This window comes from Candoia aspera, chromosome 3, assembly GCF_035149785.1.
Source record: "Candoia aspera isolate rCanAsp1 chromosome 3, rCanAsp1.hap2, whole genome shotgun sequence".
NCBI lineage: Eukaryota > Metazoa > Chordata > Lepidosauria > Squamata > Boidae > Candoia > Candoia aspera.
Genome location: NC_086155.1, coordinates 110,025,822 through 110,097,910, shown reverse-complemented (window position 1 = coordinate 110,097,910; position 72,089 = coordinate 110,025,822). Strand labels below are relative to the sequence as shown.

Sequence of the window (72,089 nt, the reverse complement as noted above, 5' to 3'; positions counted from 1 at the left end):
TTCTCTTGACATTCTGTCAACAAAGATTAGTAAGAGTAGTAAGTTAAGTTAGTTATTAGAGTACATATTTATGCTAGGTCTCTATAGAGAGATATGCATACATATAGATATACAAAAAGTCTTGTAAATATACTTTGCCTTACAGTATATGTCTATAATAAACAGCATTATCTTTACTCAATAGCTCTGTGTTTGTCTGGCTTCTTTCCTACCATTCCCACCCTCTGACAATCTTGATCTGAGATAAATAGTTTGATATAATTGATTTTATTATGGTCACTGACCAGTACAAGATACAATTCTATAAAAATATGCACTTTAGCCATTAACCATAAAATATGAGCCATCTAAATTAAAATAATTTTAAATTTGAGTTTACAAGTTCCAATTAGGTGTTAAAATATATTTGGATCACAATGTAAGTGAGCTGCTTAATCAAGTTTAAAAACATTCTTATTAATTTGCATTATCATGACTAATATTCTATCAGGTATAAGTGTCTATAAAAATATATGTAAAATATTAAAAGGAGTGATAAAAAGAGTAAAATATCATATATAAAATGTGTTATATAGACCACAAAGTTATTACAAGGGATACATTACTACATTTTTCCAATCATAATCTGACATATCTTCATAGCAGCTGTGCAGAATTTGGCTACTTGCGCCGTGACAGTTGGATATTCATCTATAAGTAACATTTGCATACAATCTATATCTTTCCATCTAGGGCATTTACTAATCAAAGGTAATATTAGTTTACTCCTGAGCTCTTTATAAAAAGGACAATGGAGAAGCACATGGTCTGTAGTTTCTCTCTCTCCATTGTTACAAGGGCACTGCCTTGCAGCTATTGGGATTTTTTTGTATCTGCCTTCCAAGACTGCAGAAGGGAGTGCATGGCTTCGAGCTAGGGAGAAAGCTTTCCACTGGCTAGGAATTTCAAGTTGAGAAAGGTAGTTAGCAGTATTGACAATATATTTATTATGCTCTGAAGATAGGAAATGAGGGGCCTTCTGTAAGTCCATTTCTCTCTCTATATCCTTTATCCTTTGCTTCAGGGTCAATTTTGCCTGTTCGTAATCCATCCTAAGAATTGAATCTGTAGAAAATCCTAGCTTTGTGAGGCTAAATTCAATGTCCTTTAACCAAGAGGATTGGAAGTAATCTTGAAAAATGAGTGGTGCTAAACCTTGGAGATAATGCTTGAGTTTTAGCCAAAGGTTCAGGGAGGCTAGACGCACTCTTGCCTCGACTTTTATCGTGCTGACTTCCAATCGAAGTTGAGCGTTTGTCACACATTTGGGCATTTGGAGTACTGCTCTAATAAATTTGGACTTCACTCTTTCCAGAGGTGTAATGCTTGAAGTCGGAGCACCAATGCAGGACCCATAAAGGAGCTGGGCTAATGACCTCACCTGGAAGAGCTTAAGAGCTGCTGGAATATAGTGCCCGCCTTTGCTTCAGAAAAACTTTAGAATGGCATTGGCTGATTTTTGTCCAGAATCAGCTGCATACTCAAAGTGAGGTTTCCTAGATCCAGTGGCATGCACAACTACCTCTAGGTATTTGAAGCTTGTCACTTGCTCTATTCTGTGCCCATTTATATGCCAGGAGCGAAGTTTCGGCCTTTTAGTGAAGGTCATTATCTTTGTTTTCTGATAATTTATTTCTAACTGATCATTAATACAATATTGGGCCAAGGATGTCAAAGCTCTCTTGAGTCCTATAGGAGTCCTAGAGAGTATGACCGCATCGTCTGCATACAGCAGCAGGGCAATACTTCAGTCCCCTAATTTAGGAGGATGACAGTCTGGGTGACTTAGGCATCTTACCATATCATTAATGTAAAAGTTAAAAAGTAGGGGAGCCAAAATGCAACCCTGTTTCACTCCCTTTTGTACTTTAATTGGCTTGGACAGTGACCCAGATCTATTGCACCTGACCTTCAAGGCCGTAACTGAGTGTAGGGCACGTATTAGGTAGAGAAGCCTGCTATCTATTGAGGAGGCTTCCAATTTCTCCCACAGCTTAGGCCTAGATATAGAATCAAAAGCTGCCTTTAAGTCTATGTAAGCAGCATACAATGATGTTACCTTGTTGGAACAATATTTTTCAATCAAGTGTTGAAGAATCAGGCATTGTTCAATAGTTCCTCTGCCCTCTCTAAAGCCAGCCTGTTTGTCCGCTATAAGATTTCTCTGGTCCAGCCAGTCTGAGTTTTCCTTGCAAATGTCTAGCATATAGCTCACTAATTATATTCAGTAGACTAATAGGTCGATAATTGGCAGGATCATTTATCTTCCCTTTTTTAAAAATCGGGACTATAATAGCCAGGCCCCAATCCTCTGGGATTTTCCCCGAATTATCAATATAGGTAAAAAGTGATGCTAAAATTGGGGACCACCATTCAACATTATTCTTTAATACTTCCGCTGAAATAAAATCCATTCCCGGAGCCTTCCCTTTTCTAAGTTGTCCAATAAGAAATTTGATTTCAGCCACCGAGACTGGGGGCCACTCGATTAGACCTTCGTTCATTTGTGTCAACATCGCATTGTTAGGATCCTCATACATTTTCTGGAAATGGCATTCCCACACCTCTGGTGAAATGTGAGAATCTAGAATAGTAGATGATCTTGACAGTCTGATTGGATAATAGTTGCCAAAAAAGAGAGGTGTTCTTCAGTTTGGCAGCTTCAATAAGACGTTTCCACATGGTTTTCATATCCTGCTTCTTCTTATCAGCCACCAGTCTCTTATACTGTTTTTTGCTAGCAAGGAGGTGTTCAAGAGATTTTGTATTTGTGTTGTTACTAGACTCTGTCTCAGATTTATATAAGCAATAAGCTGCAGTGAAGGCTTTCTTAGCTTCAACACATTCTTTGCCAAACCATGTCTTAGAGAGAGTCACAACCCTTTTGCTGTCAGGGTTAGTAATGCGAGTCAATACCGGTTGTAATTTTTGTATTAATTTTTTATACAAAATCAATGGGTCTTGTGAGGTATTGGGAGACATAAACGATGATCGAATTGTTTGTAAATCATCCTCTGTCTTCCTCACCCTTTGATCAAGTTGTAAGGTCCATCTGGCACGACAACTTACTTGTCCTGCTGGTACAATGACAGGGGTAAAATATGTCTCCGGCCGCAGCTGACTAGTAGGTATCTTCAAATGTAGACATAAAGGAAGATGGTCATTTTCTAGACCTTAAAGGACTCCACTGAATGTAATGAATTAATAGAGACTAGCATATAATCAATAGTACTTTTCCTAGTTCCAGCCATAAATGTATATTCTCCTGGGTGATTACTTTTCATGGAGCCATTTAGTATGTATAGATTAAACTTGTTTGCAAACTTGGCCAGACAAATTCCAGCATAGTTAGATCTTTTATCTTTGAAGAGGCGTACAAGAGTGGCATCAGGTAAATTAGGAGCATGGGTTGGGTACTGCTGTAATTTGGAGAACAGTGTTTGGTCATCAGGACCTAGCCTGGCGTTAAAATCCCCCCGAGTAGTACCAAGGCACTAGGGTATTCCAAAAGGAGGTTATCCACGTACTGCTCTAGATCTGACCACATTGCCTCTATTTTGGTTCTTCTTTGTATTGGCGGGAAATACACATTAATAATTAAGAAGGAAATATTTCCCAGATCTAAGAGTATAGCCATAGTTATTTGATTAAGTGGCTGAATGGATTTATGGCCTACTCTTAGAGCGGTAGAAATAAGAATTCCCAGTCCACCTTTCATCCGCCCTGGCCCTCTGCCAGCGGTTGCCTCCAACTTGTATGAATAATAGCCATTGAATACAAGATCATCAGCTGTCCAAGTTTCCTGAAGCAAAAGGATATCCGTATCTAACAAATGATCTAAATGGTTAAGGCCTTTGTTACGATACCATCCGGCTATATTCCACGAAATAATTTTCAGGGGATTTATCTTACACTGGTCTGCGTACCGTCAGGCCATATGCGTTAATATCCTTGATCTAGACAAACCCTCTTTATGATCCAAATGGGTCCCATCCATATCCCCATCTTCTAAAGAGCCAAGGTCAGAAATTTCTAAGGGTTGCTCGTGAACCTGGGCCACTGTAATAATTTTTGCTTTAGTTGTTTCCACTTGCTTCTGTGTGATATTAATACTTGTAGTGAGAGCAAAAGGCTCCTCTATCTCAGATATTACATCTGGATTTTGTAGTTCATGGCTCTCATTGACAGCTTTCTGCCTACAGCTAGTTTGCTCTCTCTTTTCAGTACATTCATATTGTTGTCCCAAGTGAGGATTTTCTTCTTGCATTGTTTGAGGTGTTAAATTTAACAGAGGGTTTGCTTTGTGGCAAGTTGCCATTGAAGCTCCTTTTAAGTCATTTAATTTCTTAAGTGTATCAACTTGTCTATTATCTGGTGGAGCACTGGATAAGTTAATTAAGTTCCGTTCTAAAGGAACAGGAGGCAACTGAGTTGTTATCCGGTGGAGAGAATGTTTACTATTATTGTTCCTTGGCATAGTCTCCATTGATGAGGTGTCCTTGAATTTATCTGCAGGAATATTTCTACTATGAGTTAAATTTATAACACTCTCTTGATTATGCTGAATTATAAGGGGACTAACTTCCTCTGAATGAAGAACTTGAATTGGGAATATTGAGAAAGTATTCAAAAAAGGTTTCATTTTTAGAAGCATACTTGGTATCACAGAAAGACCAAAAGTCAAGAGAATCTGTCTAAAGCTGCCTCTGGCTGGTAGCCAGTCTATCTTTTGTAAATCCACAAATTGTTTCTCACATCATAGTAACTGACTTAATGATTGCAGTATAGCTCTTTTCGACTCCCATTTGCCTCCATTAATTCTATTAGTTTGTATTTGAAGGGCTATCTTATTGGGTTGTAAGTAACATTTACTTAATACAGGTTTTTTACCCTTTTCATCCATTTCTATACAGATGTTTGTCATTTTCTTATCTTCCCTTTTAGCTCCTAATATAGGGTTAATTTCAGAGGCTGAAACTTCCTTTCCTCCGCAGCCTGACTGAGAGGAGCAGTGCAGGTGTAAGCCCTTAGCTTTATCAGAGGCCTCAGTTTGATTTGCAAGACTCATGCCAAATTCAACCAGGGAGTCTCTTAAAGAGTCAACTTGAGTTTTGATCGTAGTCAGTAAATCAAAGATGGAGAGAACTATCTGTGCCGTCAATAGACTGTGTCTGGTTATAAATTCCAACGAGTTTTGGACTTCCAAGCTTTTATGATCAAGGAGTCCTTCCTTATTTAATTGTTCAGCAGCTGTGCAGACAGCAACAGCCTCTGGGGAAGAAGCATTTTCTATCGATGAAGAAAACTCCAACAATTGCTGACTCTCTATCTCAGCCTGTAAGTCCCACTCCAAAGAATCCTTTCTATTCAATAAGTAAGTTGGGGAATCATAGTTTACCAACAAGGTTCGCTTACTTGTAACAAATCTGTCCACCTTCTGTTGTTTCAGCTGTTTAGAAGAGGGTTGTATTGCCGAGGGAGTCCTTTGTCTCTTCCTCCTTTTCCCCATATCAAGAGATAAGTGGTGTAAGTCAAATATAAATAAGCAAGGGAGGCTCCGTAGTAGGATAAAAAACTATCTGAAGTTGAATGGTGAGTTTAAAATGTGATAAAATAGAAATAAAAGGAACTTGTTAGAGGATCTCATTACAAGACGTTGCAAGTGGGAGGCATTCAGCCAGGAGTCCTCATAGTTTGATATATTTACATCCACAAATGGTTTCCTTGGAATTCTCAGATATTAAAAAGAATCTGAACAAGGCCCAGTTTTTACAAATCTATTTAGAACTGGTAGAGCATATACATTAATATAGGGGATTTACTCCTTTTATTGTCTAACCTCATATGTGACCTAACTGTTGCATACTAGCAGTAAGTTTTGGCATAGAATGTACATAATTGTCAATGAAACATCAGCATACACTCCAGCTGTCACACTCAAAATACTTTGTTTAAGACAGACCAGTGCTGCCAATACCAAACTAAAAATAAGAGGAAATAAAGAATAACTTTGACTGGCTCCATAAAATATTTTGATGAGAAAATAAATCCATTTGTAATAACCCTGAGCACCACATATTAAGGTAAAACTGTAACTGTAACTCCAAGAATATTTTGGGTAACCTACAGTATATGCTGTACTGTACATGACAGGACTGTTTGCTACAACTCTCTAAGCGAGTGCAGAAATTACTTATCTGCCAGAGTGTCATGTTCTCATTCTAATGTCTGGTTAACATTGTAACGTTTCACATGTCATTCTCTGTTCCGTATCCCTTCACCCGGGGTTTTTCCATTCTGTTGCCCTCCCTTGTTTTGAGGGCTTGGAATGCATGTTTGGGTTTGCGCTCCTGTTCAAGGTTACTTTCCCAGGCGCGTCTAACGGCATTCAGCACCTGGGAGGGGGAGCGTCCTGACGGGTGACGGGGCGGGACCTGCCCACAAGCAAGGCTTTTAAGTTTGTATTTGGCGCGCTTTTGCTCATTCTCAGCTTTCTCTGTATTTGCATACTATTCCTTTAATAAATCAGTTATCTTTAAGCCCGAGCTTGTGAGACTGAGTATTTGGGTTTAGGCAATCGTTACATAAAGCTGAGAATCATTTTTTTTCATTTTCCGCTGGCCCCATCCAATCCTTGGATAAGAGGGAACGCTAGCGATGACAGAACCTCAACTTCGCGTAAGTGAGGGAGGCGAAGAAGAGCGGGAGGTGGCCAAAAGCCAGCCAGCGCTAACCTCGAGAGCGCAAAGAGCAGCACGTCGGGAGTTGCGAGATACCCAATTGGACGAGCTGCTGACATCCATACAGGAGAGTCTTAGGAGTGAACAGAGATCTGTTATGGAAAGAACCACGGGGAGGGGGTCTCCCCAATTGTCCTGGGAGCACGAAGTCCCCTTGTCACCGAAGGTGGTGATAACCAACCAACCCCCGGAGGAGCCGGTCACTCCGGCCCGTATGAGGGCATTGGAAGATAAAATGGATTTAATAGTGACGATCCTCAAGGATCTACCCAGAGAGGATCAGCCCAGAGAGGCAGAGCCCACCCCGGAGGATTGGGAGGAAGAGCCGTCACAGTACCCCAGGCACAGCACCCTGTCGACCCGGGGGAGAAGTAAGACTCGATCAGCCCATCAAAGGGGAGAGCGAGAGGCAAGACCTCCTAGGGATCGACCACCTGTGGGGGCTCGGCGTACGCTGTCATTCGCGGCACCGCCACAGCCAGCTGAGCCGGCAAGAACCTTCCCACCATTTGGAGTGAAGTTTGATGGGGATCCCGCAACGCTCTCCTTCTTTATTACGAATGCCAAGCATTATATAGAAGATTGGGGTCGGAACTTTCGGTCTGAACACGGCAAGGTCAATTTCATTGCCAACAAGCTGAGAGGAAGGGCAGCAGATTGGTATGTGCAACTATGCCAAGCTGAGGCAACTGAGTTAGAGGACTTTGATGAATTTTTGTGGGCACTCAAGGAGCATTTCGAAGACCCCCTAGCTCAAGAAACGGCCAAAAATGACCTGCGCAAACTCTACCAAGGGTCCCTCTCAGTTGCTAAATATGCGTTGGAGTTTAAAGCTTTAGCAGGAAAAGTGGAAGACTGGTCTGAGCCAACAATCATCGAATTGTTCAAGCAGGGGCTAGAACCCGAAATCCTTCGATGGGCGCTAGGCAGAGACGATCCCAAAACGCTATATGGGTGGATTCAGTTGGCGGGAAGCGCAGAAAATGCCCTACGAACCTACGCCCATACCAAAGAGCTTAGACAAACACGTCTTGCTAGAGGAGCGCGCACATCTGGACTTGCCAGCCGCCCCAAACCGAAAACCTGGGAAGAGGAGAGGGAGCAACGGTTCTCCAAGGGTCAGTGCCTCAGATGTGGGAAAGAAGGGCATCGAGCCACGTCGTGCCCGAGACGCCGTCCTGAGGAACGACAGACGAAACCCACGGTAAAGACGCCTGCTCCTGCTCCACCGCGAAAACTGAAGGCGGCCCTCGCAGAACTGGACCCCCCCGACCTACCCTTCGGAGAAGAGGAGGAAGAGTTGCAATTCCAGCAGCCGGCGGGAAAAGCCTACCACCTGCCCTGAAGGGCGCCCTAGGGCAGGTGGAAGAAACCGGGCGTAACCATGATTCGGTGAGTGGAAACTTCCCCACACTGACTGTTAAAGTTAAACTGAGCTCAAAAACCAAAACTGTGGAAGTGTGGGCCATGCTAGACTCGGGTTGCTCCCGTTCCCTAATGCACCCTGACGTGGTAGCAGCTCTCGAACTGCCCACGTTCCCTTTGGCAAGACCCATGATTTTCACCCAATTGGATGGAACTATGGCGGGAGGGAAAGCAGTCAATCTTTCCACGGGACTGGTTGCTTTGCAGATGGGCTCCCATCAAGAAAAGCTGCCATTTGTGGTAGCTCCAGTAGGGGGTCCTCTGGTAATCCTGGGAATGCCTTGGTTTGTGCAACAAAACCCTTTTATCAACTGGCTCCATAGAACTGTAACGTTTGCAGATGGATTTTACAAAGTACCCGAAAAGGACCTACTGGAGGACATGGAGGGTGGAGGGGTAGCGTATACTACTGTGCAAACGCTTCAACCTCTTGAAGGACTACCCAATCAGTATCAGGATTTTGCTGAAGTATTTGGGGAAAAAGAAGCGGATCGCTTGCCACCCCACCGAAAAACGGACTGTGCCATTGAGTTTTTACCAAATGTAAAATTGCCTCACCCGAAAATATATCCCATGTCTCCCAAAGAGCTTACCACGCTAAGGGAGTTCATTGACAAAAACCTGGCTAGGGGTTTCATTGAGCCGGCAAATTCCCCGGTAGGAGCTCCTGTCCTATTTCGGCCAAAAAAGGATGGGTCATTAAGACTTTGTACCGATTTCCGCGGGCTCAATGCGGTCTCAATATTAAATAAATATCCTTTGCCCCTGATCAAAGATATGTTATCACATCTGGCCAGAGGCAAAATCTTCTCAAAACTGGATTTGAGAGAAGCTTATTTTCGCATTCGCATAAGGAAAGGGGATGAGTGGAAAACAGCATTTAACTGTCCTCTTGGGGCTTTCCAATATAAAGTCTTACCTTTCGGTTTATCTGGGGCACCCGGGGTTTTTATGCAGTTAATCAATGAGGTCTTGCATGACCACCTATTTAAGGGGGTACTGGTATATTTGGATGATGTATTGATTTATACTGAAACCATGTCAGAACATATCCACTTGGTGCGTCAGGTATTGGCTAAATTGAAAAAAGCAGAGTTGTACGCAAAACTGTCAAAATGTGCGTTTCATCAGTCGCAAATTGATTACCTAGGTTACCGAATTTCAGCTCAGGGCATTGAAATGGACCCTGCAAAAGTAGAAGCTATTGTGGCATGGGAGCCTCCCCGTACCAGGAGACAATTACAAAGTTTCCTTGGATTCTCTAATTTCTATCGGGCATTCGCCCAAAACTTTGCAGAAATCGCCCTCCCCCTTACTGAACTGTTAAAAACCAAAGGACAGGGGGATACGCGACGTTCGAAGAACCCAGGCGCGCTCCTTAAATGGACTCCAGCCTGTCAGCAAGCGTTCGAAACGCTCAAACAACTTTTTATCACAGAACCAATTTTACAGCATCCAAACCCCTCTAAACCCTTCGTGGTACAAGTCGATGCTTCTGATTTTTCCATAGGCGCAATTTTGTTACAATCTGACCAATCTGGCGCTTTAAAACCCTGTGCCTACCTCTCTCGCAAATTCACTGAAACAGAGAGACGATGGCACGTTTGGGAAAAGGAGGCTTTTGCTGTAAAAACGGCTTTAGAAACGTGGCGACACCTATTGGAAGGTACTTCCAACCCTTTTGAGGTCTGGACTGACCATAAAAACCTGGAAGCTCTAAGCACCAGCCGAAAACTCAGTCCCAAACAGCTGCGCTGGGCTGAGTTCTTCAGCCGCTTTGACTTCACTCTTAAATTTATACCAGGCAAGAAAAACTTTTTGGCTGATGCACTCTCGCGCAGACCCCAAGATGCTGGCCCAGGGCCAACGGTCCAAGGCACCGTCTGGACCGACAAACAATTAAGTCTGGCAGCGGTGACTCGCAGCCAGACCCGAGCACAATCGACTCCGCCTCCAGCCGCTCAGCCTTCCAGCGGCCCGCCTCCCTTGTCAATTCCCTCCGATTTGCAACAACAGTTGCTCTCCCACCTTAAAACAGATACTTGGTTACAAGCCAACAGACACATGTTAACTTTCACCGATGATCTTGCCTGGCGCAACGATCGTCTCTATGTCCCCGACGCAATGCGAAAAACCATACTTCAGCGCTGCCACGATGACAAGCTAGCGGGGCATTTCGGCTACGTGAAAACTTTGCACCTCGTTCGCCGCCAATTTTGGTGGCCCACTTTACTCAAAGACTTAAAGGAATATGTCACTGCGTGCCCTGTATGTGCGGCGATAAAGCGCAAACCGGGCAAGCCCCAGGGTCTCCTTCAACCCGTGGCCACTCCGTCTGTCCCTTGGCAAGATATCTCCATGGATTTTATCGTTGATCTACCCCCTAGTCAACGAAAAACTGTCATTTGGGTCGTCAAAGACTTTTTCTCCAAACAAGCCCACTTTATCCCATGCGCTTCTATCCCCACCGCACAACAGCTGGCACGCCTCTTCCTCATCCACGTGTACCGCCTCCACGGTATCCCCGCCCGTTTAGTGAGTGACAGAGGCACACAATTTACGTCACAATTTTGGCGGGCATTTTTGAAACTTTTGGGTACGAAACAATCACTTTCTACTGCTTGGCATCCGGAAACGGACGGATCTACAGAGGCGGTTAATTCTACATTAGAACAATACCTCAGAGCTTTTGTCAACTACCAGCAAGACAACTGGGTCGATCTACTCCCATTTGCTGAGGTCGCTTACAACAATTCCATTCATCAAACCACTGGTCAAGTTCCCTTTAAAACAGTTTTTGGACGTCAATTTGTTCCTATTCCTGAACTTCCTCATCCTCAACCACTCCCAGCCACCCTCGCTGGCTGGGCAGACTCTCTCAAAGATTCATGGTCTAATATTCTACTCGCTCTCCACCATGCCCAAGCCACCTATAAACGCCATGCTGATGCAAAGCGTTCCCCAGAACCATCCTTTGCAGTCGGGGATAAAGTCTACTTATCAACTAAGTTTATCAAGTCCCCACAACCCTCTAAAAAACTTGGTCCTAAATTTGTCGGTCCTTTTCCAATTGTTGCTCAGCTCAACCCTGTTACGTTTAAACTTGATTTACCTCACAACCTTAAACGTTTACATCCTGTTTTCCATTGTAGCTTACTCAAACCCTGCCTGTCATCGGACCGTTGGCATCCGCAACCCACTCCTCCACCTCCCCTCATGATTGACAACCAGCAGCACTTCGAAGTGACATCTATTCTCGATTCCAGACGCCAGCGCTCTACTCTACAATACCTCGTCCGCTGGAAACATTTCCCTCATCCTGAATGGGTTGCTGCTCCAGACGTGCATTCTCCTCGTCTCGTAGCCCAATTTCACTCTGCCTATCCTGACAAACCGGCTCCCTGATTTCTTTTGGGGGGGCAATATGTCATGTTCTCATTCTAATGTCTGGTTAACATTGTAACGTTTCACATGTCATTCTCTGTTCCGTATCCCTTCACCCGGGGTTTTTCCATTCTGTTGCCCTCCCTTGTTTTGAGGGCTTGGAATGCATGTTTGGGTTTGCGCTCCTGTTCAAGGTTACTTTCCCAGGCGCGTCTAACGGCATTCAGCACCTGGGAGGGGGAGCGTCCTGACGGGTGACGGGGCGGGACCTGCCCACAAGCAAGGCTTTTAAGTTTGTATTTGGCGCGCTTTTGCTCATTCTCAGCTTTCTCTGTATTTGCATACTATTCCTTTAATAAATCAGTTATCTTTAAGCCCGAGCTTGTGAGACTGAGTATTTGGGTTTAGGCAATCGTTACACAGAGTGAGTTTTTCTTCTTACTTCTCCATTTTTTTCCTAGAATATTAACCATAATTTCCCCGAGGAAGAATTCCTGGGACTATGAAAGCTTCCGTGCTAATTTGTGAAGCTTTAGCTGTCTTAAAAATAAAAACGTACTTCTTATTGAAAACTTATACTAAAAAAGCAAACAGCTTTGTGAAAAACTCTTCATGTGGATTACAGGAAACATGTCTCATCTTTACATATTCAGCTTAAAGAGATATTTTAAATAATCACAGAACACCAGATGTGTTAGTTTATGCCTGAGGTTTAAAGATAATTTCAGTGTTTTTAGAAGCAAAAAAATGGGGCCATTGATTTTGGCCATCAAATCATACTCCCTGCAAGATTCCAGATTAAAGCATCCCTGACAGATGGTTGTGTAGTCTCTGCTTGAACACATCAAATGAAGGGAAGCACACCGCTTCTCTCAGTAATTGGTTCCACTGTTGAATGGCTCCTACTGTAAGTTTTCACTAACATTCGGTTAGACAGTCCTGAAATTTAAAATCATTATTTTATATCCTGCAGTCAGGAATGACAGAGAACAGGCCTTGACCTCCTCCTATGCAATGTCCTTTCAAGTGTCAGAAGAGTGCTATCATATCCCCATCAGTTTTAATCAAGGCCAACCCTCTCTTCCTAAAGTTTAGTTTCAAATTCTTTTATAAACTTCATTAGCCTTCTTTGAAAGTGTTACCCTTTCTCTGAATCCTTCTTAAAATGAGGGGCCCAGAACCGGACACAGTATTTGAGATGGGGCCTGGCCAAAGCAGAATAGAGTAGAATTACTTAATGTGATTCAAAATTATGTTTGAAAGGTTTTGTTTTTCTTTAATTGGGAGGGTCATTTTGTTTTCGAAGGGAATGTAATAATGAGATTTGAAATGCTTTATAGAAATAATGTTTACTATAATATGTAGTAAGAGATACTGATTTATGTATATCTTTGTTATAGAAAGTCAGAAGTCATTTTGTAGTAGTTTGTTTTGTCTTTTTTCACACCTTTTTAGTTCTGTTTCTTTTTCTTTGTAGGTTTCTTTGTTTCAATCTTTTTTATGTATATTTTGAAAATGCTTTAATAAAGTTTTCTAAAAATAAAACCGCACCTCTCTTTTTTAATAAGAATTTTACTAAACTTCAAGCAAATATAAAAACTATAGAAAAACAACCCCCCCAAAAAAAACCACTACAAAAAGGAAAAGAAACTAAAAAGGTGTAGAAACACAAGAGAAAACATTTTTTAAAAGTTACAGGAAGAGGTGACTTCCGACTTTTAACAGCCAGGATATACAACAATTTTCCATAATCTCTTACTCTATATTAAACCAAGATCACATAATTTCTATAAATCATTCCACTTTGGCACATTATAAAAATCATTAAGTATAGTTGCTCCTGCCCCTTATATTAAAAGAGAAAAGAATATACATATATAAACCTCCTAATCAATTTCCCCCCCAAAGATAACATTTATTTAGTTATTTCCTTCCTACCACTATTCTATACATTCCTGTCTACTATAATAAAGATCGAACTAAAAAGAACATATAAATTGTCTACCATTATACTTGATAATACAGCAATTTTAATAATCTTAATCATGACAAACCCAAAACCAGATATTTTTATTATACCCATTTCACTTATGGCTTGCAACTCAATCTCTCCCTTTAATTTCTTCAACTCAACTCTCCAATCTTCATCCAACATCTCAGCAGAAGTCGAAGAGACATTCCTGGCACTGTTAAATTCCTCAGTTTCATCCACAACATCCCCAGCCAGATGAGACATTTTAAAGCTCATATTTCCCACAAGGTCCTGAATGGCTCGCATAAAAACTTGGTAAGTATTGAAAAGAACTGGCTTAAGATCCCGATGGAAATCAGAGAAAGACTGTTTAAGGTCTTCCATGTCTCAAGCAGTAGATTATGGCGCCCTGTAGGAGCTTAACCAGTGAAAGTCAGAGATATGAAAGAATGTGTTTACACAAGTGAAAGTGATAAGCAGACATACCGCAGGGAAAGTAGAAGAAGAAAACAAAGTTCAAAACAGCCAATTCAATGTGTAGGAAAATGCTAGTTTCTTCAAATTTAGTACAAAAATAACAACAGGGAGACAATTATTTACTCTCAGTCCTCCTTAATATTTGGATGGAAAACAAGCCAAAACTTAAAATGAATTTTTAAAAATTAACCCAAAATAATAAACACCAAGAGAGCCCGCTTCTCCTTGCTGTAGAAAGCCTCTCTTAGGGTACATATACTTAAAAATATATAAATTGGGTGATTTAGAAATGGGGTGGCCGGTCTTAGTGTCCCTTTAAGGCTATAGCACGGCTTGGAATGGTGAGGTCCCAGCCTCCTGGTTAGCTCTTACCAGATGAGTGTGAACGCTGTTTGCGATCCTCTGGCTGCAAGCAGCTGTCTGAAGGACAGATGGGATAATTCTGAGTGTTTTTCTTTCCCAGAAGAACGCTCCTGGGCTTCAGGAAAAACCTGCCTGAGCCCGAAAAAACCTGCCACATTGTCAGTTCTGCCTGCTGAGCCTGCGAGCACAGCTGTTCAGTCTGCCATATCCCCATCGGAAGCAAAAAAATCACACCACTCTTGATGCAACCCCAGATTGCATTTGCATTCTTTGCAGCCACAATAGCTTTCTGGTTCCTATCAGTACTATTTCAAGATTTTTTTCACAAGTACTAGTCAGGTATCCTCTGTCCTATCCAATTCAATGTTGGTTTCCTTAGAGAAGAACTTTGAACATGTCTGTGCTGAATTTGTTACTGTCATGCCATTTCTCCAGCATATTGAGATCATTCTGAATTTTATTTCTGCTTTCTGGCTATCCTACCCAATGTTCCATCATATGCAAATTTGATAAGCATGCTTTCCGCCTTTGCATTCAAATCATTAATGAAAACATTGAAATGCAGAGGACCCAGAATGAATCCTTGTGGCATTTACTGCCCAGAGTCCCTCCTTGTGGGGGGTGATGGGCGGTGATAAAAATTTAATAGATAGATAGATAGACAAATAAATAAATAAATACCTTGACACCTCTCTCAGGTCTGATCGGCAACAACCAATGAACATTCTTTCAATTCAATTTTTGGGCCAGCTATACATGCATCCATTGTCATGCCATCCAGCCAACATTTAGCAAGCTTGCTAATCAGCATGTCAAGTGGTACTTCATCAAAATCTTTATTGAAGTCAAGTATACAGCATCCCTGCCAACTGACTACTGAAGTGCCTGATTTAAAAAATGAGATTAGTCTGGCAAAATTTGTTCTTGACAAATCTGTCCTGATTTCTGTTGATCACATAGCTTTCAAACTGACTGTTGTTGACAGACTGATCTCTCCTAGAATCTTCTCAAGTATTAATGTTAGACTGACTGGTCTGCAGTTTTCTGGATCTTTCTCTTTTCCTGAAAATAGGGATGTTTGCTCTTCTCTAGTCATTAGGCAGTTCAGTAACACAGTTGACCAAATTTGAGACCAAGGAAGGTGTGAAATACTTTATAACCTAGTGACTTTTTAGGAAGAGTGAATCCTTGTGAAGTATTTTGCTTGAAGAAATTGCTATAACCTGTAATGCTATGTTAAATTGTTAGGCCTCTGTTACGCTAAAATGTTTTGCCTCCCTTGATGTGGAGGTGTGAATAGATAAATTCTGGTGGGATTATAGGATTCTGAGAACCTGAACAAATGTAAACTGCACACACAAGATAAGGAAATTAACAACCAAGATTACTTGATGGTAGAGCAGTGGAATACAAATGACACACATATATTTAAACCTTTTGGAAGAGCTGAACTGTCTGATGTGGGTACCTAGCAAAAAAAGAGGATGCAGGCTGGATGGGAGGGACTGACAGGAAAACTAAGATCTAGGAGGCAAGGTGGGTTTCATGAAAAGTTCTCTGAAACTTCCAGAATCTAACAGAAGTGTATAAAAATTATAAACAATTCTGGAACATTGTAAAAAAATTCCAAGGAACCTCTGAAAAAAGTCCAAAACAAAGGGAGGAGAGAAAAAAGCATAATACGGGTTCAGCCAGACTATTAGCTAAATCCTTCACTACCCTAGGATTTTCAGTATCCTAGGATTTTATTTATTACTAGCCATTCAGTATCAATGTCACAACTTTTGTCTATGGCAGAAACTCAAAGATAGCAACACTGGTACCAAGTTTTAATCAACTTTAATTCAAGATTCTTTCTACCTGTTTCAGCAATGTTTACATAGGACTGCATTACCTGGATTTTTACACACATCTCTTCTCCAGATACTCCATATGAGAGTTTAGTGTATTTTCATGTTGAAATCTGTTGTAGCTAAAGTGAAACTGGGCACCAAAACCTACCATTTGAGAAGATAAAATAATTTCAAAAGACATGTATATTAGTCTCCTGCTCATTAACCATCTTGAGGTAATGTGTAGAATACTTAAAATATATTCTTCCTTTCAAAATGAGAGGATGCATAGTAAACCTAAAGGAGTAACAGTTGCACTCAGAAGATAGGAACAAATACCAACAATGGGGTGTGGCAGTTTCAAGCCATCCCAAAGTGTTCTTTCAAATGTGGTGAACTTTGCCAAATTCTGCACTTACTCTGGCTTTTTGTCTTTTCATTGGTGGGATGAAAAGCACTTGATCAAGTCCCTTTGCCGCTTTGTGAATCTTCTGTCTAGCTTCCTCTTGTTGCTGCTTCAGCTCTGCCTTCAGTCTTGCTTCTTTCTTTCTTAGATCACTGATCACATCTGTGGCAGTGATTCCTTCTGTAATGGCTTTGGTAGGTGCTGCTGTTCTGCTAGTACCCATTTTACTGTCCTTTAAACACCTTTTTCTAAAAACTAGTCTATATGGGCCATGCAATTTATTGATTTTACAGGTACTGTTATTACAGTTAAGGTCAGACAGTTTCAGCTCCACAATTTCTTGTACTTTTCTTACAGCTGTGCAGAAATCCTCCTCTCCTTGTTTTTCTTGCCTTGTTCTGACCTGCAAAAAGGAAATTATAATTAGGTTGGTAAATGTAGACTGTACAATTGCAAGTATGGCATGGACACCACCATGACCATCCCCCCATCCCTGCAAATTCTGATTAATGGATAAATGGTGCCACATTTCCTTTTCTGTTCTATGATTCTGTTTATACTCAGAATCATACTACTTGCTACCTGAAATTTTTAGATACGCACAATTTGGGGGGCTGTCCCATCTGGAGTTCAGGAACAATATATATATAATGTATAATATATTCCTATTATTATATTATAGCAAAGGTAACGTGTTTTCATTAGTGATATTGAAAGCATTTTAACCTTAAAATTGCCAGTTTGGATATTCTGGGTTTAAAGCGAAAAAAATAAATTAAAAAATGCACAGTTGAATGTTTTGAGGCCAGAATAAAATGCTTTTTTGTTCTGATTAGCTGGCAGCTTTAAGCCATATTCAAACATTATGTTGGGACTGCAATTGGATTCTTGTTCCTTTTTTCATTTTTTTTCTGGCTTAACCAGGTTAGTCATGTCTCTGCTGTTATTGGGTTAAATTGAATGGGGGATGTGTTAGTGCCTTGCAGAGAGGCCAACATGGTTAAGGGTGAAAAAAGCACACAGTTGAAACATTGCTGCTTTTCCTGGTTAGTTACTACTGTTTTAAAATTCATTGCTATGGGAAAGAGTTGATGCTAAGATACAGTATATGTTGTGGTGTTCTTTATTTTGGACGCAAAGGATGCAAAAAAACAGTGGAGGTATGTTTATGTGTACAATAGTATTTAACACACAAATGTTGCTATAGCTGTTGAGGTTGTGTAAATGAAAATGCAATGCTTATTTACTTGATTACTAAGATTTGGTCTCTGTGCATGCACTCTGAATCTCTCGTGTCCTGTTGAACTTCCAGAGTGCATTTTTAAACTTAAAGATTGAAAAGTTATTCACATTATTTATTAAAAATATTTCTATACCCCAAATCATACAACTCTGGGTGGTAGACAGAAGAATCCCAAAAAGCAGTCTCCCAAATGCAGTAATGCTTAAGGGAATCCTGGAAGAAGCAGACAATCTACACCCATTTTTCATAGCACTGAGATGGCTTTGGACACACTGGTGGATGACCTTTGGTTGGCTTAGGATGGGTGTAATGCATCCACCCTAGCCCTCTTTGACCTCTCAGCTGCCTTTGATCCCACTGACTCTGGTATCCTTCTGGACCAGCTTAGGAGGTTGGGAATGGGGCACTTTTTTGCAGTGGTTCTCTTCCTTTCACCATGGCAGATACCAGTTGATGTTTGTTGGGGGATCAGTTTAGCCCCAGTTGCAGGGTGCTTCAAGGCTCTACCCTGTCTCCACTCCTCTTTAACATCTACATGAAACCACTGGGAGAGGCCATCTGTCACCATAGAGTGCAGTATCATCAGTAGGATGATGATAGTTGTACATCTCTGCCCCTAGCCATCCTGGTGAAGCTGTCAAGGTTGTGGCCCAGTGCCTGGAGGTTGTGGATGCTTCAGTGGGCAAGAACAGGCTTTGGCTCAACCCTGCCAGAAGTGAGTGGCTTTGGATTTTCGGCTCCTTGGCTCGTGGACTTGGAGAATATCCATCCTCTAACCAGGGTAGCACTTCACAAGATGGAAAGATCTGAAGCAGGCCTTCCCAGATGATATGACAGGATGGACAGAATCCTTATAAACATGGTGGTCCCTAGGGTAATCTGGCACTATGCAATAGAGGGCTTTATAGGAGATAACCTGCACTTTGAATTGGGCCCTGAATCCTACAGTGCAGTTATTATGTATAACTATAGGTCATGTCACCCATTAAAATTTAAAATACAATTAAAACAGGAGACCTTAATTCAACTTTTTAAAAAAAATATTATTAAAACATTTTGGGGGAAAAATAGAATAAATAACTACAAAAAGAAGAGAAAAAAGATAAATAGTGGATAAAAGGATAAAATATCAGTAAATAAACATGGAGTTTACATTTCTCATAAAGTTTATAGTGTATTTCATTAATTGATTGATTGTATAGAATTGAGTACACTATGTCATTTAAAAAAACTAGAAATCTCTATAAAACTCTGAATAAGATGTTAATATCACTATCATTATTCCAAAGATCAATGCAAGTAATCATATAAGTTCAATTTTAATTTGAATTCAAATTTTAAAATTCAATTAAAATTCATTAAATTCAATTTTTCCCTTTATCTGTAGATTCTTGGAAAGTATGTTTTTTACTCAGTGCTGATGATATTCTTCTCTCAAAATCAGTCAAATCTTTGACCAGAAATTCTTATGCTTAGACCTTGTCTTATTTATGGAAATGCAGAGTAATCTAGCTTCTCTCTATGTGTGTGCATGATTGGCCTGGAACAGGACGCTATATTACTTAGCTGCTTCCTGACTACAGCATACTCACTCCAACACTTCAACTTTGATGCACTTAATTGTCAGCTCAATTTATGTTGACTGCAGTACCAGCCTCTGTTTCTCATCCAAAATAACACAATCTTTTCCTCTGTGAGATAACCTTTCAATTTATTTAGGAGCCAGTTTTTCTACCCTCCCTTTAAACTGTTCCACCTGCTTATTTTCAGTGACTATTTCTGAAAGCAGCTCCAACCTGAACTAAGATCTTCCAGTCACCCTTGCAGTAGAAAGTATGCTTTCTACTGCACTGCAATGGTTCACATTGACACAGTACTGAATTTCTTTTTCTCTTTAGAGCAAAAAGATTAGAGAATTACCTCTTTTCCTTTCAATGTTCCTTCTCCACTTTATCCTTTTTATTCTGCCATGTGTTATCCACCTCTCTGTAATTTCCTAGTGTCTTTGACAAAGAGCCACTGGTATGTATTTCAAATCTGTTTTCAGTGACTATTGGTTCCTCTTCAACAGCTAGCAGGTTGCTTTCACATTCTAGAGTGAACAGTCCATCTGCTCTACTTTCTTTTCAGCTTACCACTGTCTGATTTGATTCTCTCCAGATTACAAATTAACAGATATTTGCCAAAAGCTCAGTCTAACTATTCCACATACCACAGTCAAACTCTGAGAACACACTGGTAGTACCTATACTTAGATGTCTTTGGAAACAAGCCAGTTTTTAAATTTGTTTTTTCTTTCTCTCAGCATAATCGTTTATCTTCCAAGCTCCTCTCCAACTAACATGTTTGCCTGAAATATTTATAAAGTAACATCCGCCCTTGGTACAGAGCAATCATGGCTGGCATCTGCAACATGTCACCATCTGTCAATGTGGAATAGGAATTATTCTGCAGGGTAGAACCTCCTCCTGCCTGGCCACTGCATTCTATATGAACTTTATTTTCTGGGCCATTTTCAAAGATAGCCTCCTGCAGAGAAGCATTTCATCACCTGACAACAGAGGCATAAGTTGCTGTTGCCAATGCCTCATGATCCAGAAAAGACTGTAACTGCCACACGAGCCAAAGTTGGAAAAATGTCCTCTAGCCACAGCCTCTGCCTTCACTCCCCCACATTTCGAGGTCCCAGCAAAGGTCATGCACCATACAATGCAAAAGACGGGCCAAATACAACTGGGATGGGGAGCCTATAAAACAAATAGATTTTTTCTTGTATTTAGGGGTGGTTTTTACAGACACAGGGTCTTGGATCAATCACTTCAAACAAAGTTCCTCAAAGGCCGCAGCAAGTTCTAAAACTACTTAGTTACAACCACCTCAGTTCTCTGCTCTCCATCTTAAAGGTCCACAAGGCAAAAATTGTACCAGTATTAACATATGGTGCTGAACTGTGGGGCCTATCAAAGGCCTCCTTACTTGAGCAAAATCAAGCAAGCTTTTTAAGAACCATTCTGGGGACTGACAGGAATACACCTGCAGCAGCAGTACGAGCTGAAACAGGCACCTATTCCATTCATAGTCTAGCAGTAATCAAAGTCTTCAACTACTGCTGGTGTCCTGTTCAGACTGAGACGGCGAGGCAGAATTACAAAAGGAAGTTCTTTATTAACAACCAACTATTTTCAACAGAAAAGAGTCCTTATTAATAGGCAATATAATTCGATCAAGTCCACCCAGGCAGCGGAGGAACACAGGGCAGGGCTGCCAGGTCAAGAGTAGAAGGAGGTTGTGGCAACACAGCAAGACAGAGCTAACTCAGTGAAGCAGCAAGACCGGGTGTGGCTAGGGCGCATGGCAAGGTGGTAGCTTGAGGGTTGATTGCAGGACTCAGCACGGAGGCGAGGGTAGGCTTGGTGATGGAGGCTAGGCAAGACTCTGCTGGAGCAACAAGACCAGGCTTGGGTCTGGAGACAAGACTGAACTCGGCTGGATCAGCAAGACAAGGCTTGGAACTAGAGACAAGACTAGACATGGCTGGAACGGCAAGACGAGGCTTGGAACTGGAGGCAAGGCTGGACTTGGCTGGATCGGCAAGACGAGGCTTGGAACTGGAGGCAAGACTGGGCTTGGCTGGAACGACAGATGAGGCTTGGAACTGGATATAAGCCTGTACTCGGCTGGAACGGCAAGACAAGACTTGGAACTGGATGCAAGGCTGGACTCGGCTGGATCAGGGTGCAAAGGAGGTAGGTCCGTGTCGGTAGAGGGAGCTGGCACTGATTCCGTATCGGCTACAGGCAAGGCTCTGTTTCCTGGCAAGGATTCTCCTGTCAAAGCTGTTACGCAGTAGAATGGTTGTCTCCAGCAGTTTGCTCCTGGCGCTGGTGCCTTTTTATGCAATCCTTTTTGCGCTGTTTCTCCTCTGTAGCCAATCGGGCTGCCTTTTGCTTTGCACGCTTCTCCTCTCTCATGCACTAATTGGAGGATTCAAACCTCCCTCCGGATTCTGCCCAATCAACGTCTCTGAATTCTCCCGCTCTGCTGAGTCACTACTAGTTTCTATTTCCCCAGATCTTCCCTGATACGTTTTGTTTTCCCCCTCTGGCTCAAGATAAGTTTCATTTTCAGAGTCAAGGTCAGACTCAAACCTCACAGGTAGAGGATTTTCCCAGTGGAACCTGACAGACTAGCAAAAATGTGCCTTGAAGAACAGATGGGCACACTTCAACCCATCACATGGATCAATCAACTTCTCCAAACTATTGCACACCTCGGCTTTTCAACACAATATTTACTCTCAGCCAGACATCAGGCCAAGCCAATATTTAAACAAAGAGTTTTGGATGTTAACGCCCAAACAGACATTGAGTCACTTGCACACAATAGGTCAACAAAATGGATGGCCAAGAATAAACTGCCCTTTCAATTAGAAAAATATCTGACAATGGGTCTGACTCAATACCATAAGATAGCTTTTACTAGAGCAAGATTTGAGCAGCTAGATTCTATGGTCAAATACGGACGATTCCACCAAGTGCCTTACCTTGAGAGGATATGTGTTTGTGGAGCATTTATCTGTCTTATGTTACTATATTTTATTGTGGCTGATGCCCAGTTTTTTGATATGGTCAATTGACTAATCAATAAAGTTATATTACTACTATTACTACACACTATACCATGCTGTTTCCACAGATCAGGCCTGAACCTCTACTGAAGAGATCCTGATACTGCATTCCGTCTAGGATCCTCTGTAACTGGTTATTCATCGCTGTCTCACTAATCTTTCCCCGCAAAAGGAAGTTGTCCAATATGGCTAGATCAAGACGTAGCAGTGCTTTGTTCACACCTGGCTTTTATTATGCAGGAGGTATGAGTATCATAGCTGCACTGCAAGCTGACTTTTAATATTTTAAAAAACAGTAAAAAAAAGGCAAAGATTTTAATTTGACTGACTGGGCTGTTTCTTCTGCTTGTTCTTTCTAGGGAGGGATGTGTTGCACTTGATATTTGAGAGAAGAGATAAGTTCACTTCGTTCTATGTTAACATTTTTGCTAGGGCCTTGGGGCATTTATTTAATGTACTGAAAGAGACTCTCTGTTGAGAATGCAAGATGGTGGAACTTTTCTGAGAACAGAGTAATTTCTATCCAATGGGGGATTTACCTATTGACAATCTGCATGTTGGGTGTTCACCAGCAATCGTCACTCTACCAGCTCTGTAGTGCTGTGGTGAAACACAAGGGAGCAAGGGACTTGTTTGGAGTTGTCATTGCTAGAATACTCAAAATGTTTTAGTTCCAATGGAACATTTTCATGTGATTTGTGTTTTGTTATGCAGGAACACACCATACATAAATATAAATATAAATATAAATATATAATGAGAATGTTTTGAGTGGGGCTTTGTTCCAAGCTTGAAACAAAACACATTTTCTATTTTTGCATATCTTTATTTTTATACATGGTACTGATTTCTTTGCTAAAGCGTCTCAAAAATAAAACCTATTAAAATATGGACAGTTTTGTAAGTAAGCTCATTTTCAACACTCCATGTTGATTTATATTTTTAAAAAAATTGATATATATTTATACTTTTGATAACACTAGTAAATCACAACTTTAAATGTGTGCAAATGTATTCCTGCATTAGCAAAATTTTATGTGAACCATGGCTTAAACTCCCACCCAGAAGGAGGTTGAGAACAGATTAATGAAGAAAAGCATTAGATGACTAAAAAGAGGAAGTCTTAATTCCTACTGGATTTCTAATACGCCTTACCTTTACATAGCAAGCCAGTTTCATGGCGGTTCTATGCTCATGTATCTTCTGGCACAGAGTCAGTAGATCTTTCTTACATTTGTCAAGTTCTTCAATAATTCTGCTGACACTATGGCAACCCAGGTCAGTACCTGGCAAAAGACAGTCCTTGTAACATATATTCTGGTTCTGGGTATCTTCTGTTACCATATCTAAAACAGTCTCCTGCGAGGTAGGGAAATTCCAAAGCTTTATTATTTTTGCATAACCATAATTTATTAGAGGAACTCAGTGCCTCATTTATCCTACAAAATGTAAAATACACTTTGTCCTATCTGAAGATTATATCCAACCTATATATGTAAATTATATCCAGTTCTTGGGAGGAGCAGATTCAACTAGAAAATACTGGGAAAATGTGCATTACTAGCAAAAAGATGTCACCACCAATTAATACTACATTTAATATTATTAGACTACAGTATAATACATGGATGTGTACCACATCCAGAATCTGGGTTTCTCTCTGCAAAAAGTCTTTGTTGTAGTTTTATAGGATTTAAAGTTTTATCCATAAGGATAGAATTTATTGTAGTTCATAATTTCATTCTGTGATTTATGATTTGTTTAGAGCTTAACCATGATTTTCAGGCTTTTAAAACAATATAATATATTCAGTTATTTACAGTCAACTAATGATATACTGGAACATGTTAACCTCTATGACATTTGTAAGTCCCTTGGTTATTCTTTTGTATTTTATTCATTCCTTTTTTGTTCTTTTTTTTTTGCCTGCTTATATATTCTTTGAAAAGTCTATATCACACAATTGTGTATGTGTGTGGGTATACATGCAGACACACAAATGTATGTATCACACAGTTGATACTAATTAACAGCAATTAATCCAAACCTAAACTATCTAATATATGCTAATTATAATATGGGAAATACTTGACATACATCTCTGTCCCAGTGTCATAGGACTAGCTTACTCATTAGGCCAAATATTTGATTGATTTGACCATTTTCTACAAGACCCACCAACTGCAGCCAGGTAAAGAACAGGAAGCAGATCAGAACAAGGCAAACAAGAACCATCCCTTGGAGCATTTGCAAACACCTAGAAATCTGTTTTCAGTATTCCAGCTGGAGCTCCTAACGGTCCATCCATTCATACACAAATCGAATACTAATTACCCAGGAAATTTTCTTCACTTCAGCAACCAAATTTAAGACACACACACAAAAAAAGAATTTCTGACTGCTATTGTAAACCATTGGGAAATGGAAACTCTTGATGATCTAGCAATACATTCTGATCTATTTGCTGTTTACCTCTATATTACTCTGGGATAATAGATTTTAAAGAAACGTATTCTGCAGCTGAAAAAGTTCACATTAAGCAGAATCAAATATACTTCTTCCTGAATTATTTATTAGAGATAAAAATGGGAGAGTGCACATGGAAAAACCTAGAACTGAAATCTGAGTTGATTCCAAAACAGATTAAGATGACTTTGAACTGTAAGTATTTTGAAAACTACGTTGTGATTACCAGAAACAGCATGGATTTGTCAAGAGCAAATCTTACCACACCTCTTGTCCAAATTTACCCTTATTTAAAATTCCTCTGTGAAACAGATATTTTGCATCTCAGACTCTGCTATAGCTGGATTACCATTCCCCTGGCCATTATAATCTATGTTCTATGGAAACGATTCCTGAAGAGAAGGGTGTCCAATTATAATTTAAAAACACATGATTATATATTTATCATTGATTGTTGGTATCATGCATACAAGTTACCATGGTAGGATTTGTATTCTGAAAAATAGGATATAACGAACAGATAAAGTATACACTATAACAACTGAAGGAGTATTGAAAACTGTTGTACCATCCAAGCAAGCAGAACTTCATGGTTCTACCAGGATATGACTTAGGGTATAGCACACACCTAAATCAAAACTCAAAGGCACAGCTCAACTATACACTGTATAGATAGGAAATTGTCCATTGCTTTAACCTCAACAGGAGCTCTATTGCCTCTATTTGGTGTACCAAATACAGTTCTAAAACCCATAGTATATCACCCAGTTTTAATTAGGCACTTGACAAGCACCTAATTGATATCTATACTGATAATTTTGTCCAATTTTGTAAGGGGAATTTTTACAAATTATCCTTGGCTGAAAAGGGAAATTTAAAAAATTGTGTAACTTTTTGTAAACTGCATTATTGAGTCATACCATCCAATGCCAATAAAGGGGTTCCATAGGCTTCCACTTCAGAAATGCTTCTAGACGGGAGCAATCAGATTCTACAAAATGCAGCAACTGAAGAAATGAAGAACAAAGTCTAATGATTGCAATATAACAGAAAATACGACATCTGTAAACTAATAGGCATGTCTAGCGGGGCAAGCTTTAGAGATCCCTGTTAGATCAGCAGTACACCCACAACTGATCTGTAGACCGAGGTCTTCTGAGTGTACAATAGTAAGAGTATAGCCTAACCCCTGAGCAAGAATAGCCTGGGGTTAAATAGCCACAGAAGATTTGCAGGAGGCTTTTGTTCTTCTGAATTGCCCTGGCTGTGGCAAAATTAAAAAGGGAATCAGCTCCTCACCCTACCTCTGCTCTCCTACTATGTTGTGGGGTAAAATAGTCCAGGATTCAGAAAGAGATATGAGCCATACAGGCTTTTAAATGCAATGAGTGACTAGATACAAAGTGGTATCTAGGGATTGATTTTATTTAGTATGTACTCAAACCTCAGTCTTCTTTAAGCTAGCTTTTCCTTGCGGACTAAGCACCATCTTTTTTTAATGCCTAACACTCATCCGTGTGTCTTAATAAACTCTAAATCGTATTTTAAGCAGATATTTGTGGTGTCAATTTGTCTCTGTGGTGGTGGGGCTTGTAACATGGTAACACACCTCAGAATGTGTAGACCTCTCCAGATGCACTACTAGAGCCTTGCTTAAGATTGTGTTTCTCAATTAGCAGAAAGGCAAAAGCTGTTTTCTTTTAGAACTTTAGGAAAGGTCACAGACCCATCTTTTATAGAAAGAGAGATGAGGCTGGGAAACAGTTGCACATCTAAGGATAGGTAATGTATGTGGGAACCAGGGCCGCAACTAGGGTCTGTGTCACCCGGGGCAAACATGGATTCCGCGCCCATTTTGGCACCCCCCCAGCACTCATTTTGGTGCCCCCCCAGCGCAGCGCCTGGGGCACATGCCCTGGTTGCCCCCCGCCCCCCAGTTGCGGCCCTGGTGGGAACAAGGGTAGATCTGAACTAAGGACCTGTGATTCACAGCTATATGGGTAGTCCTTGCTCAATTACCCTAATTGGGACCAGAATTTTTGTTACTAAGCGATGTGGTCATTATTGGTGAAACATCATGTGACCGTACCACTTAGCAACAGCAGTTTCGGTAGTTCTGGTTGCGGTCATTAGGCCAGGACCTCATGCTTCTCCTGCCCTGCCCCGTTTGCCTCCACTTCAGCTATCCCCACCTGCCTATCTCCCCCTGTTTCTGCCCTTTTAGCCACTCTGAACTCCACCGCCCCTGTCACCCTCCCAGCTGACTTTTGCTGTCTTCTTCCTCCCGCTGCTTACTAGGAGCGCCCAGCCTGGCCTTTGTGAGGCAGCTGCCAGCAGGGCCAGGCCAGGCATGCCTCATCAGCAGTAGGAGGAAGAAGACAGCAAAGGTCAGCCAGGGGCAGCAGGGGTGGAATCCAGGGTGGCAGGGGTGGCAGACTGCAGGGTGGCCAAAAGGTTAAAGATGGGCGGGGGAGATGGGCGGGGGAGTCGAAGCGGAGGTGAACGCAGCAGGGCAGGAGAAGCGTGTGGTCCTGGCCTAATGACCACAACCGGGACTACCGAAACTGCCATCGTTAAACAGTGCAGTAAAGTGATGTTTCCGCTCCAGGACTACCTGTATTTTTATTCTAATGCTGATTTCTCTTTGGAGACTTCTGGTTTTGTTTTGTTTTCATCAGTTTACCCTTTTTAACCCTTTGCATCAACCTGACTTGATGTGTACTTGAGAGCTGCTTTTGTTTTAAGAGGCCTGCCCTCTGCTATAGAATTAAAAATCTTTTATGTAACACCAGAGCAAAGAAAGTGAACACTATCCGACAATGCCAGAAGATTACTGGTAGTTTTTCAAAGCTTTATTTTAGCAATGTAAGCATGTCACATTCATTCAATCATTCAAACCATACATCCCAAAAGACCCTTCTTGTCATTGGCTGAACAATGAGGAAGCCCTCAGGCCCTTCCCCTTGAGGGAGGGGAAGAGGTTCCACTTTGCAAACTAGTAAAAACCTCAAGATGCTCAGCTCAACCTGTTTATGTAGGCATCTCTTTAATAACAAGCACTACAAAAGACTAACCAAGATCCTTTGGAGCCATACTCTAAAGTTAGTCATTTCAGGTAGGATAAAGTTGAGGCTTGGAAATTCTGCAGAAAGCAAGTGTTCTCTGAATTACTAACATGCCATCATGCTATAGAATGAGGATTACCTGCTTGTATCTGTCTGGCTGTCTTCCAATATCAACTTCTATGACTGAGAAATGGCCAATGACAGGGTCAGTATGAGAACCTATTGTGTAGGAATGTACCTGGAAGAGAGACATGCAGTTAGAGACAAGGGTATAGGAATATACCTAAAAATACACATGTAAGTGTATGGTCCATAAAGACAACAATATGTTATGATTAATAGATACCTGGGACAAATAACTTTCTGGCAAGTTTGTCAATTTCTAAGCAAAAACTAAACATGAAAAAGGGTAATAAATAAAGCATGTTTTCAGCCTCACTTCTGGATAGAAAGAAAATATATGAATTCAGCTGATTAGAGTTTTAGAGTCAGAATATTTGTTTCTCTTTAGTGAAATGAGAATTTCTGAAGTTATTACCTAAATATTCGGTTTGTGTTATTTGATCACCTTGAAAAAAATAATAACTAAAAATAAAAATGAAGCTGCTTAACCTAGGAATGGTTCAGAACACAAAGAGGAACAATTTTATGTGACACAAAAAAACAACAACAAATAACTTGTATTACTTCTATTTTGCTGAGCATCTGCTCTCTTGAAGAATTGACATTAGCACAAGATGAAAGTAAAGAGCGCCCATCTAAACTGATACTACAGGTAGTCCTTGACTCACGATGGCAACTGGGCCAGAATTTCCATCGGTAAGTGATGTGGTTGTAAAGTGTGACTGCATCACTTAGCAATGGCAATCCCTGCAGTCCCAGTTGCCATTGTTAACTGAATCCCACGGTTGTTAGGCAAGGCAACCTCCTGCCAGTTTCCCACAACCAGGTCGGTGGGGAAGCTGGCAGGAAGTTGCAAGTCCAAGGCGGCTCGCAAGCAAGCCAGCAGGCAGGTAAGTGGTTGCTGCCAGGTGGGGGAGGGTGTGAGGGGGTGCAAGGGAGATGCAGTGAGGCTCAGGAGGGTGTGCGGGGGGATGTATGTAGCCAGCACAGCATGAGCACAGAGGGGCTGAGGGAGGACGCGCGGGGGAGGGGCGGGGAAACTTACCCCAGTGACTTGCAACCTTCCCTGCCGGCTTCCCCAATGATTTTCCGGGGAGGCCAACAGGGATAGTTGCAAATGGCAATCATGCGATTGCAGGGTGCTGCAACTGCTTGTAAGTGCAAGCTGGTTGCCAAGTGCCCAGATCGCAATCGTGGCCACGAGGGTGCTGGGATGGCCTGAACTCTGAGGACCTATCATAACCACCATTCATTCAGTGCCCTAACTTTGAACAGTCACTGAATGAATGGTCATAAGTCGAGAACTACCTGTAGTCAGTACTAGATGCAGACAACAAAAACGGGAGTGAAAAAATTAATTACAAATTACAAGGCAAAACAGTTTTACAACTGTAAAATTGTTAGTGGAATAATATATATAATAACCCAATAATTACAATATATAAGATTTGTCTGTACTGTTGCTGACACTGATAATAAAAAAGACAAGAGAAACAATGAAATTACTGAGCTAGAGATTGGGGGTGCAGAAATAACAACAGTGGCAAATGAAAAATGGGCAAGTCAAAGGTTACATGTAATTTTGCACCATACAGATATAAGACCATATACTATATATTTTCAGAGTCTCTTTAAAGCAGCTGCATCTTTACTTGGGCTTGCACAGTAGCTATTCAATCCCCCAAAAATATGCCTTTGAGTTAAAAAGCAACTGAGCCACTAAGAGCTGCCAACATCTGCTATAAAAAGCTTGTTCATATGGCCTTAACTCAAACATGTATCTTGCTGGGATCATGGTATTACTGTGTAAGCCTAGAAAAAGATGCTGTTTCTGAAAGGAAACACTGACAGGTGTGGTGTGTGTGACCATGCCCACTCTGAAGCACCTATTCAGCTTTGGATCTGAAGTACAGCACATCCCTAATATATGCCTATAAAAATATTTTAGATTAGCAACAACAATTATTACATTACCCCTCTCTGCCTGGTAGTATAAATTTGCAAGTGACTGAAAACAAAAAGGAATAGTGAAGCAGATTTTTGGGCACAGTGTTAGAAATATCATTTATCTCAAAACAATTCACAATCATAGAGGATTGCCAGTGCAAATATATAATTAAGGGGAATTTATAAACAATCATAATTCCACTAGTCACTGATTAAATTAGACCCAGAATGTTGCATTAGCCATTTCAGATACAAACCAAGTATGGTAGTTTCTAAAGAGAAATGAAGGCCTTGAACACATAGACATAGAGCTATAGTACATGAAATAAAACTAGTATATTTTAGTGGGCCAGCCAGATCACATGCTGCCTTGTAGATAAAATCTCAAAACAATGTTTTCTAATTCTGAGTAAAGTTTTCACGAAAAGGTCATCAGTGGGAAAAAGTTTACCATGCAAACCAAAAAGTGGTTTTGCAGGTTTTGTCCACATATCTTTGCTCAGAAGGTTTAACTGCTCACAAAGATAAAAATTTTCTGTCTCAGAAGGTGAGGTGATGCTAATAGGCCTTTTGCTCACCATTTTGCTCATGTATTTTTCATTGAAAATCGATTGCAAAACATTAATTTGGAGCTCTATCCTACACAAACACACACATAGAGGTAGTCCTTGCTTAATGACCACAACAGACCAGAATTTTGGTTGCTAAGCGAAGTGGTCATTAAGTGAATCCGACCCAATTTTACCTTTTTTGTGGCAGCTGTTAAGTGAACCATGTGGTCGTTAAGTGAATCACATGGTTCCCCATTGGTTTTGCTTGCCAGAAGCCAGCCGGGAAGGTAAAAAATGGTGATCACGTGACCACGGGATGCTGCAACAGCCACAAATGCCAAATGGTTGCCAAGTGCTCAAATCATGATCATGTGACTGCAGGGACACTGCAATGGTCTTAAGTGTGAGCACCGGCTGTAAGTAGTTTTTTCCAGCACCATTGTTAGTCTGAACCATCACTAAATGAATGGTCATTAAGTGAGGACTAGCTGTAATTCGTATTATGTTAAAAATATATAAATAAGCCTAAGAAATACTATGGCCTTTTGTAGCAGGACTCCAAATTTCAGTTGTGGCTTGGCTATAAACCAATTCCCAGTTCAGCTAAATTAAAAATTGCTAAACTATGAATTAAAATCTGGAACTATGGCATGTGCAGGAGGTAATGCTTAAGCTGGAGGCTCCTCAGGACTCATCATGCCAAACCATGGTTTACTGTTATATCAGAATAAGCTGAATATTAATCTACAGTGGCTTTAGGCTTATGAACTTTCAGTTCAGTTTTAGTACCTCATAAACATTAGAACTAAAAAATAAAAAAAACTATCTAAAAGAAAATATATCCATTCTTCTTGCTACAGATGTTGGCTGAAAAAATATTTAGGTAAGACACAATCTTAAAATCCGTTTTATTTTAAAATCTCTTTTGAAAATTATAGAATCAAAACCAGAGAAGGATAATGTCACAAAATATATACTATTGCAACTCAAGTCCTAATTACCTGATGCAGGAGCTTGCATTGCTCTTGTTGCTCAGCGTGGTAACTCCGCCACTGGAGTTTCAGGCGGCCATTCAACCATTGAAGGTATTGGACATCTGTTTGGTCTTTAATGGGAAGGTTTGAATCAAGGCTTTTCCCATCTTGCAGGCCTTTTAGAGGAGGATTACACTAAGAAGCAAGATAATAATAAAGTCCCTGAAAATGCTTTTTGCTCTGTACCAACCCAGTTTTTCATGGTCTCTAAGGCTTATTACATGAGCCTATAGAGTGTTTCTGGTGATGTTTAGTTTTTGCCATTGCCTAGAAATTTTAGCAGAATTTCTAAAGAGCTTTATTGACACAGAAATGTCTCATTACCCAAGAGACTGAGGAAATGTATACGTCCAGTAACAGTAATATATGTAGAGTTCTCTTTAGAAGACTGACATTCTTTCTTGACTGTATTATGTCTCTATGTTATAACTTGGAAGGAAATTCATAAACAGAAATGCAATCTTTTTTACTTGATTTCTGCTCTGTTATCAAATTCAAGCATCAATGTACAGATGTATGTTTTCATAAAAAGATTTCAAAGTTTCTCCAAAAAGTGTATGTTCAAGATGTCAAATAGAGCCAGTCTGGTCTAGTGGTTAAGGCTCCAGGCTAGAAACCAGGAGACTGAGAGTTCTAGTCCCACCTTAGGCTTGAAAGCCAGCTGGGTGACTGTGGGCCGGTCACTCTCTCTCAGCCCAACTCACCTCACAGGGTTGCTGTTCTGGGGAAAATAGGAGGAGGAAGGAGTATTAGGTATGTTCACTGCCTTGAATTATTTATAAAAATAATAAAGGCAGGATAGAAAATAAATAAATAAATAAATAGAATATCAAAATAAATGAAGCTTCCCAGAAGTGAAAACCAACTGACTTCAGACTGACTAAATCTCCTGAATTATTTTATGAAAGATACATACAAAAAAGAGTGATATAGGGGATGCCATTAGGAGCTGAAAAACTGAGATTCATTGTCTAAAACACCTGAAGAACACCAGGCTTAACTGCTCCTGATATAAAGTATCAAGTGTTCTAGTCTTTGAAAATGTGCCAATCTGATCACCATCTGCTACCCCCTTATCAACAATGCCTACCTTTTATTCTCTCCAAGCAATGGAATGTTGGAAAGAAATTAAGTAAAGTGGTTTGGGACTCAGCAGGATATCAGCAGGATTATCAGCAGGATAAAGCCTCTGAACACTGAACAGAACCAGATGTTGTATGGTGGGAGAAGCCAGCAAAAGAAAGATTGAATTTGAAAATGGATTGGATCCAGTTTGGGATTGCAGAAAAAAAAATCCCCGAATTCATCCCTGTGGAAGAGGCAGTTGGGCAGTGGGTCGAAATGTTGCTGATGCTCCAGTCTAAGGCCCCCACTTCTCCCTCCAAGCTTTATGTCTGGCAGTGTTAGGGTTGGCTTACATAGGCACTATGCAGACCAGATTTTGCTCTTAAACAGGTCAGTGAGAAATGCACGAATGTGAGAAAGTAAGTTTACTGTATACTTTTTGATTCAAAGAAAGTATATGTTAAAGTGGACAGTCTTGAATCATGGAATGTTTAGGGTGAATATGGAGTCCATAGTTGGTTGCTGAATACAGTAACAGCAGTGTATGATAGAACTAAAGCATACGTGAGAATAAACTGAATGGTTAGCAAATGTTTCAGCATTAGCAGGAGTAAGAGAAGGATGCAAGATGGCTCATTGGATGTTTAATATATGTGTGGCTAATGTATGTGTGTATGTATGTATATGTATGTATGTATGTGTATGTATGTGTGTGTGTGTGTGTATGTATGTATATATGGAATGCTCGTGGTGACGTTAGAGGTGTGGTGCTCGGGGATAGGAATGTACATATAGTAAATGCGTAAAAGGCTAGCATAGAAGTTAACAACTCATAAATAAGTCTGAGTTTATTTATTTATTTAAAATTTAAATAAATAAATAAATAAATATATTGGAGATATTTAAACAAGTAAAACTGAGGAAGCAGGTTCTGTTAGAATATGGCATCATCACACTTTTGAAGTATATAGAAGTAACAAACATTCATTTTTCTTTTGGGTTGAAAAGAGCTATCATCTTGGGTAAATGTCTGTTTCTAGATTCTCAACATTGGGAAAAAAATAATTCTCTTTACAATGCTTTTAATATAAAACCAACATGCAATGGAAGAAATACCTTTACAAAAACTTTCTGTTGTGAACTGCCACCTATTGGTGAATTATTAAGTAGCACACTTGCATGATTGGCTAATGGGACAAGATGTGAATTTCAAAAGGATGACATCATTTTGCAGACTCAACTAAGGTATATATTAGTCTTGTCAGAAATGATAAGTTTGCATGGATAAACCAGTACTAGTCTATAAGTAATGATCTGTAAGTGGTCACAAATCCTGGGTATCAAATCACAGTAGATACATTACTATACTATATCTCAACTCAGAAGTCCAGTTTTTGACCTCAGTCTGAGTAGTCCTATGCTACAAATGTGTCTGTTCTTGATCTCAGTCAACATTTTATGCATACTTTGTAGCTGTTAAATCCCAAGATGAAGCCTTGTTGCTTAGCCAGATCACAAAATGAAAAGCATGCAAAAGGACAAAAGAGGTATTTCTACTCAATTAATTATGCAGAAACAGATGAAAGAACAGTTATGTACTTGGTATCACCAGCTGAGATATAACATTTAAAGCTTCTTTTCAGGGGCAGGGGGCAGAGAGAAGAGAACAATGAGGGAAATTTTAAAATTTTATAGATAGAAAATCACTTCATTATTGTCTTAAATGTAGCATGCATAATTTTGTTAAAAATAAAAGTATGTTTGGCTATTGAAACCATAATTATATATTCATTGATTGGACTTATTTTAAGATTATCAGGAATATAATATCCATTCATTTTTCCTGTTTAGGGGAAGCAGGAAGGCAAAAAAGTAATGCTGAAAAGGATAGTTAATGTTGATTAACTATCAACTCTGCAATAAATCAGGCAAACTTCTGTAGGGATCCCAGGGAAACTCCTGTCTTAATGGTGATACAAGGATTCATTTTCGCAGCAATGTTTATACTGTGGACTTATATTCAGTTTGCAGTCAACTATTATTCCTACATGTATTCCCACAGGTACTGTTACCAAGTCATGTATCCCCCATTCTATATAGGGGATTTGTTTTTTGTTTCCTACATAAACATTATATTTGTCCCCACTAAATTTTATTTTGCTATTTTCAGCACATTTCTCTACTATATCTAGATTGGTTTGAATTTCATTTCTGTCTTGCAGAGTTAGCCACCCAACTTTGTAACTTCTGGAAATTCATAAAAATTCCCTTCAAAATCTTTAATAAATAAATCTGTGCAGAGAGCAAAAAACAGTATCTTGTGGCAATCCACTCAAAGCCTCCCTCCCATGTGATGAGGAACCACTGATTATCACTCTTTTGAGTACAATTTTTGAAACATGTCAAACATGTCCGCCTAAACGGATGGTATGACAATGAATTAAGTCAATACACAATGACAAAAATTGTCAACTAACATTAATCAGAATGTCATGGGATATTTTGTCAAATGATTTGCTGAAAGCAAGATATATAACAGTGCATTCCTACAAACTATTAAAATTTTACCACATTTCACCACAGTATAAGAAGTACTGAAAAATAACAACAAAAACATCCAAAATATATTCTCAAACTACTTGAAATATTCTACAGAGATTTATTTTTTTATTTTATTTTATTTATTTTCTATCCTGCCTTTATTATTTTTATAAATAACTCAAGGTGGTGAACATGCCTAATACTCCTTCCTCTCCTCTTTTCCCCACAACAACCCTGTGAGGTGAGTTGGGCTGAGAGAGAATGACTGGCCCAAGGTCACCTAGCCGGCTTTCATGCCTAAGGTGGTACTAGAACTCACAGTCTCCTGGTTTCTAGCCTGTTGCCTTAGAGAACCCCCCCCCCAAAAGGATGACTGCACTTCAGATGTCTTTCAGTAAGGAAGCTAAAATATTTCAAATTAGCTACCTTCTAATCTGCCTAGAACAATTTTTCTACTGAATGGCATGCATTCAGTTGTTTTCAGCCATCTGTCTCTTAAACAGTTTATTTGAAACATGCTGGGAACATATTTATCTGTTTGGAGTAAATTATAAAAACCTGCCTCTATTGTCACTCCCATCAAGCAACATCAACTGACCCATTCTCTATCTTGTTATTTGGATGCTGATGAAAATTATTCTTGAACTACTTGAGCTCACCATGCATACTGTTGCTTCATCCCAAAGTTTCAGTCTGCTTAGCATCAATAACTTTTCCATTAGAGCAGTTCTGCAAAGGAACCAGGAAAATGCCAATAGCAGTTCTCTGCTCCCTTCTGAACCATCAGCAGGAAGCTGATAAAATTTTAGTCTTCTATAGCCATAACTCAAGGCTGCATATTTGACAAATCTGACTTGGGTGCCTAAAGAGGAGATAAGGAAAATGTTATTTATTACAATCCAAAGAATCATAAATTAGAGAAAAAAGAGTGCCAAATGTTAAAGCAAGTAGAACCAAAGTCTGGGAGGCAAGGGGATCAAATCCATCAGTTCAGGAGTTAATTCATTCCATAGCAATGTAGGAGGACATGTTCATATTCCCCCTTTTGCTCTGACAGTAAAAATTATATACTAGTCTGTCAGTACCATCTCCACGCCCAAGACTAAACTAGTGCTCAGAATGAAAACAGTGATCTCCCATTATCCCTGAATTCACTGAATTATTAAATGAAGCCTTTGTAGAATTATAAAATTAGAAGGGACCATTGAATCCAATACTCTGCTCTGTGCAAAAATCAAAATTAATGTATTCACATGAGATAACTGTCCAACTCTATTCAAACATCTCCAGTAAATTGAAGTCCACCATCTTTCTGGATAATTGGTTCAATTGTCAAATTATTGTTACCTTTGATTCTTCTCTTAATATTCAGCTGGAACCTGACTTTCTATAACTTTAACTTATTATTGTATAGGAAATCCTTTCATGTACTTAAAGATTGCTATCATAAATTTTACAGTAATTATTATTTCTTGAGGGAAGGCTAGAGAGTATCACACATGTCTTCTGATTTGGACAGCATCATTCCTTGAATGAGGTAGTAGCATACAGCTAATTCATGCAGAGAGAGGCATATCGCACTACCAGCAGGGCTTTCTGCCCAAAGCTTTGCGCTTTTCTAGAACAAAGAAACAAAGAAATTATCTAGTTGAGTTTTTATCCTGTATTGGTTGCTAAAGCCAGTTGGGTGACCTTGGGGCAGTCACTCTCCCTCAACCCTAAGAAGGCAATGGCAAACTACTTCTGAAAATATTGCCAAAAATACTGCATGGACTTGTCCAGGCAGTCGCCAGAAGTCAAAACTTGACTTGAAAGCACCATAAGCAAGCAAACAAATGTATTTTTATTAATATGTCATGTAGATTTCATTATATAAAAACTACAGCAATATTGGAAATCAAAGTAGTGTACATTGGCTAATAAAGCTGAAAAACCAGTAATCTGCCATCTCACTTGGGACGGGGGGGGGGGGCAGTTAATCAATCCTGAGAGTGGTTAGTGCCCTAAAGAGGCCCCTGTGTATTTATGAATTTAAATTAAGAACTTTTAATATTGCCATCCTGGATTTTATATTCTATATTTTTATTTAAGAGGTACTGTTTTTATTGTATTTTAATCTCTATTTAGTTTTAGTTTTATTGTAAACTGCCCAGAGTCCCTCCCTCTTTTGAGGGAGATGGGCAGTGACAAAACTTGAAATATAAAATAAAATAAAATAAATTTAATATTCTGACAGTATGTATACTTAATAAAGTAATAAAACAATTATTAGATGCTTTGTGGGACTTTAGGAGGAAGCCACCTGGAACAATCCAATCAGGATTTCATGGTCTTAGTTGAAATCACTGAGTTCTCAACACATGTTTAGGGTAGGACATACCCTTGATATGATCTTACCTCTGTGTGTGAGAGAGGTAGTGTTACAGTTGTAATCAAAATTATGCAACCCCCACTGCAAATCAGGTTGATTGTCAAAATGTACAGACTTTCAGCTGTTTGCAATGAACAAATCAAACAAAAGCAATTGAAACAGCTCAACACAACGAATGTTTCAAGTGGTGTCCCCAAAGTCAACTGAAAATGTAACTTATAATGACTTCTCCAGTCTCAAAATTATTCAACCCCCTGAATAGGATCCGTCACAACAGCACACATACAGTATGCAAAACAGGTGTTGTTTCAAGCACACCTGATGCAACTAAGCAAGGGCTTCATTAGTTGCACCAGGTGTGCTTGAGCTGGAACACATGAAATACCTGAACTGGCTAGGGGTTTGTTGAGTGTCACATTTGACTGCATGTTAGAAATACAATATGGCTAAGTCAAAACAATGGTCCAAAAAGGTAAGAGAAGAGATTACCGCCCTTCACAAACAAGGAACAGGATACAAAAAGATAGCGAAGGCACTGAATGTTCCTAGAGACACCGCTGGAAGCATAGTTCGCAAGTTCAAAGTTAAAGGAACAGTGGTTACACTACCTGGATGGGGCAGAAAAATGAAGCTGTCAATGGCTGCAACCAGATTTCTGAGAAGGCAGGTTGAGAGAAACCCTCGAGTGACTGCAAAAGACCTGCAGCAAGACTTGGGGGCAACAGGCACTGAGGTTTCAGTGAGCACAGTAAGGCTCGTACTAAACACAGAAGTTTTCCATGCTAGAACTCCAAGACGTACACCACTACTGACCCAAAAGCACAAGAAAAGTCAGCTCCAATATGCTCAAAATCATATAAATAAGCCACAGAAGTTTTGGGATTCTGTTCTGCGGAGTAATGAAATGAAACTGGAACTTTTGGGCCCGATGGATCAGCGGTACGTCTGGAGGAAGAAGAATGAAGCATACTCTGAAAAGAACACTCTGCCTACAGTTAAGCATGGTGGTGGCTCGGTGATGCTCTGGGGCTGCTTTGCATCCTCTGGCACTGGAAACCTGCAGTGTGTGGATGGCAAGATGGATTCATTGAAGTACCAGGAAATCCTAGGAGGAAATATCATGCCATCTGTAAGGAAGCTGAAGCTTGGGCGTCATTGGACCTTCCAACAGGATAATGATCCCAAGCATACCTCAAATTCCACTAAGGCTTGGATGCAGAAGAAGTCCTGGAAGATTCTACAGTGGCCATCATAGTCACCTGACTTGAACCCCCTAGAAAATCTCTGGTGGGACTTGAAGAAGGTGGTTGCAGCATGCAAACCTAAGATATTATTGAACTGGAGGCCATTGCTCATGAGGAATGGGCTAAGATTCCTCAGGAACTCTGCCAGAAGCTGGTGTCTGGCTATGCATCTCATTTGCAGCAGATCATAACAGCAAAAGGGTGCTCTACTAAGTACTGAAGATGCTTGCCATGAAGGGGTTGAATAATTTTGAGACTGGAGAAGTCATTATAAGTTGCATTTTCAGTTGAATTTGGGGACACCACTTGAAGCATTCGTTGTGTTGAGCTATTTCAATTGCTTTTGTTTGTTTTGTTCAGTGCAAACAGCTGAAAGTCTGTACATTTTGACAATCAGCTGATTTGCAATGGGGGTTGAATAATTTCGATCACAACTGTATGGTGAAGCAGTTGAAATAATAATGGTCATGGTCAGACTATTTCTTGGTGAAGCATTTCTGAAAGCACCAGTGCTCCCCAGCAGTGAGTAAAGGAACTATTTCTGGCTGTTAGATTAATGATCCTCATCAAATAGTAAGGCAAAGGGGGGTATCAATATGGTTGCACCTGAGCGCCCGCTCCAATGCTGTGGAAGTTGAAGACCTATGATTTTCTGAAGCACGCTGGATAACAGATGAAGCACATGTAAGGCTTGCTAGGTGTAAGACTTACTATGAGGATGACTGAACACACGCTACTGTTTGGCAGTGAGAGCTGCAAACATTTACCTTCCTGAGCCTGCTGCATTATCAAATAGTCACTGAATTCGCATATGTATTGAAGCAAGTGGCAAGTGCTGCCCCTCCAAAATTCTGAGAGGCTCATCTGACACCACTGTGATTTCAATGCCAAGCAAAGATTTCAAAGGCTTCTTAATATCTGATTTTATACTTTTACTGTTTTTTGTTATTCATTCAAATTTGTTATAGCTGCCCAACTCTGTTATCATGTTTTATACTTAAGTTCCACCCTTCAAATTGAGGCTGTCAGTAAATTTTATAAATAAATAACATAGTTTTGCTATTTTCATTCTGCACCCCAAACTACACATGTTCTCACATTCATAGTAATTTGCTACCTGTGTCAGCAGACTCTATCTGTCCTCCACCATGGATCTGCTTCAGCAGACGGTATAGTAGCTTCCACAACGTTATACTCTGTAAAATAGACAACACTGAAAATGTTTTCTGTAGTTTATATGACTTTGCTTGAGTCCACCAACCTTCATCCCATCCTATAAACACTCTTGTCAAGTATACAAATTCTAGATGGTTTTCCTTTAAAAGAAATCCTTTTTAAACCAATAACAATAACAACAAAACATTTGTTGAACTTGGCACAATATGTCTAGACTCAGAAGCCAAGTAGGGTCAGTTCTGACTAGTACTTAAATGGGAGATCATCAGGGAATATAGAGCTGCAGGTTAGACTGGAAAGTTGAAAAAAAAACTCAGAAAAAGATAATGGCAAATCATTTCCAATTGATAGGTCAAGAAAACTACATGGCATATACATATATGTAATCACTAGAAGTTGAGCTTGACTTGAAGTTTGAAATAGAAATGACTATTTAGAGATTAAAGATGAAACAAAAGCATCTTCTGTTTATCTACCTACCGTATCTCTAATATTGCAAAGAAACTATGGGGAAAGAAGATAGAGATCAACTACAGTAGTCATAAAAATAGAGGACTAGTGGAACGAAATGCCCATCAATTAATGTGTGAAAGCGTGAAAGGTCCCCTGTGCAAGCACAAAGTCATGTCTGACCCTTTGGGGGGATGCCGCTTTTGCAACATTTTCTTGGCAGACTATAGTGGGGTAGTTTGCCATTGCCTTCCCCAGCAAGCTGGGTACTCATTTTACTGACCTCAGAAGGATGGAAGGCTGAGTCGACCTGAGCTGGCTACCTGAAAATCCAGCTTCCGCTGGGATCAAACTTGGGTCGTGGGGAGAGTTTCGGTTGCAATACTGCTGCCTGCCACTCTGCACCACATGAGGCTGCGCCCATCAGTTTATAGCAGCACCAAATCAATTAATAGCAGCACCAAATCTGTCACCAAAATTTTTGAGATGTAATGCTAAAGTTACATTTTGATTCCAGCAATCCTTTTTTCCATATTCAAATTGGTTTGAAGATTTTTAGTGAAATATCCAAAATATTTGGATCTACATCCATCATTTCCTAAAAACCCATTTACTTTGTTGTTAATCTTTCATATGGATTTCTTTCCTGAAACTTTTTATCCAGAGGTGTAGTTATTGTTGTTGTAAAAAACCTAAGAATCTAAGCAATATGATTGCATAAGCTTTTGTAGATCCTAGTCCAATTCTAAGGGTCACTGTCTACAAAAGATAAATAGTAAATTGTTTAATTTGTAAAATACCACCAGATACTGTTGTTTTTCTTAAGATATGGTATTTAACATTAAGGGTCCTTTTATGGCTGCCAGGATTGCTTGTCATTGAAACTGCAGATTATTTAATTGCAAAGAGAAAAATAAATAGAATAGGGGTATTTCAACTGCAGAACTATTCAAAGCAAGTAATTATGATTTTGAAGAATATTAACTGAATTAATTCAGAGAGATAATTTCCATGTTTCAATGTATCAACAAATGTACATCTGATATCTATATAATGGGGACCCACAGATTTTAGGATATGTCCACAAATGAATATGATTTTTAAACTTAATTAGCTCTTTATAGTGATGGAATTGTATTCTGCATTTTATCACGATTTTGCATTTGTTTTATCATTTTTCCTTGTTACTTGGCACTTTCTATTCACCTATTTGATAACGATGTTCCTTTCAAGAGTAACAGCAGCTGACAAAACAAATTAGCAGATTGGAGCCGCAGCACCTCATTTTAAAAACTCGAGCCTATCAATAAGCATGGTTACAATATTTCTGTCAAACACAGGAAAGCAGCTCTGTGCGGTCGGAGACTCAGATGAAGCAAGCGGGAGGGTTTCCTAGGACACATTCCTAGAAAAGCCATCTTCAGAGAAAAGCACCATCACCTCTGCCACTTTCGTCGGAAAGGCTGCGTTGCGCCAAACAGACGCCTTTTATTGCCAAAACGTCCAACCAATCCCCCATTCCCACGGGAAGGCTTCCAGTCAAAGGCAGCTGTTAACCTACAACGGTGTTTCTCCGCCTCGGTCACTTTAAGATGTGTGGACTGCAACTCCCAGAATTCCCTAGCAAGCCAACTCAGCTTACTTGGCTGGGGAATTCTGGGACTTGCCGTCCACACATCTTAAAGTAGCTGAGAAGCAATGCCCTACAACATTGTGAAATCTAGTCTCGTTTTTTAAGCAGCCTAGTATATGTAGCACAAACAGTTCCGGTAAACACAGATTCGTGCTCAGTGCCTGGACGTACCACCTAATTACGATGAGACCGCCCAGGGACATGTACAGAATCCCTTCCCCTACCCACCACCTGGGGTTGGTCGAACTTGGCTTGCCGGAAAGTCTCTGGAGAAACGTGGGAGCCAGGGAGGCTCAGGTTCAGTGCTGCAATAGCTGCCGCGAGGCAAGTGGATGGCTGTCGTTGGCGATTCATTATCTTTATGGCGCTTATTCCCGCGCCCTCTCAAACACAGCGCAGATACGGGGCTTGGCAGGAAGTGAGCGTCAAGTACGCATGCGCACCGATGAATCTGAAGCTCTGTCGCTTCCTGGTGCCCTCACTCACTCCCACTTCACCATGGAGTAAAAAGATTGGGCGGAGCCTGTCAGGATACTTCCTCCTACGTCCTGAGGTTCCATTTTTGAAGACTGGTACGCGAAACCACGAAACAAGAGAAACATTTGTTCTACCAGAAGTTTTATTTCGAGTATTTTGTTGTTTAGCTTTTCAACATTCAAAAATTAGGTCACATTAAAGCAGCCTATTAGCTGCATACTACACATCATCTTTTTTGGACACTGGGGCAAGGGAGAGGGTGTTGGAGGAATCCATTCAAATTTCTATTCGTGGTTTTGTCTATATCAATAGTGTCAAGGCTTCTTCTTTTATATTTCTTGTCTTGTATTGTTATATGTACTGCTGGTTGATAATTCAGACTGTATGATTGGTTACTACATAGAGGACTCTAAAAGCTATTTTTATTTTTGCACCATTATTTTTATACGCCATTGTTTTCAACATCCCACTTTTCTACTCCCAAAGTTTTATTTTTCTCACAAAAAGATACAGGACCAGTTTCAGAGCTTCATTAATGTGCCAGACTAACATTCTCCTACTCCATCTTGTCACATAAACTTCTTCCCTAGTGGAGTAATTAGAGTACTTTGGGGTTATGCATAAAAGTGGCAGTTCAGAAGAACATGTTTATAGTTTCAACCTGTCCTGAGTCACAGGGACACATCCATAGTGGATATGGTATCTTTTTGTACCTTCCAGCCAGAAGTGCTGAGGAGAGAACATTACATTGGGCTAAGGCAATGGCCCTTCTCTGTGTGAGATACAGAGCTGGTGCCATAGTGTATCTCAGGCTATCTCCCATGGGAAACTGAGTGGTATTATCAGCTTCAGTTTGACAGTCTATGTCAAACAAGCATTGCTTGAGTATGGCTGTTGCTTGGTCATAGCCCAGAAATAATAACGAAGTGGGAGAAAGTTCTAGGAATGAGAGCTTGGAGGTGTGTGTTTCTAGAATGTAGCTGAAACTGGTACAGCCTACATTACTGCATGCTCTGATATTCCATTTAAGATTTTCTCTCTATTGTATCAGAAATCAAACTGAAAACAGACTTTTTGCACATTGCATTCAAAGGCTGCTTAAAGATACTTCCAAGAAAGTTTCTAACCCTTATTCAGGCAGTACCCACAATTACAAAAAAGAGGGAAATGCTAACTGCCACAGAAATATCTGGTGTTAGGAACAACAACAACAACATAAACTAGCAAGCTATTGAGTCTTATCAAGAAGGGGACATTGGGACCAGAAGTGATTCATTTTCGTTTTTATTATTTTTTTACAAAGTAATGATAAAAATTACATGAGTGAAATGTTTAAAGATATCTCAAGGAATCACCAGAATGGATGTTGCCTAGGCTCTGGAGGTCCAGCCAAGATGCTGGAAAGCTGAGTAAACAGTGGTCCCTGCCAAACAAAGAAGTGCAACAGAACCAAGGACTCCATGATTTCGTTTATCAGGATCTATAAAGGTAAGATAGAACATGCACATGGCTTATTAATGCAAATAGAAACATTACCAACTAACAAGCCAAATATATTTGTTGAAATGAGTTTTTTTTCAATTGCCCAATAAGATCTCCTGGATGCTTCAAGGAAGCTGTTCTCATCTCTAAATGACAGAAGGGCGTCCCTCACAGAAATAAGGTGATACTCATTTCTATGACATTACAATCTATCTTGAACAACCTTCTCAATGTCAGTTTTGCTATGTGGCTCTCTTACTAATTTGTAATTCTTGCATGCTTTCTATTCATGGCACATGCTTTCCAATTTTAAACAAAGGGCTAGGTATCAGCATAGCCTTTTCATTTCATAAAGCACTGTTTCTCCAAACACTAGTCCCATCAGGAGTGTCACTTTTTACACTTTCTATAGTTTACGTAAGTAAGGTGCTGCTTTTACTGCAGACAAATTGGGAAGCTCATCCAGCTTCACCTATTCCATTTTTCCTTGATTTCAGAATGTTCTCCAGAGAACATGCAGGGGTTTCTTTGTGGCTAACTGTACAAGAAAAAGCTAAGCAACTCGGCATTCAAATAAACACATTCAACTTTTCCTTCTGTCAGTTTTTTCTAAACATGGGTTTTTATTCTAGTCCTTAGGGAATACTAGCAGATGGACTTCATTCACAGATAATACTATGCTTGCTTTTGGTGATGTGCAAAATTATCACTTAGCATTATGGAGAGATAAGCCCAATACCTTATTATCCTTGGCTTCAAATGTTCTATGTGAATACAGTCTATATACATTGATGATGTAGTGTAAGCCAGATTTTTAAGCACAATTTGCTAGATAAACTAAGAACAAGCTAGAGTCATCCTGGATTCACAAAATGCATTCAGCCACATTAAAAAATACATACCTTAGCAATATATATGAGAGCTGATATTACATGTGAATTTGGCCATGTTGATTTTAACAATAAAATCTTTTAAAAATTTAAAATAATGCTTTGGCACAATCTGTGAATTCAGCCTCAGTTTACAGATAAAGTCATAGTGGTCTAGGTAAATTAATTCCAGGTGTATTTTTTCTCTGTTTCTTTCCCTTTTCTAGGGAAAATATAGGAGGAGCAGAAAAAAAACCCCGAGAATAAACTATAACTATGAGGTAAGACTAATCTTGGTAAAACAACCCAGATTTTGTAAAACAGTATATGGAAGTCAAGAGAATCAGGGTACAGAGTTCAGAAACAAACCCAGTCAGATGGAAACCACTTTGCAAATAATGACTAGATTGTAGCTCTCACTACAAGGACTCACCCCCTGTGTAATAGCCGTAAGCATAGAGCATTCTTCCAATTATCCATGCTACACCAAGTCCTGTAGCAACACGCTAGAAAGGAAGAATAGTTATCGCACATGGAAAGGATGTTTACAATTAAATGGACAGTTAGCCACTAGAATTAAGATTTACACTGTGGAAGAATCATTCTGGAAAGATGTGGTCACATCAGTCAAAAAAGTAAAGAGAGACAGTAACAAAATATAAAGTTTACTCCATTATTTCATTTGCTCCAGATTCCTTTTAGCACCCTGTACTGGGCAAGTGCAAAAACTATCAAGTGACATGATCAGTCCAATTAAACTTGCTATCATTTATCCTGTATAACTCTTACCCTTTTATCCTTTCCCTTCAACTTTTCTCTTTATCAAGTTACATTGTGAACTCCTTTGCTAAAGTAAATTCACACTGATGGTTGAGATGATTATTGATAAAAGAGCAAATCCACTGGTTAGAATGATCAACTTTTCCCAGTCTGATACATGTCCCTAAGATGTGTTGGCTATAGCTGTCCTCAGCCTCAACCCAAAATATTTATTTCATAGACAATATTCCAGATTCTTAAAAATGCAGTTTTACTAAATACTAGATTGAAGTGAAAGGCTAAGAAAGCTATGAAAATTGAAGATTGCATGGGGGATATCAAAGAATAGTAGTCAAGCAGATAAATGGCTCATAATACACATCCTTCAAACTACCAGTAACAACTTCCTTTTTTTGGAGAAGTTATACTAATTTCTTTCTACTTATTTTCTTTGCAATGTAGGAGGTAAGAGCCTTTAAAAAAAAACAATTTGAAATTCAGGATGCAAAGTCTTATACTGATGCCAGATTCTGATACTGTATGTAAGTTGGATGGTTTGGATATATAGCATTAATTTGAGAGGAAGAGTAGGCACAGGGAGACTACTCCCTCTTGTTTTACAAGAATGCTTTAAGAGGTATTATTGGGCTAGAAAAGATTTGCCAACTTCCATTGAACAAGTTGCTATTGTATCCACATCTAAATATTGTTCTTACCGGGTAATAGATCCCACTGATTCCAAGAAAGAACAGGAAGGAGGGATACGTTTCCAAGCTAAAGACACAATTTTTTTTAAGCACAGTTTATTAACAGGTTTTACTCTTTTACATCCAACCAAACATTATGTTCTGCTATCCCCCAATACCTTTAGCTTGCTTGCAATCAGAGCAGCAAAAACAAGTGGATATAACCCCATTCATCTTGCAATTTACTATTTTGCACTATGCTCTTTTGCACAATGTATTCTTGGTAGCGGTCTTCCCAAACAGGTGCTCTCCAGCTGTCTAGAATTACAACTCTCATCATGTGCAGACTTTAGAACCTATGGTTGTTTTGGGAGTTTTAATCAAACACACCTGGAAAGTACCCGGTTATAGAAAGCTAAATAGTAGGATCGATTCCCCACAAAGATTCATGGCACATTGTCAAGTATTGATGTAAAAGGGAAGAAAGGAATGATGAGACACACACAAAAGCTGTGCAGGGGACAAGGGGAGATAGAAGCCAATGGCAGGAAGTAGCAGCAGCCTCTCAGTCCTAAGGATTTGCAATTTCATTGTCTGTGACTTTTGCATAAGCCCTATATGCTGCAAATGCAGCTGCCTTTTCAAAAGGTTTTTTCAATGGCTGCATCCTCCAACATAGAAGCAAATGACCAAGAGCTGCATTTCATGATGTACAAGCACAGAGCAGGCAACATGACAGTCTGCCCTATTTTATGTCCTTAGGAGAAAAGATGTATCCCAAGTGCTGCATCAAAACAGACGGTATAGACTTCAGGCTTTCACAATTCCTCTCTAATGCACATGGTGGCACAAGTGGAATTCAAATGTGTTCCAAGCACCCAATCTGGAAGAAACTAGGAATCAGCACAATGTATTACAGACCACTCACGTGTTCTGGTGTGCCCTCTGGATACAGTTAAAGATGTGGCCATTTTCAGGGTCCGTACTATACATGTTTGGATACTATTGAGATAAAAAATCATAATCATATACATATATTTTACGTATAATACATTTGCTAAAGTACAGCCATATACAGTACATATCATATATATGGATCCAAAGGTTACAGTATATGGTACTGTAAGAGGTCATGGGTATGCTGCACTTGTTGGCACCTCCTGAAAGAAGCTGCCTCTTTTCTTAGACTCATACGGTAGACATGTGAACTGGCAAGCATATAGAGAGATTAAAATTAAAACATACATTAATATAACAAAATGAATAATAAAATCAAAATAACATTTATAAATAGTAAAATAATAAAACTAAAATAGCATTTATTTTTAATAAAATAAAATAACTAGGTATAAGATCATGCTTTTGCCTACTTTGTTATGGATGTGAAAACTGGATGTATGAGAAGCATAAAAATAGCACAGAATCATTGAATTGTGAAGTTGAAAGCAATCAAAAGTATCCAATGTCCAATGTTCTATAACGTGCAGTAAAACCAACCAACTCCATCTGTAAGAGCGGGCTGATCAACATTCTCTTCGAAACCTCCAGAAATGGAGAACTCACAACCTCCATTAATTGACCATTCTACCGTTGTACAGATCTTACCCTTAGGAAGTTTTTCCTTCTGTTTAAATAAAATCTAGATAGCTGCACTGATAATCATTATTTCTGGTTCTAACTTCTATGGCAATGGAAAGTATTTCCTGCCCATCTTCCCTATGGCACCTTGTTACAAATCTGAATGCTGATATCAGGTCTCCCCTCAGTCTTTCCTTCAATCTTTCTTCAAAGGTTGATCACACAAATAAATATTATTCAAACTCAACTTCTGTGACTACATGGAAATGTTTTTTTTTCTTCTTGCAACAATACATTAGTGGTTTGTCACTGCCTTCTCCCAAGATGTTTTTTGATTTCTCAATCTATTATTTATTTCAATTTCAATTTCAATTTATTGGCTGTCCAACTCCAATGGACTCTGGGTGGCATGTAAAACTAGAAAAAACAAACCAACATAAAAACAGCTAGAACATTAAATCAGATGGACAGCTCAGACTAAAATGATCTAGTAAACAACAAAATCAAAATAAAACAGGGGCCTTGGACAAGTAATAAACATTAACCCCAGGACTGGGACCAACACCAGGTTTTCAAAGCTTTCCAGAATCCTAGGAGAGAGGATGCCCTCTTTATCTCCAGGGGGATGCTGTTCCAGAGGATGGGGGCCACAACTTCTTCCTCGGTCCAAGATGATGTCAAACGGAGGGACCTGGAGCACACGCACTCTGCTGGAAAATGCTGGGTGGGCAGAAACAATTACAGGCAAGTGGTCTCTCTGATATCCAGACCCTACGCATACAGGGGTTTATAGGTAATAACCAGCACCTTGAATTGCACAAAGAAGCCAACTGGTAGCCAATGCAGCTCGTGGAGCAGTGGTGACACATGGGCACACCAATAGGTGGCCATTACTTCTTGTGCTGCTGCATTTTGAACAGCTGTAGCTTCCAGGTGGTCTCCAAGGGCAGCTGCTCCATGTACAGCACATTGCAAGAATCCAATTGTGAAGTGACCCAGGGCATGAGTAACTGTCTAGTTGCAGTCCTAGTATTTCATGGTCATCCAATTTCTAACCAGGGTGGACCTCTACTTTTTGGGAACTGTCCCAGCAAACTAGGTGGTGCCAGCTTGTTAGGCAGGTAATACATTGCAATAAATCCAAAAAGGTTATTAGAAGAATAACTGCTGCAACATACAGTTATCATACATACTTTGTAATCTGAGTTTCTAGTGACAATGGTAAATCCAAGAGTATCCCACATGATAAACCTAATTCTTTAGAAGTGAAATCTTGGTCAGAACAAAATGATATTACTCAACAAGAAAAAATGAACCTCCCACTAATTTGACTGACTTGTCTAGACTAAGCTATTGGCTCTCAGCAAGCACTAGGTCATATTAATTGGTTAATTTAAATGAGAAAAAAAAAAGAAGGAAAGAGTATCAGCTGTTTATACAGCTATCATAACTCTGGATAACTTCTCTTGATTACTTCCATGTTTTTCAACACCTACATGATACATTAAAATAAAGCCCTGAGAAACTATGAATTATAGGGCACAAAATCCCTAACATCACATTTAAGAACTGCCCATCTAACTATAAGTAAAATCTCTGCTTGCCAACTCAGGCCAAAGGATGCCATGGGTCATGGTACTGAAAACCACAGAGAGGTCCAAGAAAACTAATGAAGGCGTATACTGTACCCACTGCCATTGTTCCACCACATCAGTTTCTATTCTAAGACCTGAAACCTGAGGTGTACAGAACATTTCAGATTCTAGCCTCCTTGGAAGCATTCTGTCCAGGTTTTCTAATTTCACAAAAACAGCTGAAGGGTCCATTTCAAGAGCACACCTCCAGTTGAAACCAGAGTGAACTACATCCTGAGTATCAGTTTCTGACATAATTGGCTGGATTTGATGGACAACCACTCAAACCTTCTGCCCAGAAAAGGAAAGTTTCATCTACTGATATTTTGCCTTCCATCCAATTATCATATGCTTTACAGGATACAACTCAGGTTTTGTGAATACTACAGATTTCAAGGGGACGTGGAAATGTTGACTTTTCTTAGGTTTGCAACTGGCATGTGCTTGATGTTCTAGTACATACTTGGTGATGGTGGAAGCAGAAGAACACTTTGAAATAAGTCTGAGGATGTGTCAAAACTGAGAGCACGTAGGTAACAGTTCCTCCTCCTCCTCCTCCCATCTGCACTACTAAAAATCATGCCTAGAGATCAAATATTTTCCAATCCTACTCCAACTGTTGGCAGTTTGTAGGCTTCTGAGTCACTGTGTTAAAAGTTGGAGTAGGCACACTCTCTGGCTCTCTTCACAGTTGCAGCACCAAAGGAGTAGATCCTTGGGCAAAAAGTGTCCTTCCTTTCACTCCTGCCCCCCCAAGACTCCACAAAGGGGAGGGGATAATGGGCTACAAGTAGGAAAGACTTCTATCATCCATGGCATGAGCCATCTGTAAGAAAGTGTGCATCACCCTGGGGCACAGAAATGAAAACAGCCAATCCTAGAACTGATGTAAGGTGTTCCAAGGTTGGTACAAAGTACAGTTCCTTCATGACTGAGTAACAAATGTGAATTTGGCAATGCAGGCATGCCCTTCTCATCCAGAACACATGGTCCACCAAGGGTAGAATAAAGATTCTCTTTATTGGGCAGAACCCCCATAGTACAGCTGAAGCTAAATATAACTAGGCATAAACTAGGTCAGCCCACACAGAGGAATTGCTGCCCATGGGAACCCAGGCCCGCAACTAGGGTCTGTGTCACCTGGGGCAAACATGGATTCTGTGCCCATTTTGGTGTCCCCCAGTGCTCATTTTGATGCTCCCCCCAGTGCAGTGCCTGGGGCACATGCCCTGCTTGCTCCCCCCAGTTGCAGCCCTGTGGGAACCATTCTATCTCATGCAGCTGCTTCCATCGTTTTTTTTTTCTCCAGTGAAACTCTGACCTCTCCATTTCAAGCACTTCCTTCTGAGAGATACAAAGCTTACAGACCCCCTATCTTAGCTAACAGCAACTCTAATTTTCATTAGTTATTACAGGTAGTAATAACTTACAACCACAATTGGGACCAGAATTTCTATCGCTAAGCACTGCAGTCATAAAGCGAGACGTCACACAACTGCTTAGCGACGGAAATGCAGGCACTCATTGCCATTGTTAACCGAATTCCACCAGTTGCTAGCTGAGGACCCACCCCAATCCAAGCCATTCCGGGCTTGGTCCCTCCCAGACTCGAGCCTCTGTAAGGTAAGGGACTGCCTCCAACTCCCCTTAACCTACCTGTCTCCCCACCATCTCTGCCCTTTTGGCTGCCCTGCATCCTGCCTTGGGGGCAGCAAGCAGCCCAGAATTGTGTGGCTCTGGGCTGCAAAAAGCCCCTGAACCGCAGCACAGCGTGAAGCGACAGCTGCCCCGGCCAGCCTGTGGGCACTTCCAGCACGTGCTCTGCAGTGCACATTGGAAGCTGCTGGCTGTTCGTGAGACTGTCTTCCTCCTCCTGCAAAGTGCTTTTTGCAAAATGTTTTTTTCCTCCTGCAAAGAATTCCTCCACAAAGCTCTCCTGCAAAACTCTCCAGGGCACAAGAAATGCCCACAGACTCTGCAGAGGCACTTCTGGCATGCACTCTGCAGCACACGTTGGAAGCTGCTGGCCATTTGTGAGGCTTTTTCCTCAGGAGGAAGGCAGCCTCACAAACGGCCAGTAGCTTTCAACATGCGCTGCAGAGTGCATGCCAGAATTGCCTATAGACTCTCCCTCTTTGGTTCTGGGGCTGCTTGCCACCCTGCAAGGCAGGGTGCAGGGCAGCCAAAAGGGCAGAGATGGGGGGGAGATAGGCGGGTGGGGGAAGCTGAAGCCCCCCTATGGTCGTTAGTATGGTTGGGCTGCCAAGCATCTGAATTTTGATCATGTGATCATCAGGGGCACTGCAATGGCTGTAACTTTAGGGACCAGTCGTAAGTCCAGTTTTTCATCATAATTGCAACTTTGAATGGTTGCTGAACAAATGGTTGTAAGTTGAGGACTACCTATGGTAATTGGGACCAGCAACTCCATTGCTAAGCAATGCGGTTGTAAAGTGTAACATCATGTGATTGCCATTTGTGACCTCCAGATGGCTTCCCAATTGAATTTGCTTGTTGGAAGCTGACAGGGAAGGTCCAAACGGCAATCATATGGCCACAGGACACTGCAACTGTTGTGACAGCCTGTGGCCAAGTGCCCAAATCACGATCACATGAACGCAGGGACACTGCAATGGCTGCAACTACAAGGAATAGTCATAAGTCCCCCTCATTCAGTGCCATTTTAACTCTGAATGGTTGCTGAATGAGTGGTTGTTCAACAAGGACTACCTGTACAAGATTAGAAATAAAAACCTCCAGAATTCAGCCTTAGCATTTTTCACCACAGCAGTTACGTTAGCAGCTGCATCAAGCAAGGTTATGGACTTTCAGCCACTGTGCCCCTTTTAAAAATAAAAACAGAATACCAGTATAGATCTAAAAATTCATATATAAAAATTCAATTCATTAAAAAAACTATATATAATGAAATAGCACTTGTGGCTGCCTTCCAAATTACAACAGTACCACAGTAAAATTTCCTTAAGTGTGAATGCCTGATATAAGGAGAAGCCAAAGGGTGCTATCTGGCACCAGAGAAGCTCCTGACTGTAACCAGTCCCAGAGCAGTAATTTGCTTTAAAGGTGCCACAGACCCACCAACATTCCTTAACATCCCATTATTACAGCCTATCAAAAAGAATTTCTTAAATTTCAGTCCATTAAAATCCATTTCAACTTACACCAAAGAGTTGGGGTTTTGGGTATCTCTTTATTGCCACTAACTGACTGTATGGATTTCTGCAGCTCAAATCTAGTAGTCCTATTTGCTTTATCTTTCAAAACTGTAAGTAACATGGATCCAATTTATTGGTGCGTACTCTTCTTAAACTAAGGTCATGTTAGAGGGTTAGGGCCCCCTGTATAAGAATCAGGTTGACAGACTACCAAGGACTGGGCTCCGAATTCTCTCCCCTCATCCATTCCTTAGTATCTTTACATGGTCATGGAAAACAAATTTGCTTCATTTGGCTTTTCTGTGAAAGTTTTTTACGCTGGCTACTTGCTTTATCTCCTGTTTACTTTGTTTTATTATATAATCTTTTGATTACTATTTTTGAAAAACTGCTGTTTCCTGAAAGGTGAGGCCCAATATTTTACATAATTCAAATTGAAGAAGCATTCATCACATTTCTACATACACACATTTCCTCTTGGGAAATGCTATAGTTTCTGCCTCTAGAAATAGCTATTAAGTAGGGGAATTCTGGGAAGATCACCCATGCTCACCTCCACATGATATTTCTTGCGTGCATTCCCCACATTTACTGCAAGGTGTGTTATCAAGACAAAACTGGCAGCACCAGTGAGAATCACATAGCCATATTCTTTCGAGAAAACCACCATCCTGGCACTGTGAAGGAAGTTAAAAGAAATAAGTTAGTCCAAGCCCCTCTGATATACAGTAGGTAACAGTATATTATTACCTGACATAAACAGGTAATAATTATATTTTCTTTCCCCCAACAGAGGACATCCAAACAAAAAGATATAAAAAATAAACGTAAAGAGTAAAGTGAGAGGAAGATCACAATAGAGGCCGGCTTCTACAGATTAGCACTTCTGAAGCATGTTCTTGGCCCCATCACTGTCAAATCCAACATATTTTTCCCAAAACTGAAATAACTTAAAACTTCCTAGAGAAAGTTTTAAAGGCACCACAAGAAAACAAAAACAAATAAGGCAGCTTTGGGCTCACATTCACATTTCTTCAGTGTAGCTTCATCACATTTCCTATAGAAGAAAATGTATTTTAAATCTTTTAAGAACTTCAGCAGATTGAAAGCATACCACCTTCAGCACTGGGAAGCTGAGAGTTCCTTCTATTAACACCACTAGTTTTTAAAAGAAAAATTCAACACAGGTAGTTCTTGCTTAACAACCAGTCTTACGACTGTTCAAAGTTATGACAGCCTTGGAAAGGGTGCTTTATGGCCCATAAAGCGCTTCCAGCTGTTGTGAAGGGTCATGCCACCCCCCAGTGTGATCGCATTTTGGGTGCTTGGCAACCAGCTCACATGTGCGACTGGTTGCCAAGCGCCCCATGATCATGTGATCGCCATTTACTATCTTCTCTGCCGGCTTCCCTAGAAAGTCAAAGGGAAGCCAGCAGGGAAGGTTGCAAGCAGAGGGGAAGGGAAACCCTTTGGCAGGCTGCAGGAATGGAGTTCACATCCTGAAGATTTCTGCTTCATTCCTGCAGCCCCATGAAGGATTTCCCCTCTGTGCAGAGAGAGGGGAAACCATTCCGCAGGCAGCTTTTTCGGTCCTTCCACTTAACAACCCGGGAGATCCTTAACAACCGCAACCAGGAGTGCTGGGATTGCAGATGTTGAGCAAAGCAGTCACATGGGCATCTCACTTAATGACCAATTCACTCAACGACTGAGATTCTGGTCCTAATTGTGGTCGTTAATCAAGGACTACTTGTAGGGTAAATAGTTGTAAATTTCATCCAGGATGTTTTTTTTTTTTTTTGACTTCTCAATCTAACCTGAAGTTGGCTTTTCCTGGGGAGCTCCTTTCTAACTATTACCTAGAGCCAACCTGCTTAGGTATCACCTGCTGGACATTCAGATATCTACATCAGAATAAATTCCAATGAATTTTGTGTGTTTTGTTTTCAAGCAAAATATGTTTAGATTGTACTGAAAGTAAATGAGCGCATAACATCAGTGTAAAGTCACAGGGAAGTGTGAATTATTCTACAACTACAGTTTAGCATGATATGAACCAAGTCAGAGAATATAACTGCTTTCCACGAGACTATCTAGGGATTTTTATCCAAAGCTTCTCTTGCATTTGGTGTTCTCATATTCATGGCTTTTGTTGTTTCTCCTGACTATCTAGCTAGAATGATGAACTACAGAGTAGTAGGGGATTGAAATAGCTGAATGCCTTAGAAAACAAGCACTCTTTTTCTAAAAAATACAAGATGATCTTCCCTTTAAAAGTAAGTGTACAGTATAAGCAAACCCTATGCTGGCAAACTGTCCCCAAATGATTACTAAAAAAAATGCTAACTTTGTAATCACTCTGAATGCATTAAGGTTTGATGACAATGTCCAAGTCCTTCATGAACTAAAAAATGAAGACAGGCTATTGCAAACCTCTCCAATTTGCAGGATTCAGCCATAGTTCCAAACTATTGTTCCAATTCATCTGCCATTCATAATTTTCAGGTCCCTACATAAAGCCAGCAAGCTACTGCATTCAAACTTATGCAGAATGAATATACGGTATAAGTTCTAGTATTTGCTGATACAACACTTAAAGCTGAATTCTTGCTGTACATGAAGTTGCATTTTTATACTATGTGAGCAAAGGCACAAAAGGTCTTCCACATGTGGGATGAGACTGAATTTTCCTCAAGCTCTCTCTCTTCCCAAAATCCACAAATCCCACCATGCCCTAGCAGCAGTAACCACAACCACCAAATAAATTCAGTAAAACCAGAGTAAATCCTCGAGCTTGAAATATTGCAAAGGGAGAAAACCTCTGCGGGAACACTGCAGGCAGCTAATGTTTCCTACATCTTCTGTGTTTTCTTTTCAATATCCTAGTAACTAAGTAAGTTCTCCTTTGCATTGTATCCAAGTATGACCAAATTCACAGTCTGGGTACAGAAACACTGATTAAGAAGGAAAACATAGCAAGTTGCTCTCCCTCTGTATAAAGCCGCACCAAAAAACAATTCAAGTGGCAAACACACAGAAGCTGCTCTCTACAGCCCAGCCTCCTCTTATTTTCATAGTTTGGACTTTAAACTCTATCATGGTCTTGCCCTCTGCTCCCTTGTTTATCTTATTTATTTATCTTATTTATCTTCTGTGCTTACTTATTTATCTTATTCATCTTCTGTGGTTCCATACCACACAAAAACAGAATCGTGAAGGCTGAGTACTACAGAACTTTAGGCCCATCTTTTTTTTTTCAGTCTGGGAGTTCCTAAAACTCTATAAAGGCTTGGAGTTACTTTCTGTGGAGAAGTCTAACTTCACTGTAGATCTGCTAAAAGCCAGGCACTTTCCTCACATAATTAGAAGTGTGAGCTATGGCTCTTCAGATACTGTTGAACTAAGACTCCTAGCAGCCCAGCCAGCAAATACAATGATGAGGAATGCCAGGAGTTTAATTGTTGTTCTTTAACCATTAAACGATCCCACCTGGTGGCTGGAGTAGTTAATTGCAACTCAACATTTGGAGGGCCATAGATTGTTAGCATTCCTGTAGTATGTTTTAAAAAAAATTAAAAATATTTTTTTAAAAATTTAATTGATTTAAAAAGAATTAATTAAAAAAAGACCAACAACTATGCTTGCAGCGTACTGTCTGAATTAGCCTTGGCCTGCAAAGAGAACTGTAATAAATAACCAACCGCAGATTTATCCTGCAGACTATCGTCTCCTGCATTCCAACAGCACACTTGCTATATGGAATTAACTGAGTCCTCAACGATCATACGGCACAGCTATAAGCTAGCCACATGAGTTGAAAAGCTCAGTGATTGGCATGTTTGTGGCTCGGTGGAAGGCAGAACTTAATGCCAACCAAGGAAGTGAATCCAACCACCACCATTCATTTGTGCAGATTGTTTCTCCAGATTTTTTTTTTAACCCGTTCAATCGTGTCCGATTTTTGGAGACCGATTCTCCGAGATTTCTCCATCTAGGTTTTATCTTTTCCACAGATTTAACAGAAGTCACAAGCCACAAAACAGCTACAGTACAACCAAGCTCCAAAGCCGAGAGTTAAGAGAGGAGCAATTTGGCCCCAAACAATGCACTAAGTCTCTTTCCAGCATCCTCAAGCGTAGTGGTTTTGGAGGGAGAGGAATTAGCAACGACGATGTCTACAATTTGTGAGACACAGCCGAACTGTGGTTCACGCTGCATTCTCACAAAACGCTAGGTTAAAATACGGTTGGCTAGCTGTTCAGCGCGTTTTGAAAGCCCAGCCACGGAATAGTCGGGAGAAGTGAAAGCGCCCCCTGACTTCCCGCGGAAGATTTTTGCAGAGAGCAGGTAGAGCTAAGGTCTGCAAGGACGATTCCACTGTAAATTCCAACGGCTCAGCCGCCTCAGCCTCAAATGTCCACTGCACAACCAAGGTATGGCAAGGAGCAACTTTTCCCCGGAGAAGAACAGGCAAAGCAGAAAGCAAAACAAGCTTGTTTACTACGATCTGCGGCCAAGTCCCCCACCCGCGGCCTTCGAAAAGGCTCATTCCCTCCAAGCGGGCAGGCGGCCCCACACAGCCCCAACTCACCCTTCCCCGCGAGATAGTTCGGAACTAGGCGAGCTGCGCGGAATCCCCGCCCCTCAGCCGAATCTCCCTGCTCTGTTGGCGCGGAGCCAGGACCCGCCCACGCCCGGGCGGACCTGGAACGGCTCCGCCCCGGGCAGAAAGAGGTTCCTGCAGGCGGCGCGGGACGTTCTTGCGTCTCCGATGTTCGTCCAGATTTGCGCTATGGAAAGTCAGACTGGCGCTCTCTGCTGCCACCTACTGATGTCCGCTTTTTTGCAGCCCTGACATGGTAGCCGTATTGCTGGTGGCTTTCCAATATTGCAAACGGTGGTAAAATGGACGGCGTGGAAACAGGTTCTCGTAATTCTTTGTACGTAACGCTCCGATTTAACATATGTAGAATTTTAGCTCTATCCCTTTTCCAGTTAAGAAAGGAATGATGGGCTATTGCATTCCACTTGTGATAGTATAAAGGCAGAATTAACCTCTGGCCTGTTTCAGCGTAGTCTCTTTTACCTGCTGTTCTTTCACTTCTTTGGGTATGTAGCGATTGAGCCTCATCTGTGTGTAGCGTATTTGCCTCATCAGATGCATCTTGCACTACATCTCCGATACTGTATCCTGTTACGAAAGGGGCGGAGTTCCACGATGCAGGATGTACATGTAGGTACGTTCACGTGCAAACAACGGTGTAAGATGAAGCAGTTACACAAATAAATTAATTATAAAATTAAGTTCATATATATGTTGATATTTTTGAGCTGCTATCTTGCCTTAAAAAAAGCAAAAACTCTGTATAACATCTGTATAACCCAGAGGGATTAGAGTTTCTGCATTGAAATCCAAACACTTAAGGTTTAAACTATTTTATGCGTTTAAATAAATTCCCTGGAACATCTAAATACTTCAGAATCCCATACAGTATTCCTTTCAACCCAGTCTGGTTACATTTCTAGCCCTATTAGTGGCTTAATGTTGCTTAGTTGGTATACTAGGCAATGAGATGTGATACTCCCACGATGGTTGCTTATTTTTCCTCCTACCAGCCAGGCTGCTGGTCTGATCACCCTTCCATTCATTCTGTACACCAGGAGTACTTTGCCCCCTTATTATTTTGGCCTCAGAGGATGCAGAGTTCCTACTAGGATGCTGGAATATTGCAGGAAACCAGTGCTGAAATGTTCAGCCTGTTTACTACAGTTTGAGTGGTTCCCTAAAAATAGGTGTGTTTAAGCTCATTTAGAGTTATATTTTACCACCTGCAAAAATTGTTCTACTAAAAATCATTACTTTGCTGATGAATTTCAGTGGCAGAATCACATGGCTGTTGGACTATAACACAGAGTAAGGGTTCAACAAATAGAGCCACACTAAATAAGTTTTTACTAACCCAGTGGGAATTCTATTCCTAGATTTTCTTGTGCCACATTAAACTTTGCCTTTTTGAAAGAAATGAATTTCTGGAAAATTTTATCTTAATCACATAAACTTCAAATCTTACAGAGAAAAAAAAGCAAATTTGAGCATTGTTAGGGCTGTGAACTCCGCTGTGCAGCTGTCTCCATGCTGATGTGCAGAATATTCTGTTTCAAACATCTATGTACTGGCTTCAGATGTATGCTTGTATTGACACACCAAAAGTCAGGGATTATTCAACTCCTACCTTTCTGACAAGGGACGCGGTGGCGCTGCGGGTTAAACCGCTGAGCTGCCGATCGGAAGGTCGGCGGTTCGAAACCGCGCGGCGGGGTGAGCTCCCGTTGCTCGTCCCAGCTCCTGCTCACCTAGCAGTTCGAAAACATGCAAATGTGAGTAGATCAATAGGTACCGCTTCGGCGGGAAGGTAACGGCGTTCCGAGTCGTCATGCTGGCCACATGACCCGGAAGTGTCTCCAGACAATGCCGGCTCCAAGGCTTAGAAACGGAGATGAGCACCGCCCCCTAGAGTAGGACACGACTGGACTTTACGTCAAGGGAAACCTTTACCTTTACCTTTTACCTTTCTGACTATAAAGCTGATAGTTTTGTCAGAAGTCCTACTTAGAGCCTTTCCCATTAGGGTCCGTGGGGAAGTCTTGCCTGGTTTGAAACCTCGCCCACCCCATGAATGCCAGTAGTCTTGAACATGCCCTGACAAATTTTGTTCTGCCATGTTCTCATAATGATGCTTTCATCTCACCCGCAACCTGTAACTGAGACAGTCAACATTCTGACATTTAAGTTATATTTTCCCTTTAAAGCAGGCAACAAGCAATGGCAGCTTTATCATAGGTACAGTGTGACATGTTTCATCAACCCCCTGCTTAGTGTTGTTAACAGGTGACCCCAGGATCAGCCTGGTACCTACTGGGAATTTAAGTTGATGTGGGCCCTCCCCAGCTCTGGTCATTGTCTACTAGTCTATTCTGCTTTGAGCAATGAAAGAGTTCAGTTCTTGCCAACCAGCCTCTTCCCATTTATCCACCAGGTCTCCAAACTGATCCCCTTCTCAGAGACCTGGATCAATCTGTAGGGCAACTGACCAGCAGTGGTGGTGGGGAGGGTAGATTTCTATAGCAAAGCAGGAGAGAGAGAGCTGGTTCTGTCTCTGCTGCATCATGGTGCAACTCTTCTCATGCTCGTTAGTTGCTGTTTGGGCTGCTTTGGGGCATGGATTTAGCATTCTTCCAGATTAATTCTGAATTCATGTCCCCAAAGAGCCTGAGGATCAGATAATTGGGCTTCCTTTGAACAAACCCACACGAACACTTGCCCCAAACCAGAGCAAGCTTTAACAGAGGCCTAAATCTACTAATCTAGCCATCTGTTAAAACTTGCCTGCTCCTCGAGCTTTAGCCCTGTCCCTTGTTAATGAGAGTGATCTCTTCATGTTCTCCCACCAGCTGATGACATTTGATGGGTGGGGAGGGAAACAAAGCTGGGGGGATCCAAAATCCCTGTCCTAAGTGTGCCCTGTACACTGTAAAGGACAGTACCATTTGCCAGCATCGTGCCAATGTGGGATAGAGATTGCCTCCTTTGCCACGAGTAAATTTTGTGCCAGTATTTTCTGCCAGCAAAAGGACTGGTGTGTAGCACCCTAACTTGGCCATGAGGAACCCTTTAAAACGTTGGCTGTACATTCAGTTCCACTAGCAAGTATTGATCAAGCACATTATGTGTATGTATATTTCTCATGGTCTCGGGGGCAGTGCAATAGAGTTTTTTCCCTTTAAATTTATATGAATATATTTTGGGGTCACTTTGTATTACTTATTTGTATTATTTTTTTGGCTGCAATTTGTGTTACCTATTACATAATATGACATATGAGGAAAAACTCCCGTGACTAACAGTGGTTGCTCCTATGTTATTTACATAGAGTACCTACGAAGTATTCACAGTAATCATAGTAAAACTAAAGATGCCCCTGAGTCAAATTTGACTTCCAATGATTACATGGACACATCCATGGAATTCTTCCTGGGAACAGTACTGAAGTGGCTTGTCACTGCCTTGTTCTAGGATTTTGTTTTAACTGTCCAGTCTTGCCTATGGCTTTGGAATTCCCTGCTGGTCACCCATCCAAATATTAGCCATGCCTGACTCTGGTTATCTCCTCAGCCCAAACAAGGTTAGCTAACTACCAAGACCAACATACAGCAATAGTTTTCTATGAGGTGGTTTATTAAAACAAGAAATTTATGTAGCAACATGTAGCCAAAGATCCTCATGAACTGGGATGATGTGTTCCGTGGATGCTCCTGGATCTCCAGGTCCCTCACATCTACCATGTGCAACCCATAACTACCACATGCACTACGTGCAGACAGAATATCAAATACATATTCAGTCCAGAAGAAAGCATATAAGGGACTAGCCCTGCAGACAACCCAGAGAGAGACTGACTACTCCAGCCTATTTGCTGATGCTTTCTGGAGGCTCCTTTGGCCATCTTCCCACAATCTGTTATAGGCTTCCAACTCTGAGATGACCTAAATTGTTTATGCTTGAATTCTGAGGAAGAAGATAAAGAGGGGCATGGAAGCTTCAGTCTGAAGCCTTGTCCTCATGCAAGGGGAGGAAGAGCACCCATCAGATGAGTTACTTCCATGACACTAGACGTCTTCCTGGACTCTAAAGCATCCCTACAGAAATGCAGGAAGAACTGAGTCATTTGGGGGGAGATTGAAATGAGCCCCAGAGAGCTCTGTGCAGGATACACAGGGTGGGGGGCAGTTCAGATCAAAGTCCTGTTAAACAGTGAGCAAGGAAAGTGAGGTGAAAGCTAGTGCTGCAGCTGGCCTTTCCCCCACTGTATGCCTGAGAATGCCAGTGAATATTGATGGGGATGAGCTGCTTCTCACAGTGGTCCACATTACTACAGTATAGAAGAAAAGTGAATTTGCTTCTGCTAGTCAGAGATCTTGTGATGCCTCATACTATATGCCAGGTGAGCAATGCCCTTGCCAGTACCATGGTATGCTCATTCACAACTCTGGCCAATGTCTTCTGGGTGTCTTGACAACAGAGTAATGTTGCCCAAGGGTTAGGAGGACATGGGTCTCTATGCCATTCCTGATGGCTCCTGCTTGGTCACGACCAGAAAAGAAAGATGCTTTGTCTACCCTGCAGGTGGACTATTTTTTTATTTGTTTCTATCCCTCTCCTTGGGAATGCTTGCCTTGTATATGTAACCAAACTGTGTTATGTGGGACCCTCTTGATCTAAGGAGCATGGATTTTGTGCTCTCTTTTGAAGGTTCTGTTTCCTGTAAGTGACCAATAACTCAGTTCAGGTGTCCCATCTTGGTGCTGGCTTCCATCCCCAGGAGAGGAGGGAATTGCCTGGCCAAGCCACTCTTTACGATGAGCTCCCTGAAGAATGGAACAGTGTGTCCCATGCCCTAAAAGACCTGTGATTGGATCCAGGGGGATAGAGTATCCCTCTGTAGAAAGTGAAATATGCTTGATGTCCAGCCCCAGGTAAAAGGTAACTTTTGATGATGCTAGGGATTCATTAGAATGATTTTCAGTGCTGGTGAGTACGACAATGCTTTATTATTACTCATGGATTTTTTTTTCATTGTGGATGGAAAGTTATTGAATGTTTAAGTTTTGAAGAAATGCACTTAAAAACATAAGAATAGTTTTTTTTTATTCAAGCTAGCTCCAGTCCTTAGGCTGAGCACTGCCGTTCTAGGCAGTATTTTCTCGCACAATTGTCATTGGCAATCCTGTTATTTTTAAGACTGTGTTTCTCTGATGTCCCATCCTCAGAATCTTTCAGGCTGACATTTATTTCACAGTGTAATTCTTAGTCCAGGTAAAATATATGAGTTGGGGGCTTCTTGGTAGCAGGACAGTAAATATGAAGATGCCTAGATAAATCTGCAACGTTCCTTCTTTCCCCATATTCTGGAGATGGATTTTCCACAATTATTTTAGGGTTGAAATGATGATGATTTTGATGATTGATGATAATAATCCTTGGTTTATAGTTGTGATATGTATGTGTATTGCAGTGTATGGGATACTATGTGAAAGTGTAATATTTATTTATTTTTTATTGTTTTGACTTTTATTCTGAATCATCATTAAAGGCAGAATAAAATATGTAAAATAAAAAAAAACCCTTCACTTTGTTAAATGGGATCTACATCAGTAGAGTTGTGCTAATGATTGCAGCCTCAGTGTAACCTTTCTATGCTTGTCTACTGAGAAGTAAGTCCCACTGTTTTCAGAAAGATTTGCTTTACAGGTTACTGCAAGCTTAGTGAACACCCTGGGAAATACTTACAATAAACATGCATAAGGCTCCATTGGTTACACATAGACACAAGGCATTTGTAGCCTAGTTGGCTGTTTCCTCTTCCTCCTCGTCATCTTTTCTTGTGGCAGTTAAGAGCTCATATATCACTGCACATACTCCCATTAGCCAGGCCAACACAGTGCCAGCAGAGAATATACCAAAGCCAACTAACCCAAGAAAGAGGTAGTCTTGGTCACTGAAATGGATGTAGCACTTGTAGTAGAGTTCCTCCTGTGCTTCTTCCAGCATTTTCAAGCCATGCATAAAAACAGGGCTGTAGCAGGTGACATTGGCTGGGTCTGCAGAGGAAACACAGGGATGACAACAGGCCTGGGTTTGTGCTAGAAATCACACCAACAAAGGATGGTACTCAGTGGTTGCAGGAAGGGATATATAGAAGCTCTCAGAATGCACTGTAATTAGTTATCTAGAGTGGGAAGATCCATGAGTTCATTTCCTGGGTGAGGGTTTGAGCCTACAATAATTTATGGCTACCCACATCTGAAGAGTTCCAATAAGGATGAAACTGGTCATGTGCTGCCTTCTGGTGGTCATTATAACTGAAAATACCATACAGGATACACTCTTTGTTAAAATAGAGAGATCTCCTGTAAAACCCCATATATGGGACATGTCATAATGTAACCCTGTATCTCTCTTCTCTGGGGGCTCAAGGTGGACTGTATATACCATTCTGAGAGCTACTAGCAAAGGATGTCTGGGACCTTCATCTTTTACAGACCCAGCAACTATCTTCAACCCTTGTGCTGTCTTTCTGGACTCCTTACCAGTAGATTTGTTGGGTGGAGGCCTCAGGGTTTGACGCTCCACCCTTCCTTTTGAACATCTACATCTGAGTGAGGTTATCTGTCAGTTCAAGGTCTGGTATGATCAGTATGCTGATGATACCCAATTGTACTTCTCAACCCTGGGCTGTGCAGGTGAAGCTGTCAATGTACTGATCCAGTGTCTGGAGGCTGTTTAGATACGTATGGGGAGGAACAGACTCAGGTTCAATCCTGGCAAGACTGTTAGGGCCCCTGGGGTAGGGACGGTTCCACTATTGGTCTTGGATGGGGTTGTACTTTCTCATTCAGGATTGGTGCACAATGTGAGGGTCCTCTTGAACTCACAGCTACTGCTCAAAGAGCAGGTGGCAGCTGTGGTCAGGAGGGCCTTTGCATAGGTTCGTCTTGTGCGCCAGTTGCATCCTTTCCTCAATCAGGAGAGCCTTCAGATGGTCACTCATGCCCTGTTTTCCTTGCATTTTGACTATTGCAATACACTGTACATGGGACTGCCCTTGCAGACCACCCGGAAGCTACAGCTGGTTCAAAATGTAGGGGTTCAGGCAGTAATGGATTCTCCTTGCTATGCCTAAATGTCATTGCTGCTGTGCGAGCTGCATCGGTTACCAGTTGGCTTCTGGATGCAATTGAAGGTGCTGGTCATCACCTATAAAGCCTTTCATAACATTGGGTCTGGTTATTTGAAGGACTGCCTGTCTCCAATTGTTTGTGCTCATCCAGTACATTCAGGCAGAGTGGGTATGCTCTAGGCCCCCTCCATTAAATATTGTCACTTTGTGGGATCAAGGAAATGTGCCTTCTCTGCGACAGCCCGTGCCTTCTGGAACAACATCCCTCCAGAGATACATCTGGCTCCCACTCTCCAAGTATTCCAAAAGTCTGTTAAGACCTGGCTCTGCTCCCAGGCCTGAGGTTAAGGTGTATGTGGAGTCCCTGTTGAATCTTTTTTTGAATGTTAGTGATGTGGTTTTGTCCAGGCAGTCATGTTTCTTAAATTATGTACTTCAACTATTCTAAGCTGCCCAGAGTCTTTTTGGAGTTGGGTGGCTCAAAATCCAATAATTTAATTTCAATTAAATTAAAATTTGCCACAACTACAACCCTGTGAGGTGGCTTGGACTGAGAGAGAGTCACTCAGACCAAAGTCACTCAGACAGCTTTCACACCAAAGGGAAGACTGGATGTTACAATCTCTAGTCGAGCACCTTAAATGAACTTATTTTCAGGATGCAATAAGAAAAAGCAAGTGTGCTAAATCTACTCTGATTCCATTTTAGAGTACTGCAAATGCAGAGCTGCACAAATATACCATCGCTACCACCTCTCTTCCTCCTCCAAAAAAGTGGGACTCTGCTTTCCTTCTCCTCAGAGAGAAGTTCACTTCAATAATAGGAGGAGAGTAAGTGGTATCTGTAAAAGAAATTCAGGAAACACAACCTGGACAGAAGGGAATATTTGAAGAAAAATAGTAGTGGCAGAGACTGACCTGTGACCAGGGAGGGGAGGGTATACCACCATCTCTACACATGTTCCAAACACACTTCTGGTTGTATCCACATTGTCACCAGACATCATCATGACCATAATTGATGGTCAAGAGTGGATGTATACAAATCTATACAGGGTAATATTTAATTAAGGGACGGGGGAGACTACTTTTTTTCCAGTACATGAAATGGCTGTTTAAATCATAAGCTAGAACAAGTTGAACCCAATGTTGCATGGAGGACTTTGGGTAATTAGGGCATTGTGGGGCCACTTCAAACTGCAAACAGGGAAAAGGCTTTGGAAGCATTATTTTAGTTAGCCTGGGTGTTTAAGGTTTCATATATTAATACCAGCATCTTAAATCTAGTTGAGTAATTGCTTTTTCCCCTAGCATAGAGCCTCTCTCTGTTGTTCTTTAAAACAGCTCATCTTTTCTGAAGCTTCTACACAGCCCTGAGAAAAAGTTGTGACTGGTTTAAAAGTCACATTAATGAGATGATTACATAAAGCAGTTGATATTATTTTTCAGGCTTGCGTGAAAGCCTGAAAAAAAAAGGGCTGTTAATCCATAAGAGAAGTGGCATGTTCACACAAAGTCCAGAGCGCTTCTGAATCATTTGGAAGTACACACAGCATTTTATTATTGGCCACAGGTCAATAAACTACTGACCACAATTTGGTTCTAATTAGTTTGAGGTCTCAGAGCTATATAGAACCTTGCCCTTGTATAGCGACTACTGTGAACTCTCTTGGGGAAATAACACTTGGGAAAGGGTTAACCCCATAGCCTTGTACCACAGGCCCAGATTGTAGTTCATAAGCCTAATATCTCTTCTGAAAATAGTATATTGAATGCCACATTTACTTTAGCTCTAACCTTTTTTATAAATTTCAAAATGTTTTGGGCTTTGCTCCTCAGGGTCTCTGTAGGCTATGCTATGGTGGAATCCAGTTAATTTTGGGATGGTTTAGGAATACATAATCCACAGAAGCAGATGAAGTGGGAGTGACTCATATTTCCCATATGCATACTTCTCATTCTCATCCAACACAAACTTGTACAGATATGTTTAGGACAATTCATTCAGTGTCACATGGGCCACTCTGATTGGCAGCAGTTTTCCAAGCCCATAGGCAAAGGATCTGTCCCATAATTTTCCCATCTTTTAATTGTAAATGCAGGGAATTGCACCTTGGATTGTATGTATGTTATCTACTTAGTTATTGTATTCTCTCAGTGGAGTGGCAGAAAATACTTCATCTGCCTTTGGATCTGTCCTAGAAGCATGGAAAGAGGAAATGAAGCTTAGTTTCTCCTGCATCTTTACTTCTGAATACCTAAAGCAGAACTAATTTGTCTCAGAAGACAGGGAGATGGCTATTGGTTGTCGTGCTATGATACACTCACACCTGCCCATACAAATATATACATGACAATCAAGCTATTTCTTTTCAGGGAAAGTACATTATGCAAAGTACAGAAAAGGAGGGAGATGTGGGAAACAAAATTTATTACAGGCATGAGGTAAGAGAAAGAAAAGGAAACATAGCTAAATCTGGTTTCACCAACATCTTCACTGTGCCTCTTCGTACCTTTCTGTCCTTGCAAACTAACCTTACTTGTACCACATCCACACACCAGTGGATACATTACTTTTTGTTCTTAAAAACTCTCTGATCTCTCTTTTTCAGTATCTCATCAACCTCATCCAATAATCAGTCCTTCCTCTCAACCCATTTGTTCTTCCTACAATGTATTTGTTTTGGAATTCAGTCTTCATTCATTCTCTTTATATGATCAAACCATCTCAGTATCATGTTGGCCACTCACTTTTTCATTCATTCATTCATTCATTCATTCATTCATTCATTCATTCATTCCCCATTCATTCTTGACCTTTCTTATTTCACCACACACTCCTAAAATAAACAATCCCACTACATCCAACTTACTTTTATGTTTCTCCTGACATACTCACCTTTCAGTTACAGACAACAAAGTAGACAGGATCATATAATTGTACAAAGCCAGTTTCACTTCTTTCAACAAACGTTAATTCCTTGAACATACCACATACTACCCATTGTCTTTCTGTCAGCAATTGTATATCTTAATATCTCTCCATTTCCCCATATTTAATAAGCATTTTACCAAGGCACACAAATTAATTTACTTGCCATAGCTTTCCACTGGTTATGTATAACCTGCAATCCATTTAATTTTTACTGTTAAACAGAACTACTTTAGTCATTAATACATGAATTTTCAGATATATACTCCTCATGGCTTCATACAATCTAACATTTGCTGTGAATAGGGTTGTCCTATCTGGGTCTGTGACAGCAAAAGGTTAAAGTTCTCAGTATCTCTTTGCTGCCATGTACTTGTTGCCTTGGTCCAGATGTGGCAAGCCATTCAGGTTCTCAACCAACAGTGCAGAATCATCTGCATACAAAACACATACATATTCACTCCTTATCCAATACATCTGTAACATCACCACAAGGATTCCTTAACACATTCATCCTTAAATATATTAATGACTCACGGAATATCATACATCCTTATCTTAGTCCACTAGAGGGTGGGGTGAATAGACCAGTTGTCCAAACTGTTCTTGCACAATAACTAGCAGTCAACTGAAGCCACCCAATTATCAGTGCTATCTTGTGCCATTGGCAAACATGGAACAAGATGTGTCTTATTTCAGTTAAGGGAAGGAAAGAGGAGCTCCTGCTGTTGGATAACCTTACACTGAGCATTAAAGATTAACCACTGCCCTCATGCAAGCCAGAGGAATGCAAAATGATGTGTTTATTTCACACGCACAGTGTTGCTCTTTGACACAGAGTGGACAGCAGTACTATAGTTGAATTGTGTGACATCAGTGAGAAGTGGAACTCTCTTAGCCAATACTTTAGTTGCCTATCTTTTCAATCCTGCTTGCCTTTTCTGAGATGCATGAATAGGAATTGACTATCAAGCAACACTAATGGAAGAAGCCAAATAGTGTAAAACTACCTGTGTAAGCTGAAATGTGTTGTGAATTACATAGTGTCTTGCCAATCTTAGTTACAAAGAAGACAACAAAAATAATTACCAAAATTCTAAATAAAATAAGGATACCATTCAGAATACTGGAGAAGCTGATGTAAGATTCAGAAATGAGCCTACTGTTATTCTTGAAAGCATCAAGGAGATCTACTGCCTTAAGTACTATTTAAAGAAAAAGGACCTAAGAAGAAACTGCTGCATCTTTACCCATTTTTAGTGAATTGCTCTCCAACATCTTCACAATATAATACTTTACTTCTGTCATATTCATACTACCATTTTTTGGGTAATAATTTGCTACTCTTCCTTTCTGCTTTGCCCCCCTAACTATTCTGTATTCCTTTGCTTTAAATGCAAAAATGTAGAAGTTTTTATCTCATTTTAAAGAGATTTTTATTAACCTCCACAGGGGTAAAATGTGTCACAGTTTACATTCACACTTATTTCATGAGCTGAGGAGGAACAGTAGTAGTTCAGTGCAAGTATAATCATGAAATTGCTGGTCATACAATAACCCCCTAGTCTGAGAACTGAATACATCCCAAGTATCTCAGCTTTTCAAACTCACCTGGGATAGTTACCCCACTCTCTTCCATCCAGCTGCACAGTTCCATGAAGGAGCAGTTGCAGAACCAGGGATTCCCACCTAAGCCCAGGCTTCTCAGATTGGGCAGGTCCCTGACAGTACTTGTGTCAATGAACATCAAGCTGCACCGGCTCACATCTAGAAGCCTCAACCAGGTATTGTTGGCAAAAGAGTCCTTCTCAATCTCCACGAGGCTGGGATTGTCTGAGAGTTTTAGCACAACCAGGCTGCTGAGCTGTGAAAAGGTGCCAAATGTTACCTGTGTGAGGTTGTTAAAGCTGAGGTCTAAGTAGACAAGCTTGATGATGTTGACAAAAGTGAAATCCAGGTCCTCTCCTAAAGCATTGCTGCTGCAATCTAGGTAGATCAAGTCACTGAGAAAATTCAACTCCACTGAGGGCAAGTAGCTGAGTTTGTTTTGAGCCAGGATCAGCTGCCTGGTGTCCAGTGGAATTGTAGTCGGGAACTCTTCCAGCAGCTTCCCTGTGCAATTGACAGCCAGATATTGGCATGTGCATTCCTTGGGACAGCTTATGCTTCCTACTGTCCAGCTTATTCTAGTCAGGAGCACCACCATCCATACACTCTTGGAGCTGAGAGAAATGGACGTGACAAGATATCGTAAGGAACACACTTCCCTCTTTGGACCCTGATAGCTTCCATGAAGATCTGGGGCAGAAGCCATGTATTTTCAAGACTTATCTTGAGGGGAGCTGTGGCTGGCTGTTCTTCCTGATGCTCTCTGCCCATCAAGAGCCCTGGCAAATGATTAAATGAGGAGAGAGCTTCCTTTCTTGAAAGTGCAAAACAGCTACTTGCTGTCAGAAGATCTCCATGTCATGTTGGCTGCCAGTTGACACCTTTATGTCAGCTCCAGGTAAGTTCATAGGTTCTTGGCACAGCTGGCTTACAGTGAAAGGTATATGTGTACAAGTGACTTAATTACATGCCAACTTTCTGTTTCAAGAGAAATTGGGTAAATTCTAAGGACAAATCAAAGCATGAGGGCAGGCATCCCTTATGTGAAGGAGCATAATTCACACATGCTCATTTCCCACATATTAAAAAAAGAATGAATTCTATCCACAACCCCACTCCATGCAAAATGGAAATAAAATAAATTGCTGGCCCCTATACTCTCCAGTTCTGTATCCTTCATATTGTGTACATTTGTATAGCTGTATTAGGAAAAACCCAGCAATTTCAGGCCAGGATATGGGACAGAGACTGCATTGGTTGCACTTATGGATGATCTCTGGTGAGAGTGGGATGGAAGGCGTGCATCCATCCTGGCTCTTCTTGACCTCTCAGTGGCTTTTGATACCATCGACCATGGTATCCTTTTGGGCCGGCTCAGGGTTGGGGGTGGGTAGCGTAATCTTACACTGGTTCACCTCCTTCCTCCAGGGCCGGTCCCAATCGGTGGTGATAGGAGAGATCCGACCCTGCACCCCGCAGTGTTCGGTTCTCTCTTCCCTCCTATTCAACATCTACATGAAACCGCTGGGTGAGATCATCCATCACCACGGGATGAGGTATCATCAATATGCTGATGATACTCAGCTATATATCTCCATCCCGGGTGAAGTAAGTGATGTGGTAGCTGCCCTCTCTCAGTGCTTGGGGGCTGTGTGGGCCTGGATGGGGAACAACAGGCTTCAACTGAACCCTGGTAAGACGGAGTGGCTGTGGATTGATGGCTCCTCGGTATCTGGGAAGTTGTCATCTTTAGTTCTGGATGGGGTTGCACTGCCCCATTCAGATCCGGTGTGTAACTTGGGGGTCCTCCTGGACTCACAACTCCTGCTCGAAGAGCAGGTGGCAGTCGTGGCCAGGAGGGCCTTTGAGCAACTTTGTGTTGTGCACCAGTTACACCCTTTCCTGGATCGAGAGGCCCTCTGAACAGTCACTCATGCCCTGGTCATCTCCCACATGGACTATTGCAATGCACTCTACATGGGGCTACCCTTGAAGAGTATCCGGAAGCTTCAACTGGTCCAGAATGTGGCTGCATGAGCAGTTATTGGTGCCCCAAGATCGGCACGTGACACCACTGCTGTGCGAGCTGCACCGGGTACCAGTTTGCTTCCGGGTCCAATTCAAGGTGTTGGTTATCACCTTTAAAGCCCTACATGGCATGGGGCCAGGTTACCTGAGGGGCCGCCTCATCCCCATAACATCGACCCGCCCCACCCGGTCATGCAGAGAGGGCATGCTGCTGACCCCGCTGGTAAAGGAATTCCATCTGGCGCAGTCCAGGAGGCGGGCCTTCTCTGCAGTGGCACCCGCCCTCTGGAATATTTTGCCCCTGGAGGTGAGACAGGCCCATTCACTCCTGGACTTCCGGAAGAACCTAAAATCCTGGTTCCGCCGCCTTGCTTGAGGGGGCAGGGCCACCAGTTCATCTTGGGGGTGGCTAGTATCACAGATCTCTCCCCAACAAACAAGATCTGTGCTGCTTGGATTTTATATTTATTTTATTTTTATAGATCTATTTATATTGTAATTTATATGTTTTAATTGTGATTTTATTGTAAACAGCCCAGAGTTCCCTTTTTGGGAGAGATGGGCAGTGATAGAAATTTGAAAAATAAATAAAAATAAATACATTTCTATGATGAGCTGAAAAACCTTTCCGCTTGACAGACCTGCTAGGATCAGGAGCTAGGTGGTGGCAGAAGGAAAGAATTCCGGCAATTGTGGAAATAGATCACCCACAAGCTCCATGGAGTCTCTGTATTTCAAAGAAAAATTAATTTTACATTAGTTTTAAATACGCTGCAGGGGAGCACATAATTTATGGGATTAGCTCTCAAACAGGACCCGTGTTGTGGGATCACAGAGATCCAGATCTAGTTTAGAACTGGTGCAGAATCTTCATATGGGAGTGCCTGAATATTCACTGAAGCCATAGAGTTTGTTTAAAGTGTTGCAAAGATGTTTTGTTTTGCTTTGT

The 72,089-nt window shown here is 40.9% G+C and overlaps 3 protein-coding genes across 4 annotated transcripts; all 3 read right to left on the bottom strand.

Moving 5' to 3' along the window:
- Positions 1-16,220: 16,220 nt before the first annotated feature.
- Positions 16,221-42,549, bottom strand: TEDC1 (tubulin epsilon and delta complex 1). The gene is made up of 8 exons (XM_063298566.1): positions 42,403-42,549; positions 40,033-40,111; positions 35,960-36,162; positions 31,662-31,829; positions 28,179-28,277; positions 25,895-25,981; positions 23,664-23,867; positions 16,221-17,041 (listed from the first exon to the last, which is right to left on the bottom strand). Exons 1-8 carry the CDS (start codon positions 42,526-42,528, stop codon positions 16,616-16,618), a joined length of 1,392 nt encoding a protein of 463 aa, XP_063154636.1. The 5' UTR covers positions 42,529-42,549; the 3' UTR covers positions 16,221-16,615.
- A 1,370-nt stretch (positions 42,550-43,919) lies between these two features.
- MGST3 (microsomal glutathione S-transferase 3) lies at positions 43,920-57,457 on the bottom strand. 2 transcript variants are annotated; one of them, XM_063298563.1, is made up of 6 exons: positions 57,427-57,457; positions 53,389-53,512; positions 47,376-47,449; positions 46,478-46,535; positions 45,436-45,508; positions 43,920-44,131 (listed from the first exon to the last, which is right to left on the bottom strand). In XM_063298563.1, the coding sequence occupies exons 2-6, from the start codon at positions 53,503-53,505 to the stop codon at positions 44,022-44,024; spliced, it is 432 nt and encodes a 143-aa protein (XP_063154633.1). In that variant the 5' UTR covers positions 53,506-53,512; positions 57,427-57,457; the 3' UTR covers positions 43,920-44,021. The 2 variants fall into 2 exon arrangements, with proteins under 2 accessions (XP_063154633.1, XP_063154632.1); XM_063298562.1 differs by lacking the exon at positions 57,427-57,457 and adding an exon at positions 54,653-54,720 and having other exon boundaries at positions 53,389-53,506.
- A 5,540-nt stretch (positions 57,458-62,997) lies between these two features.
- On the bottom strand, positions 62,998-69,710 carry LOC134494649 (leucine-rich repeat-containing protein 52-like). The gene is made up of 2 exons (XM_063299898.1): positions 69,116-69,710; positions 62,998-63,494 (listed from the first exon to the last, which is right to left on the bottom strand). Exons 1-2 carry the CDS (start codon positions 69,708-69,710, stop codon positions 63,238-63,240), a joined length of 852 nt encoding a protein of 283 aa, XP_063155968.1. The 3' UTR covers positions 62,998-63,237.
- Between the last annotated feature and the right edge of the window lie 2,379 nt (positions 69,711-72,089).

Coding starts and splice junctions, on each gene's coding strand:
- TEDC1 (XM_063298566.1), bottom strand. CDS start 42,528: ATGAATCGCCAACGACAGCCATCCACTTGCCTCGCGGCAGCTATTGCA. Junction 40,112..42,402: donor AGTTCGACCAACCCCAGGTG/GTGGGTAGGGGA, acceptor TCTATTTTACAG/AGTATAACGTTGTGGAAGCT. Junction 17,042..23,663: donor AACTGGCTTGCTATGTAAAG/GTAAGGCGTATT, acceptor TCCTTTTTGCAG/GTCAGAACAAGGCAAGAAAA.
- MGST3 (XM_063298563.1), bottom strand. CDS start 53,505: ATGGTGGTTTTCTCGAAAGAATATGGCTATGTGATTCTCACTGGTGCT. Junction 47,450..53,388: donor GCAAGAAATATCATGTGGAG/GTGAGCATGGGT, acceptor TTATCTCAATAG/TATCCAAACATGTATAGTAC. Junction 44,132..45,435: donor TTACGGCTATTACACAGGGG/GTGAGTCCTTGT, acceptor TTACCTTTATAG/ATCCTGATAAACGAAATCAT.
- LOC134494649 (XM_063299898.1), bottom strand. CDS start 69,710: ATGGTGGTGCTCCTGACTAGAATAAGCTGGACAGTAGGAAGCATAAGC. Junction 63,495..69,115: donor GAGTGGGGTAACTATCCCAG/GTGAGTTTGAAA, acceptor TTTCCTCTGCAG/ACCCAGCCAATGTCACCTGC.